The sequence below is a fragment of the Mustela lutreola genome, chromosome 10, assembly GCF_030435805.1.
Source record: "Mustela lutreola isolate mMusLut2 chromosome 10, mMusLut2.pri, whole genome shotgun sequence".
NCBI lineage: Eukaryota > Metazoa > Chordata > Mammalia > Carnivora > Mustelidae > Mustela > Mustela lutreola.
The window spans coordinates 93906891-93967838 of NC_081299.1; the positions used below are offsets into that span (position 1 = coordinate 93906891).

Here is a 60948-nt window from a genome sequence, read left to right on the forward strand (position 1 = left end):
CCAAGGCTGCCAAGGTCCAACGTAGCAGCAAACCCAGACTAGGAGTTCCTGGATGGATTTTGGGCTCCTTGTTGCAGTTGTGCTGAGGAATCAGACATAAAAACCTGCTGTCTGCCTGAGTCACAAGGGAGGCTTTAAACATGCATAAACACTTAATTCACACACACACACACACACACACACACGCATACACACACATGCACACACACCCTGCTTTCTCATAGGGATTATCCCCAGCTGAATGAAACCGAAGTTCAGAGAGGTCAAGAGTGGTTTAGAGGGGTTCCTGAACCTGTCCCCAGCACAGCTGGGTTCCCTAATCGTACCCTTTGCTGCCCGACTCCAAGGGTCCCAAGGCCCGAGGTCTCCGACATGTCCAGTGCCCAGTCCTCAGCCCCCATGACACCTCCTTCCTGACTGAGTCCACAAGTCTGCTGAGGGGCAGTGCTGGGTCAATCTGGCTTTCTTACCAGACACTGCACCCTCTCTGGAGCCTCCCAGGCAATCCTGGGATGGGGCAAGCCTGCAGGAAGAACCTAAACCTTGGGAATGAGAAGGGGGTACTGCACTGACCCAGCTTTGGGATGTTTTTTGACGTCCCTGTCCTTTGGGGGCAGAGAGTAGACCAGGATTTGGGGGCATGTGAGTAAGAAAGAGCATCTCCCTCCTTAGGGAGGTCCTGGGCTGAACCGGGCAATCTCTATCCCCTCTGATATCCTCAGACCCATCCTCTCCCTGGTCCCACCCCAAAGCCTCTTCTCCAAAGCCAGGGACCTCTCCTCTGGGCTCCCCCTCAGCAAGGGGGGGGGGGCCCTGGATATTTCTATTGGCCTCTTTGCTGAGCCTCCTCCTCTTTTACCTCTTCTTCCCCTTTCTCTGAGTGTCTCCCCTCTGCCCAGCCCCCTGGACCCTACCCAGTTTCTCTTGGTAGAAAAAAAAAAACCTCTCTGGTGCTTGGGGCCGGTGGGGTAATCACCTGGTTGACAAGGCCCTGCATAGAAAGTATTTATCCCAAAGGGGAGAATTGCTAGAAAGAGGTCATCTGACCTCCCAGATGGATACTGCGAAGAGTCTGCCCCTGACCTTGCCAGAACTTCAGGGAGGTTTGATCTGGGTTCAGGGCTTTGGGACTTCAGGAGACCAATTTGGAGGTGCTCTGAGCCCTAGATTCCCAGTGCTGATACCTTATAGCCCTACAGTGGGGGAAGTCAGAGGGGGGATGTTGAGGGTGGTCAGAGTCAGGTGTCCGGGATATGATGGGACACACACTTGGCCCGCTTTGCATGCTGTTGGCTCTCCCCAAATCCCGCCCTTCCAAACTGCCCCCGAAATTGCCACTGATCCTTCTGTTGCTCAGATTCTGTGTGTGGAGAGCTGCTGCAAAGAGCCAGGGGATCTGTACGTGCAGGAGGCCCTGGTGGAGGCCAGAGACAGAGCCTGGGAAGGGGGCGGGACAGGCACACAGATGGCCTCTGTTGGCCCAGGCAGCGGAGGACACTAGCTAGTGCAAACGCTGTTGTTTGCAAATAAACAACCTCAAGCTGGGGGGGAAACAGCTCATCTTTGTTCAGGCTGCTTGGGGCTGGTGTGGCTCCTGCAGCTGCCCACCTCCTGCCCAGCTGTGGTTCCTCTGTCCTTGCCTACTGCTGCCTCGGAGCTGGGCTCTGGGGTGGGGGACACAGCGCTGAGGTGACGCTCGTGCCTGAGGCACCTGGTCTGCAGACTCGAGGGTGTGGTTCTCTCAGGAGTGACCCTTTGCACCTCCTGATCTTGGGAAGTTGACTTAGGGTCATGTGCCCCCTGCCCATCCCTGTTGGCCTAGGCCTCTGCCTCCACCTCACTGGGCGCTCAGAGATCTTTTCTCTGTCTAGCTATTGGGTGGTAGCTCTGGGCCGTGCACCATCAGAATCCTGGATCAGGGAGCCTTGGTCTGTGGATGAAGAACCCGAATCCAGGGGCGCCTTGGTGGCTCAGATGGTTAAGTGCCTGGCCTTTGATTTTGGCTCAGGTCATGATCTCGGGGTCTGGGATGGAGCCCTGTGTCAGGTTCTGTGCTCAGTGTGGAGTCTGCTTGAGACTCTTTCCCTCTTCCTCCTCCCCTCCCCCATCCCTGTCTCTGAAATGAATAAATAAACCTTAAAAAAAAAAAAACCACCTAAATCCAGAGAGGTTAGGTGACTTGTCCAAAGTCACACAACTGGTGAGTAGCTGAACTGGTTGTCTTTCCATGCTCTTGGAAGAATCCTCCCTCTATTTTTTTATATGGGTCCCTCCCAGACCCCAGCCCACCCAGGAGAGCCCAGCCTGGGCCAGGACCAGCGCTCTCTGTACACATGTGGTGCTTATCAAGCGAGCAAGCAGGCCTCGCAAGGTTTCGCAATGTGTTCTGGTCACCCCAGTGGACTTGGAGCTGCAGGAGGACAGGGGCCTTCCTTGCTGTCCTCTTACTGTGACCCAGATCACTGCCACACCCTCGCCCAGAGCCAGGGCCCAGCAAGTTTTGCTCAGAGAGAGGGGGGGGGGGGTGCTGTAAGGCCTGGAGAAGAAACAGCCTGGAGCCTCTGGCTTTCCCCCAGAGAGGGAGCAGAGGCCTGGGCAGTGCAGAAAGGCAAGGCCACAGAAGTTTGGAGGAATGGGACTTATAAAACTGGGAGGGGCTACGTTCATTCAGAGGGGCCTTGGAGCAGCCAGGTCACAGAACCAGCTGACATGCTCAGAACTGGAGGCCAGGGACAAGTCCCTGGAGAGGCTGAGGGGAAAGGCCAGCCAGAGCCAGCATGGACAGGATCCCACACTGGAGGCACTGAGCTGGCAGAGGGTGCCATGAAGAGTTTGTGGGCCCTCAGGGATCAGGCAGCTGGGACTTTTCTGGGAGCCCTTCCTTCTAGGATTAATTAACCCCTGCTACTCTCCACTGAGCCAGCCAGGCGGCTCAAGCAACTGGCATGTCTCCAGGCTTCCCAGGAGCCCCATGTGGGGCTAGGAGCGGGGTTGGGGTGGGGGAGGCAGACAGCAGAAAGAGAAGCCAGTGTCTGCTTTCCAGGGGCCCGTGGAATAGGAGGGGAGCGTAAACAAGCACACACAAATCAGATCACTGTGAGAATGGTTACATAGCCAACCGTGGGGGACCGAATACAATAGGAGGCTGTGGGGGAGGGTCCTTGCTGCAGTGGAGACAGCAGGCATCTGGTCTTTTATTTCCATTCTTTCCTTCTACCACCCCTCCTTCCTGCTCCCCACCCCCCCCCCCCCACCCCCGTCCCCCTCCACACACACAAACACAGCCGGGAGAGAGGCTAGAGAATATCTCCCTTAAATCACGACTCCGTGAGGCATCGGTGACATCTCAGGTCCATCCCTGAATTGACAGCTCTCAGAGCACTCGCACTGCGGGCCACCCACCCCGCCCCCCGCCCCGCCCAGCCCAGGGCACCACTGACACCATCCATCTCTCCACCAATGGGCTGATTCTCAGTGTGGGGGCAGCCGGCACATGTCGGTTTGGGGCAATATGGTGCAGAGGCAGGAAAAACCTGGAAAACAACGTGGCAGTGTACATATGGTCTCACGGGCGAGAAAGAATAAGGACTAGAATTGTTCTCTAGTGAGATTTGCCCCAGCAGATAACACGGTTCCTACTTCGGAACCTTCACACTGTCCCCAGACCTGAAACTTCCTCCTCCTCTCACCAGACAGGTCCCGCCCTGATTTTGAAACTGACTTCTAGGGAAAGCCTCCCATCTGACTAAACCCAAGGGTCCAGCTCAGGCACCCCACTGTCAGCTCCCCCCCACCCACACCCTCCTTTCGGGTCCAGGATCTCTCTGGTCTCCTGTGTAGAAACATGTTTTCCACTCAGCAACCTCTCTGAGCTCTGTGCCTCACTCCTCAGCAAGAGAGCAAGTGATACTAGCGAGCCTTGCCCCCCAGAAGCTCCCAGTCTCGTTAGGGAGAGACCACATAAGCCCTCCAGAATGAATTCCCCCTGGCAAGGCAGCCTGGGTTCCATGTCAACTGAGCAGAAGAGTCATTACCTTTTGGGGGGTTATTTGTTTACTTCTGTATTTATTGCTTACAGCAGCAGCTCTATTTCCTCTAGAAACTAAAAGCAAACCAATGTCCCTTAACAGTCATTACCTTTAAACAGGGCAGATAAGAAAAAGGCTTCTTCTGAGAGTGGGAAGATAGCCCTGCTTCCTGAATTTCTAGGTCTTTCTAAAAAAGATTTTATTTATTTATTTGAAAGAGAGAGAATGAGAAACAGAGAGAGTGTGTGAGTAAGGAGGGGCAGAGGGAGAGAGAGAGAAGCTGATTCCCCGCTGAGGAGGGAGCCCAATGCGGGATCCGGTCCCAGGACCATGAGATGATGACCTGAGCTGAAGGCAGACACTTAACCAACTGAGCCAAGCAGGTGCCCCTGAAGAATCTGGGTCTTCAAAGAATTTGGACAGGGAGAGAAGAAGTGGGGAGCTCCCAGGAAGGAGGAATTGCTTGAGTCAGGGGCTGAAAGCGTATAGATCAAGTTTGGCAGATACACAGCATGCATGACACCTCTCTTCCATCCCTTGTCCACAGAAGACATTGTGAATTGATGGTCGTACTCTTTCCACAGCCCCTGAATGCATAGTCACTCTCAATGTCTCCATCATAGATTGCTTAAAGCTGTCAAGTGGAAATAAGTCTATTGGCTCTTTCTGGCCCAGAGTGTCTGGAAGCCTAAGGAAATGGGTCAGGCTGGAGCAGAAGCCATATGGAGTCAGCCACATGGCAGTCCAAGGCAACTCATTCCTTACTCCAGCACACCTTCTGTCCCATCCCTTCCAAACACCCATTCCTTGTGTGCTAGAGGCCTCTGGTGGGGCAGTGTTGGGGAGGAGACCTGCCTAGGTTCAGTGGGGCCTCTGGGGCAGAGAAATCAGTGGATTCTCTCTCACTGCTCTCCTCCCAACGGAAGGTACTTTCTCCCTCCAGAGCCTGCCCTGAAGGAGCAAAGCATCCATGAAGGATTTTCCCAGGCAGATCCCAGGCCTCAGGGAACCATTGGAAGTTTCTTGGCAGCATCACGATTAAAGTGTTGATTATAAGATAGTATGAAGCATTAATGTGCCCTGTGTTCTTCTAAGAGAGAGTCCTTCCCGTTGGGACCCTCCTGAATAAGACTGAGGTTCTGTAGAATGGGGGTCCCTCAGGCCTGGGAGCTCCAAGGCCAGAGTAGCCCCTGAAGCTAAGAGGAGAAGGCTGGGAAGTGGGGTCTGCATATCTGAGTTGGGGTGGAGTGGAGAAAGAGGCCTTACCCTCAGAAACAAAGCTCTGAGGTCAAGGCCCCTGGAGGCTCCCAGGAGGGAAACCACACACAGCTCTAAGATCTTTGGTTAGTTGCTAGACTTCCTAACTCCCAGCCCCAGGCTGGATTGATCGGTCACTTGTTTTGCTGCTTGTTTCCCTGAAGTAGATGTAAGTAGAGGAGGATGTTGTAGGCTTGTCTCAGGGGAAAGAACAACGTGGAAACCTGGGGAGACTCTGGCCCTCTCTGCAGGCAGATTCTAGGACACTGAGAAGGGGGAGGTGAAAGGCAAATCCCAGGCCAAAGAGTGGGCGCTGGCGGGGAGAAACACAGAGAAGCATGCAGGCTGCAGGAGCTTGCCCACGAAAGGGAGGTCATCCAGGAAACCCCCCTTCCTGAGCAGGGGCAGAACTGAGCAGTGGTGCTAGAACTTCCCGTAGACTATCAGCCTCTGAAAGATGGCGACCATCCTACCACCTTCCTCAACAGTCACAGGCTCTCGAGGCCAGACACAGAAGCCCTGAGCTTGCTTGATTGGGGTTGACTTTCTCTTTCTTCCTGAAGACTCCCCAAATCCTATACAGCTCTCTCACTTATAGAAAGGGACATGGAGGGAAAGCATTCAGAGTGAAGGTAGAAGGGGCTGGAATAAGAGAGAAGCGAATTTTTTCTCTTCAAAGGTCACCACTGACGAACCGTTTTCCAACCCCACCTTCCACTTCTGAGTTAACCTCTCGAGGGCAGCTGACTGTTGCTCAATCTTTGCTTCTTTAAATGTTATCTCTTGGGCTCCCAGCCTGTCCACCTTCGTGATTCTCCCTCTACAACTCCAGTTCCTCTTTTTCTACTTCTTGAATAGTTTACTCTTCTTGAATCCCTTAAGCCAGGCATCTCCCAAACTGCATCATCGATCATCACCTTGGACATCACCATAATTGATTCTCAATTCTCTTGCTTGTAAGAGACTGCTGGGCAGGTGCAATTGGAAGCCCTCCGTAATCCCCAAGCTCAACACATCCACTGGTGGGTGGCTTCCAGGGCACTGGGTCACCATGCTGGAGGTCACACTTCAGGAGCCAGGCCCAGAGACAAGGCTGCCCTCGTGGCTGGGTCTTGGCCTCAGTTTACCAGCATCAGGCCATTATGTTGCTAAACCTGATAACCCTACAGGCCACTGAATGCATGGATCTGAGGCTCAGTAGAGAGTTCTAGACGGAGTGTATGCTTGACAACTGTCTGCAAAGAGAAGCACTAGAAGCATTGGAAATGTAGAGGTGTTTAGGGTCAATACTTAGAGGAGACAAGGCCTAGGACTAGGTCTGATGAATGCCAACATTTAGGGTCTGGGGAGCAGAGAAAAAAGAAGAGGATAAAAAGAGAATGTTCCAGATCTAAGGGTGGTAGAAAGGACACAGAACAGAAAAATCCACTGCACCAGGGCTAAACCTTAATTTAATATTAGGGACTTGAACTTGTTTAAGTGTTGATGGGAAGGCATGAGTAGAGAGGGAGAAGCTGAAGACAAGGGAGAAGAGGAGACAGGCAGGGTCCCTAAGATGACAGAAAGGAAGGGTTGAGTCCCAGAAGATAAGCAGCAGGATTAGACAGAAGGATATCATCTTCCATTTCCCCAGGAGGCACATGGAGGGTACAGGCGGGTGGATAGAACGGATGGCAGGATGGCGAAAGACTTCCTGCCTCGAGGTTCCTATTTTGTCTTTGAAGAAAGAGGTGATATCATCCACTGAGAATTAAGATGGAGGTAAACATGTAGAAGGTTTGAGGACAGGGGATAAGGCTTTAAAAGGCGGTTGTACAAGGAATTGAATAGGTGTTGCCTGGGGAAGCTACAGCAGGCAGTGCTGAGGACCCAGTCAAGCTTGGTGACCACCAGTGATGTGTATCCAGTCAGCTTGCTGGTGTGGTCTTCCCTGGCAAGAAATCACCCACGTCATAGGTACGGTTGAGAGGAAAAGCAGAGCTCGTGGACCCACAGTTGGGTTTTTGCCAGGTGGTGCAACCAAGGGGAATTTACATACCGGGGAAGGATGAATGAAGTTCTGAGCTGCACAATCTAAGCCATGAGAGAGGAGGGTGAAGAAAGAGGAAAGATAGGGAGGAAGGGGTGGAGTGGGGGGAGCTGTGGACAGGTGCTTCAGATGGAGTCAGAAGACAGGTGCAGGCTAATGACTGAGTGACAATGCAGAGAGGATAGAAGGGTGTCAGAGTTAGTAATTTCAGAGGTGGGGGAGTTCTGGGTGGTGACTAGGTCTGGGGAGTGGTTATGGGAGTGGGCGGCCATGACACAGTGGGACAGAAGGTTGTCAGAGATAGAGAAGCCAAGCGACCAAGAGGCTAGGGTGTGGGCTGGGTCACATCACGGAGGCTGACGTCATCCACAGTGACAGCACAGATCTTGCGTCTTGGCAACGCGTCCCTGTTTGTCAGGCCACGTGGGTTGCTATGGTGGTGGGTGGGGAGAGGGGAGGTGGCGGTGGCTAAAACCAGGATGGGACTGGGAGATTTTGTGTGATCTTCGAGCAAAATAGATTCCTCCGTGTCCTCCTAGGCTGAAGACATCCAGCCTGTCGGCAATAGGCAGCAGGACTAAGAGAATCTTCTAGGAGTCCTTCTCTTCTCAACGTTACTTAAGGAGCCCAAGGAGCCAGTACTGGTAACAACCCAGAATAGCATGCCTCATCTTCTTCTCCCAGCACTAAGAGCCTGTGCCTTCTCTTGTGTGCTCTTGGCCACTCTGGGTAAAAAGTTCAGTCTGACTTCCCATTTCCCATATCAAATTGGTTATTCATTCTGCCTCTTCTGTTGCCAGTACCCCTGTTCTGATTCACATCATTGTCATCTGTCTCCCAACATTACAATGGCTTCCCAAGTGATTTCTCAGCACATCCCCCATCCTGACTTTCCCCAGCTTCTCCCCCTCTTCTAGAAGCCAAGGCCAAAGTAAAGACACTCCTAGCAATGCTTTTACCACACAGACCCTTCACAGCCATCAGTATAATCTTCCCAAAACACTGCTTGGTCTCCATGACTCCTGTTCTTAATACTTCCCAGAAGATCTCGGTGTCTACAGACCAAAGATCAAACTCCTTAGCATGGTCTCCATAATTCCTCTTGACCTGGCCCCATGTTCCTTGCCCCCCACATCTTCAGCTCCTCCCTCCAGCACCATGTACCAGTCCCTCCAGCCTAGTTCACGTTTGCTTTAATAAGCCATATATTCCTTCCTGTTTGTGGGGCTTTGTCCCTGCTGTCCCCTCAGCCTGGGATGTCCTTCTTCCCATTCATTCTCTACCTCCATCCTCTAGGGCTTAACTGATCACCCCTCATCTGATCCTCATATTCAGAATTAACTCTTTCCTCTCCAACAAAGGCAGGAAATTGCCAAGATCTCTGGTTAGCACGGATCTTCAGTCTCGTGATACAGTCAGCAGTTTAGAAGTCTTTTGTGTAACTTACCTTGTAAATATGTTTCATTTTGTGAGACTCTGAGGATAGGAAGAGAGAGCACTAGTCCCTGCCTTTAAGGAGCTCATGTCCTGGTGGGGGTCCTGGCTAGCTGACAGGCAATGACAGAGCCTTGAGGCGCATGCTGAGATGGGCGAGACACCACCTTACAGTGGAGTTACCTGCGCACACCTGTCTCCCCCGGCAGAACCCATGTTGCTTGAGTTTAAAGACACTTTATTCATCCGAGTCCCCATGCCCCCACCCAGAGCATGGAGTGTCGTGAAAGCCCACCCGAGTGATCTGTTTGCATGAACCTCAGGGTCCCTGAAGGCAGGTGCTGTGTCTTCTTCATTCTTTCATCCCTTTTCCCTCTAATGCCTTGCAAGAGGTATGGCAGGGTCAACATTTGCCATGATGAACTGAGAGAAAGACTTGCTCAGAAGTAGCAAGAGCTCTGGGGACCTGTGAGTAAACAGTTGGCCTGGGATGTGTCTCAGACCAGACGAGTGCTCAGGATTCATGTAACTGCTGTCTAGACCCAGGCACCAGTGGGTCACGGCTTGTCCTGGGGGACACCCCCTGAGGCTGGCTGACTGACAACACCTTCCAGCCCACCCTATAGCCACTCTCTTCCAAATGAGGCCCCAGGCACAGGGAAGGGAAGCTTCCAGCAAGCAGAGGCAGGGACAGGAACTATAGGGAGCCGGCTAGAGTGACTCACTGGGAAAGGGACTGGGGCACTGAGATGCACAGTGGAAGCCTCCTGCCCCAGCTGGGATTGGGCCCCATCTTGATTTTAGAGGTGTGCCTTTGCAGTGGTGGCCTGAGCCATTGAGTCACCTTAAGGAGAGGATGGACCCACAGATGGAGGGGACCTGTTCCCTAAGTGTGGGGAGAAGTGAGGGAAAGGATTGCTCCTAGACCAGGTACAGAGGTCTCCGGGAGGCTCTCTCCTCTCCCTTCAACCCACCCTCCCCAAATTTATCTGCAGGGAGCAGGGAGAACTTTTACGAGAAGAGTGTGAAGAAGTCCCAATAAAAGCTGGAAGGTGTCCCACGCCCAGGGCTAAGTAAATCCCCCCTGGGGTTCTATGGTTCCTACCAGGAAATAGGGAATTCCCAGCAGCTCTGAGGGGAGGAGTGAAGGGAAGAAAGTGCCACCAGGTCAGTATTTCATTAGCAGAGGACCCCTTCCTGAGACAAATCCCAGTTTATTCCCTGGATGTAGACTCACAGACTCCGGCTGAGCTGCCTGCGGGGATCCACAGTTGTTCCTTCAAGGCTCGGGACCCAGGGTGCCTGGTTCCCACGGTTCCCACCTGAGGCAGGCTACCCCACCCCCAACCCCTCCCAGGCATTCCCTGCCCTTCCTGGCTCCTCCTGGGTTCCTTCTCCTCCCCTCCTAGCACTCCTCCCTGGCCCTTCTTTATTCCCCTAAGTCTTCCTCTCATCGCCCCAAGAGCAATGAGAGGCAAGGGAGGCTAGGCTAGTTCTTTCTGTAGAAGGTCCATGAGGCAGGGACATCGTGAGAAGAGCTAAGGTCTGGTCTGTGCCCGCCTGCTGCACTCACCTTGCTGGGCTCTGGCTCTCTGTCTGGGCAAAGCCATCCAGCTTCTCTGAGCCTCAGCTTGTTGCTCAGTACAAGGCTATCCCCTTTGCAAAGCTGCTATGCAGAGCCACTGCGTATAAGGACTCTGAAAATTTGCCTTAGATATTTAGTTATTCATTTATTTAAACATCCATCCCACACAGTATGTATCTATGCCTACTATGTGCCAAACACTTTTCTATGTGCTAAGCATGTAGCAGTGAGGGGCACCTGGGTGGCTCAGTCAATTAAGTGTCTGCCTTTGGCTCAGGTCATGATCCCAGGGTCCTGGGATTGAGCCCCACATTGAGGGGAGGGTGTCCCTGCTCAGTGGGGAGCCTGCTTCTCCCTCTCCCTTGTGGCTCCCCCTGCATGTGTTCTCTTGGTCTTTCTCCCAAACAAACAAATAAATAAATAAAATCTTTAAAAAAAAAAAAAAAAGCATGTAGCAGTGAAGAAAATAGACAAAAATCTGTGTCCTCCTGGAGCTTACACTTCAGTAGGGAAGGTGAACAAGAAACTGACAAATAAATACATATTTAATATAGAGTAGATATAATGTTCTGCCATGCAGAAAATTAAAGCAGGGTAAGGCAACAGAAGATGGGATGGCTCCCTCTTAGGATGTTCAAGAAAAGCCTCTCGGAGGAAGTGACATTTGGACAGAGACCTGACAATAGGGCAGGAGAGGGCCAGGTGACAGTCTGGAGGAGAGCATTCCAGGCAGAGGGAATAGTCGTGCCAATGCCCTGGGGCAGGGAGGTTCTTGGCCCAAGGACCAGCATGGAGCCCATGTGGCTGGAGTGGAGTGAGCAGGGCCAGTGTGGGGGGATGAGGTCAGAGGATAAGGCAGGGCCAGGGCCCGGAGGGCCTTGTTTTCCACATTAGGGAGTTTGGGTATTATTCTAAGTAATGTTTTTGAGCAGGGGAGTGACATGATCTGATTTATGCTTTTGAGATTATTCTGCTTGGAGTTCACCGCCAAAGTGGGGCCAGGAGAGCCAGCAGGAGGCTGTGATCATCATTCCTCACCACCGATGTCCCTATACCTCTGTTCCCACCACCGGTTTCCATCAGGGGAGCTGGCACAGAGTCTAACACCTCTCGCATCTCTCCTCCTCTTCCCTTCCAGTCTCCCAGCTCATTCCTCACTGTATCTGGGGTCTGGTCCCGCACTCCACAGAGGCTGCCGTCACAAGCCTGCTCCCAGGGTCTCTTCCAGCCTAGAACTCTCTGGGTCCCCTCCTTCTGTTGGGACTCTGTGCTTCCTGGGCATCTTGGCACAGCATACACTACCTGAGGTTCCTCTCCCCTGCCTGAGGTGTCAGCCTCTGCCCCAGCCTTTTCTCCCACTCGGTGTCCCCTTGACACCCTTCTGCCCCTGCTGCTGGCACAGCGGTCCCCTCCCCATCGAGCCCTTCTACCACCTGTGTTCACCAGCTGCCTGTACTGCACAGCCCACAGGTGCCTTCAAGGTGAGGGTGAACCAGACAGATTGAATCCTTGCCCTGAAAGAAGCTAAGTCCTGGGTGTAGAGACAGAAAAACACTTCAGTGATTCACAATGGAAAGCACAGTGATTCACACTGTGGTGAAAACTGAAACAGAAGAAGCAATTAGAGAGTGATGGGGTAAGGGGCTGTTCCAGAGGGATCCAAGTCATTTGTGTGCACAAGCCATGTGAATGTATGTGTAAGGAAAGAGTGTTTTGGGCTGAGGAAAGAGCCAGTGCAAAGGCCCTGAGGTGAGAAATGAGCTTGTGAAGAAGGCCGATGTGGGAGGGGGATAGCGGATGGGACTGCTCCATGTGTGACTCCAGCTTCTCCTCCTAGCCTCAGGCACCAGTGTCCTGTGACTTTCTGGACTTCTTCAGCTAGAGGTTCCTTCTGCAGGCATCACTACAAAATCAGTGTTCAAAACAGAACCTGTTTTCCTCCTCCTGAAACCTGTCCCTCTTCTTGTCCTCTAAACTGACCCCCAGTTCAGTAAACTGGGAGTAGCTGGGACTCCTCTTTCTCCTTTACCCCACACACTCAGAAAATCATAAGCCCCACTAAAAGCCCTTTTAAAATATTTCCCTCTCTATTTTATTTTAAAATATTTTAAATATTTTAAAATATTTCCCTCTCTCTCTGGGTCAGGCTCTCACCCTTGCTAGGAAGATTTTGCAAGGGTCTCCTAACTGGCTGACTTCTGAGAACTCTCTGATCAGAAAGATGGAACATACTGTGAGGTCAGCTAATCCTACAAGGCAGCACATACAATGTCAAGGGAGGGCTAGGGCTGGGTACAGTAAGCAATAAGTAGGAGGGCAAGGGTGGGCTTCGTGGAAGAGGGACATCTCATCATCTCCCAGTTTAATGACCATATACACCCAGGGCCTCCAAGTCTATCCCTGCACAGGGACCTGTCTCGGGAGATCTAGCTTTGTCTGCCCCAGGGGCACCTGCTTGCCCTTGACGGCCCCTCGGAAAGCCCAGACTGAACACGGCCAGGTTTGCACCCATCACAGACTGCTCCTTGCGGCCGAATTCCCCCCTGCTTCATCAGCCATGCTGACTGTTTTCCCTGACACCCAGCTAGGAAATCGCCAAGTCCTCTTGGCTGGGAGGAGATCTGGATCCTTCCTCTGGGCCTCAGCTCCCGGACCAACACTCAGTTCCAGCCACCATGCCTCTGGCTCAGACCACATAAATTGTCTGCTAACCAGTGTCCGGAGCTGCTTGCCCTCCTCCAATCTGTGGCCTTCATTGTCATGACTCTGGACCTTCTAAGGCTCCGGTCTGCTTAGTATGAGCCTCTGTTGTAATAAACCTTGGGTCGGCTTCTCGTGACTCTGAGGAAAAGTCCAAACAGTGCAGAGACACTGGGAAGCTCTCAGCCTCTTCTCCCAACATGCCCCCTTGCACTGTCAACTTCAGACGTTATGACCAATGTTCAGTTCCTAGATTATACCATCCCTTTCCTCGGGCCTTCCTATTTTCCTCTTCTGCTGGTCCCAACATCCTCGCTGCCCCCTTCTCTCCCTGGTTCCCTTGCCTACCTAACTCCTCCTTACTCCTCAAGACATCAACACTGTCACCTCCTCCAGCAAGTCCTCCATGATCTGCTCAGGGTGGGGCCAGGTGCTCCTCCTAGGTGTTTCCCCAGCACCCCGAGCCCCCCTTGCTACATTGCAAGTGCCTATGTATGTGTCTGCACCCTCCACAAGTCTGAATGCTTACCTTGTCTAGCTTGTTGGTGGTAGAAACCTCAGCCCTCGGCCCAGGGCTTGACACATGAAGGCGTTCCGCAAGTATTTTTTGAACAGATGCATGATGTGAGAGTGGAAATAAGGTTTAAAGTATGGGCAGGTCTGCAAAGGACGAGACATTCGAGCAGCCAAAGACAAAGGTGTGGAGGTGGCCATGAGCGCTCTTACATTCAGGAGTGAAGGAGCCGCGCTGCCTGGAGCCGAGGACTTGAGGGGAGGTAAAAAAAGGAGGTTGGGGCCGACCTAAGGCATTTGGACTTTATTCTAGAGGAAGTAAAGAGCCTCCAGAGATTGTAAGCAAGCTTGACGTGGCCAAAGCCATGTTTGAGAACATCAGATGGACTAGAGGTCACCCCCATTTGGGGGGCCCTCGCAGGCTGTTGTGAGCCCCTCTCTCTGAGGGATGCCCTCAACTCGCCGCAGGCCCCTGGCAGTCTTGGGCTGTGGAAGGAAAGCTCACACACTGAGGCTTCCTCCTCCATTGGCAGAGGCTGATGGCCCTTCCCGGTGACTCACCCCAGAGGGGTCAGCTCTCAGCAGAAAGTCATTGTTGACAGGAAGAGGGGTCAGACTTTCTCCTCCCCAGCCAGCCTCCTGGGCACCAAGACAACAACACAGGACAACACAGAGGGGGAGGGAGGCCCCCAAATGGGCTGGGAGCACACCCACCCACCCCAACCCGTGCTGCCTGCCTTGCCGCTCGGGACCCACCGTGCCACATGACAGACAGCCTGACAACACCGGTTGTGGATGAGTCAGGCCGTTCTAGAAACCTTCTTCCAGTGATCTGGGGAGGTAGTGTAGGCCATGAAGGAAAGGGGAGGCACCCTTCTGTTCCTCCCAGGCCTGACAGTGTGAAGGGGGCACACCGGCCCAGGCTGGTTCTGAGGCACACCCTTGTGAGGGAGACGCTAGACCCACGGAGGACATCAGAGTCAGGACAATGTCTGGCAAGGCTTCTTAAGGAAGTGAGCACTGAACGAGGGGACAGAGGGCTCCAGGCCCCCAGAAGGGTGTAACCTGGAACTAGGACCAGGTCAGGAAATCCCTCCCTCTGACATAGAGGCAGGCAAGAGCGAACCTACTAGAGCTGTTGCCATGGAAGGCTGGCTCCGACCTCCAAACCCTCTCGGAGTTTAGAATGTGTTCACAGAAGATCGATGTCACATCGCCTTGTTCCTGGACTCAGCTGTGCCACAGAAATCTGTGTGGGCCATGATGTTTGGTGAGAGAAGGCTGTGGTGTCTACTGTTGATGATGCTATGGGGTGCGCTTAACATTTGGTTAAGAGCGTAGATCTCATGGTAAGTGTTCTTACCACAAACATAAAACAAAGCGAAAGAAAACACCAAGGGCCACAAAGAAGCTTTTGGAAGTGGTGGCTATGTCCACTATCTTAATTGTGATGGTTTCACGGGCATACACATATGTCCAAACTCACCAAATTGTTTGCATTAAAACTGCAGGTTTTTTTCTATATCAATTATACCTCAGTAAAGATTTTTTAAAAAGAGAGAGAAGCTGCACATTTGTGTGTGAAGGAAAGGAAGACGGGGGATGTGAAACAGTCCAGATGATATAGGTACATAGGTATTTTCTCAACCCACAAAAAGTTAGGGAACCATGCACCGGAGGGCAGGACTCCCAGGTTTTCTTCCAGTACCAGAGTCTCCCCATTCCCTATATCTAGAGGTCCAGCCTCCCATGCACAGAAGGATGTGGAATCCGACCATCCACACTGGATGGCAGAAAGGAAGTGTCTCTGGCTACAGGTAGAGGGGAACTGGCTGCCGCAAGCCTGGGACCTAGAGGCAGATGTGAAGAGCAGAGACAGGTGCCAGGCCTGGGTACCAAGAGCTCTGACTTAGGCGGTGGGAGGAGAGGAGGGGAGTAGCAGAGCTGGGCAGACAGGTGGGGTGTTGAGCAAAAGGATATATCCTTGGAGAGGGGCTGAGGACCAAGAGGGTGAGGAGACACGTGCCCCCTACAGTCATTGTGGCACCAGAGCTGGAGATCAGAAGGCACCCAGATTTTCCTTTCTGTCCTGTCCTTCCTCTTCCTCTCCCTCCTCCTGGTCCTCTTAGAACCACAGCCCCTGCTGTCGGTCCGGAACTGGGCTACAGGGTGGGAGTGAAAGCTGCTGTGTCTTCAGCCTGGGATTCTCTTCTTCTAGTGGCCACATGGTGGGCACCTTGTCACAGGGGTCTCGGCTTAAATGTCACACACTCTGGGAGGCCACTCTCAGTGCACCTGTCATAGAGGTCACCCTGACATCACTGTCCCAGCCCACACTCCATTCTCTTCATAGCCCTAACCACCACCTGCTCTTCTCCCTGATTGGTTTCCGCATTTCTTCCCTCTCCCACGGCGCCCCCCCCCCAATAATGCTACTCCACCTGCTCAGGGATCTGGTCTGTGTGGCTCAGAGCTGTATCCCCAGAACCTAGACCAGTGCCTGGTCCAGAGTAAGTACTCAAAACTTTAATTTACTCATGAACAAATAATAATTGCTAACACTGGGGTGCCTGGGTGACTCAGTCAGTCAAGCATCTGACTCATGATTTCCGCTCAGGTCATGATCTCGGGGTCCTGAGATCAAGCCCCGTGTGCGGTTCCAGCATGGGGCCTACTTAGAATTCTCTCTCTCTCTCTCCCTCTGCCCCTTCCCCTTGTGTGCGTGCGTGCGCGCACACATACACAGTCTCTCTCTCTCTCAAATAAATCTTAAAAATAATTGCTAACACTTATTGAATGCTTACTATATGACAAACACTTTCTTTATGCCTTAACTCGGGCTCAGCAAACTACAGGCTTCGGGGCAAAGTTGGCTCTCTGCCCACATTTATCAATAAATTTTCATTGCCCTGCTTGACCGATCATGCATGTACGGTCTAGGGCTGATTTTGAGATAAACTGGCAGAGTTGAATAGTTGTGACCCAAACTGTAGGGTTAGAAAACCAGAAATATTTACTAGCTGGCACTTTACAGAAAGGACTGCTGGCCCCCGTGTTAATTCATTCAAGCCTCACAGGTACCACCGAAGCCAGTGCCATTCTTATTGCCATTTTACAAATAGGGCAACTGAGGCACAGAGCACTTGTCCCAGCTTAAAACAGTGAGTACAGAGGTTGGATTTGAAACCAGACAGTCTTGCTCTGAGGCCCATATTCTTAGGTAACTGCCAAGTGCCATTACCTTTCTAGGAAGAGATAAGAAGAGAAGGAAGATCAGGAGTGTCTGGGGCATCTTGGGGGTCAGCCTATAAGAAAGGAAAGGAAAATGGAAAGTAAGGAAAGCTAGGGCAGCTGGGAGGCCAGCAGACCCTTTAGGACCCTGGGCCGTTTCTTTTGAGGTCTGGCCTGCCTGAGACCCAGAGCTCTCAAATTCTGTTCCTTGGAGCAGGAGTCCCACCCCTAAACATAAAGACCCACCTGAAGGGTGAGTGTAGAATGTCCTCTATTTAGGACTTGAGGTTCTGACATTCTTCTTAAACTTAAAACCTGTGGCTCCTGCTACTGCTTGTCTCTAGGAGAACTGAAGATCCCATGGTTTCTGGTTTGGCACAGGTAAGGATGATCTTAGGTGGCACATACTACCTTCTTCTTCTTCTTCTTCTGTTTTAAGTTCCACAAAAAAGGTTTTGGTTTCTAGGGGCTCCACCATGTGAACATGTTTGAGAGCTTCCCATTCTGATGTTGAAATTTGGATACCATTCAACCCAGAGGTTAAAGAAAACAAGCAGCAAAATCTTCTAGAATCAGAGGATGCTTTGCAGCTTTGGGAATCACAGTCTTACGCAGGAAGAGGCCTCCTAGCAGAGCTGGAAGCTTTTCCTTGCTGATAAATGCAGAAGAAGAAAGAAAGAGAGAAGGAAATGGAGAAAGAAAGAAGAGAAGGAAGGAAGGGAAGCAGAAAGGAAGGAAGGAAGGATGGTAGGTAGGAAGGAAAGAAAAGAAAGGAGGAAAAAAGAGAAGAAAAGAAAAACAAAAGAGGAGCAAACCAGAGAGGAGTGAGCCAAGCCTAGCTGAGCTGGTGGGCTCTGTCCAGGCAGGACCGCCTAATCTGCACACAGCATCTCTTGGAAGGGGCACTTTGCCAGGAACACTGGAAACTTCTGACCTTTGGAGTCTGCTTTAAATTTCACCTAGCTCTTTCACATTTGTTGGTGCGCTTGCTTCTGACAAATCCCTGAGGGAGGTATTACTTTTGCCCCTATCAGAGAGGCTACAGGATTTGCCAAAAGTCACACAGCAAATGGCATCAGATGACTGTCTTTCCTTTGGTTGGGCTCCTTGCTCATCAGACAACCTCCTGATGACTCAGGTGAGCCTGATAAAGGGACAGGTGCTCTAGGTGGGGACTTAGGGGGTTCTATTGATTTGTGGAGGTCTCTGCTGCCTTCCGAGGATCCTAGACCTGGCCCAGAACGGGTGTTCTCTAAATATTTGTGGAGAGTATAAAAATGACATGTTCCTTCTCTGGAGGAGTTGCCAGCCTGGTGGAAGAGGTAGGGCTGCTACACATATAAGGCTAAAATAAGCTAGAACATGAAAAGGGCCCTCAGAGGGATACGCAATGCCACTGGAGGCTGGAAAGGAGGAAAGTAGGTGGGCTGGGGGAGCAGGAATTCTGGGAGAAGTGTTGAATGTTCTTGAAGGAGAGGTTCCTTTCCACAGGTGGGCATGGATGGGCGTAGGTGCACAGTGACAGTTCTGTGGTCCAGCCCCTGCCCACCTGACTATCAAACCCCGTGTTGCCCACAACCAGCCACGCCAAACTAGTGTCCCCTCCGCCCCTCTGTGCTCACCACTCCCTCTGGCTGGAACACCCCTCCCTTTCCCTCCCTTCTCTCCTCCCCGGTGGGGTGGGGGTGTGGGAGGTTTGGGGAATGGCGGGGGGGGGGGGGGGTGCCCCTTCCCTCCCTATTAGCCATCCTGACCCCCTCCTCCTAGCGCTCCCATGGCAACCTGGGCTTCCTGCCTTGGGCCCTAACTCAGGGAAGGGGCGGGGCACCCAGCCGGCTGCTTCCTTGCCTCACCCCCTCCAGCCCCGCAGGACTGTGAGCTCCTTGAGAATGGACTGTCTTTTATTTTAGAAATTCCGGCAACTAATCTTCAGCTGGGCCAGGGTAAACATTGAATAAAGATTCATCGATTAGGGGCGCCTGGCTGGCTCAGTCAAAGAAGTGTTGACTCTTGATCTCCGGGTCATGAGATTGAGCCCGACACTGGGTGTAGAGATTATCTAAATAAATAAGACTTAAAAAAAAAAAAGAGAGAGAGATTCATAGGGTGGGTGGGTATCCAATTTTTGTGGGGCCTATGGGTAGATAATGAAAACTAAGGCTGAAGCAGAAGACTGGGACCAACCCATCGGGCAAGGTGGGAGTCAGGGATGGGTGACCCACGGAGACACTGGAGCACTAGGTGACTGCAGTAGCTGAGGGTGTCCACTGACCGGATGGCTGGGACATGAAGGCTGGAGCAGAGAAAAGAGAGACCACCAGGGAGGAAGGCCTGAGGGCTGCTCCAGCATCTTGTCAGCAGGTGTCAGGGGCATTTGGTGAGCCTGCACAAGACCCCCAGGTTCTTTTCACACCTGGGCTCACTGACAGAGTGAGTTCAAACCCTGCAGCTTGGCCTCCGGCCAGAGCCGTGACCTCACCCTAGCCCAGAGGGCCTGTAACAAACATGTGACCCAGCAGCCAGCCTGGGCCCAAGCCGCAGGAAGGGAAGGGAGAAGCTCAGCTAAGGAGCAGGGGAGGGGGGGAGGGGAGGAGGGCAGGGGCGGTGCGGGGGGGGGGGGGGGGAGGGCTGGAAGGGGGGTGGTCTTTTCCAGATGAGGAGTGACCTAGTTTCTTGAAGTCTGTTCTTTCGTTTGTCCATTAATTGATCCATTCAACACACTTCTATTGAGTGCCTAGATTAAGTGCTGTGGAGAGAGAAGTTCAAGGGCAAGGATGGGGGGGGGGGGTCCAGGTGGGGAGGAAGGAGGAGGGCCCAAAGTTCACTGCCTCATTCAAAGAGGCAAACAATTATGGAGCTTTACCAAGGAACCCCTGTGGCTGTGGTTCCCACCTCCCAGAGGTCCTGGTCTCTTTCTGCCCAGCCTGCTGCCCCAGCCCAACCCTCCCAAGTCCTCTTGTTGAAATCACCTGTCTAAAGGTGTCCGAAATGTCCCCTCCCTTCCCATTTGCTGTCCCCAGGAATGCTTTCTCCCTCCTCTGGGCCCCTTGGTGCTTTGGTTTCTGTCTCTCCCTTTTGTGTGTCTGCTTCTCATCCTTCCTCCAACTAAACTACGTGAGTCTTAAGGATGGAGACAGCTTTCTATCTCCTACAGCACCCGAGTACACTAGGTGCTCAGCAGAAGTTTGTTGAATGGATGCATTAATAAACGAAGGAATGGTCTTCAAGAACACAGGTCATTTCTCATCTGGAAAAGACAACCCCACTCCCAAACTCCTGTCGCCCGTCCTGTTCCCCACACCCCCTACTCCTAGCTGAGCTCTTTCCTTCCCTTCCTGGGCCCCTCAGAACCAAGAACAGCATCCTAAGCTCAGAAAACATCCATCGAATGGAGATGGATCCCATCCTGGCACCCACACCAGCTTCCTTGGTGGCTCCTCTAGGTTAAGTCAAATGTCATATGTGCCCTACAGGCCTGTCTGCCTCTCTCCCTCTTCGTTCTTCCTCCTTTGCTCCAGTCATTCCAAAATAAGTACACTGTCCAAAGCCCACTGCTCTGTGGCTCACCTTTCTTGACCTTTGTACATGCTTTTCCCTTCCCTGTGGAATGTCCTTTCCCCATTTCTGTACCTGGTACACTTCTGCTCCTGATGCAGCTCAAAGATCTCCTCCTCCTCCTGGAAGCCTTCCTGGCTCTCTTGCCACCCATACCTTCTCTTGATACTGTCGGACACTGCTGCTCTGTGAAGGAAGAGTGTGTTTACAAGCTCTTTAAGGGTATGGACAAGTCTTGTTTGATGATTTTAGCCTTAGTGCCAAGGGTCCAGGCAGCTGGTAGGTGCTCCCTAGAAGTTCAGTAAATGCATGAGTTAATTAATATCTGAAGAAATGCTAGTGATTTTAGAGACACCTGTCTAATTTTTCTCTTTGGTCCTTGCTCCCAGTGGCAGAAAGGGTGAGGGAAACTCCCTAAAGACACCACATCTGGGATGACATGAGCCCACAATCCAGGATCCCCCTGAAAACTCAACTCTAAGAAGATCCCTTTTTCAAGTTGGCTTAAAAAAAAAAAAAATCAGGCGTAGAGTCCGCGGTCTTATTTTTAACATCCAAGGAAGAACTGGAATATGATTTTTATTGTTGTGTTCTAAAAATATTTTTTCTATGGTTTTTGCTTATTCACAATAAAATAGCTTTTGGCATGACAGCATTCTTGCGTAAGTGAAAATACACTTTCGTGAAATAGCATTTTGTGCAATTTCAGGGAAGCAACTATCTGACCTACGGAGGGGGTGCAGGGAGCTGGGGGTGCTCCAGGCAAGATGGTCCCATCCCCCGTAGAGCACCCCAGGGCCTGGCACCGGGAGGTTTGGAGTTTCTAGCATTTTGAGGGATGTCGGCACCAGAGTCTGGGATCAGTCATCCGCAATCAATCAGCAAATATTTATTGAGTGATTCCAGTGCTGGGAGCTGCAGCTGAGTGGAACGGAAGATGCTTGCGAGCCTGGGTTACCTTTCAAGGCAAGTTCCTCTGGCCATATCATCACTACTAATCCAATGAAAAACTGTAACTGACATTCAGTGCAACCCTTGTCCCTGCGACCAGGGTCTGCTTTTTATCTTCTACTGACTTTTCACCAACTCTCTAAGGCAGGTAGCATTATTTCTACTTAACAGATGAGAGAAACTGAGGCTCCAAAGAGGTTTTTCCAGCTGGAGAGTAGCAGATCTGCGATCTGAGTGTGGCTTCTCAGGTTTCAGACCCAAAGTCCTTAGTAATGATAGCCAACATCTGGCGGAGTCTTGCAAGAGTACAAAGTATTTTCCAGGAAATATCTAATTGGATCCTATCGCTATCATGTGAAGTCATAGTGATTATAATGCCCATTTAAGAGATGAGCAAACAGAGGTTCAGGGAATTCTAGCAACTTGCCCAAAAGTCCGTGTTGGTGAATTATATATGTAGAACTTGAGCTGGAGCCAAAGCCTGTGTTCCTTCTGCTACGCCGAAGGAGGACTGGATCGTGGAGTTTGGGCCCCACCCAGCTTCTAGCAAAGCTCTAGAATTCTAGGAAGAGGATTTCATTCTAGGAAGGAAATTCTCACCTAAGAGCCCCAAAGAACCTTCATGCCACACCGTAGCCTTGCCTTGGACTCTGCTCCAGATGCCTGTCTGGGGGAAGAGAGAAAGTAGGGGACTCTTAGGCCGGAAGGGTGGGCCACTCCGGGAGCCCAGCTGGGGAGCAGGAATGTGAGGGAGGGGGAGGGAGCTGCGCCAGGCTCCCGAGGAGCAGGAGGCTTTCCAATGAATGGACCATTGGTGGTTGCGGTTACGTGGGCCAATTGTGGTTAGGAGAGGGAAGAGGCTCCCAAGGAACACTGCATTCCTGCTCCTGTCAGCAACTCAGAGAGCTCTGGATAGGGCAGGAGCACAGGCCCATCCATCCCTCTGGGCTCCAGGGTTAAGCGGGTGCCCTGCATCCTCCTGGCCTCCAGAGCAGGGCTGCAGCCACCGCAGGGCCCAGGGGAACCTTCACCCAGCAGGGGAGGGGCTTTCCTGAAGGGCAACCAGCCTTGGCCTGGAACATCCCTACCGCACCCTGACTTGTTCCCCCAGCCCAAGCACTGCTGAGAAAACATTAGCCTGGCCACTCTGGAGTCCTCTTTTAATTGAGCATAGGGTAAGAGACGACTGGTCAGAAGATGCAGTGCCCTCCTGACTGAAGGCTTCTCCCCCTTGCAGAGCACCTACCATATTCCAGACAATATTCTAAGGATTAGACACATAATAACAACTTTATAGAAGCCCTTTGAAGAAGATGCCATTATTATCCTCATTTTATAGATAAGGAAACTGAGGCATACAAAGGTTATATAACCTATGTGGGGTCATAGCGCTAGCAGGAGGCAGAGTCGAGTTTCAACCCAAGAGGTACAGCTATAGAACTGATCTCTTGCTCGTCCCCCTCCACAGCTGCACTGGTGAGGGCTCCTCTGACTCATCTTCCTCCCTGGAGAACAGTGCACAGCACCTGCCAACAGGAAGACTTGCCACCGGGCCCCTTGAGAACCTACTGCTGGGCCAGGTCTGCTCCCCTGGCCTGCAGTTTAGGGCGGCCACAGAGATGAGTGCTGTAGGCAGGAGTGGGAGTCACTCATGCCTTTCCTTCCCTCACACAGGGGAACCCTGGAAAGGCTTTCCCTCCCACATTCACGCCCCTCCTCCCGGGGTGGCCGGTGAGGCAGTGGGGAGGGTGGCGGGGAGCAGGACATCCAACATTTTCATTTATCAGTGAAAAAGGCTCCTCTTGGATTTCCCAGTTGGCCTCAGGCAAACCAACACAGAGAGCCCAGGCAAGCAATCCCCTTAAATCACAGGGAGCAGAAGGAAGGGGTCGTTAGCCAGGGTATCTGGCACCTGGACTCTTCCAATCCTCAGGCTCTTCTCTCTTCAGGTTTCTGACTCCCTGTAGTGACTTCTAGAAGCCAAGACACTGGCCCTTGGGGCACTGGGACCTTTCTGGGTCATGACTGGCCCTGCCATGCGTCGGACTGTCCCTGGTGGCCTAGGAGCCCAGGGATGTCATTCAGCTGGCCTGGATGAGCTCAGGACCCAGCATGCAACACGAACTCAACAGTGACCATGCTTATTGCATTAACAGATGAATACAGAGAGCGTAGGTTTTACTTCCTGTTTCTAGGTAGTTCTTTTTGTCCCACAGGACCAAAGATAGGAAGTGGGCCTGTGTGCTGCTTGGACACCAGCAGACACCTCATCCTCCTTGTGATTCTCTTTTTCCAATGAAGACTGGAACAAAATTTTCTTCTAGACATTTCCTCAGCTGAGGGGTTGTGACTCTAGGGGGAGTGGGGAGGGGCACTTGGGAAGCCCAAACTGGCTGTGGGTGGTTTGCTTAATTTCTAGATTACATTGATCAGCTTTGAAGAGTTCATGAGAGCAGCCTGAGAGGGCCCATTGCTGCCCACATCCAGGAGACGGTGCCCAGCCTGCTGGTGGCAGGAAGCAGAGGGCAGAGCGGGGCCCCTGATCCAGACAGCCTCCCACCAGTGACTCTGGGTGGCATGCTATGACACCAGCACAGGTATTTCCTCAGCTTCACGGTCAAGGGGTATAGCAGGTTCTCCCCCCAGCCAGGTGAAGAGGGCTCTTAACATCTAGCTTGGTAGTTTTCCACATAGTGGGCTCTTGTTCATTTATCAAATACAAAGTCTTCACGACAGAGGCCTGGGAAGCCAGCTGGCTGAGAGTTACCATTCCCATTGAACTGATGAGAAATCCTGCCAAAGAACCTTCCACTATGGCTGCTTTACCACATTTCGTGCCCCCCACCCAGCCTCTTAAAAGCGGGGAAGACATGTTTAGAAGGGCCGCCTAATGTGGGGAAGGACTGGAGATGGGATACCTAACTTGGTCAGCCCGGGGTCTTAACACCTTCTGGTCCTGAGGAGCACCTTGTCAGGAGCACGGGGGCAGGAAAGCGGTATTCCCTCTCTAGCCCCCAGCATCCACGGCTGCTGCGATCCACACGCACACACCCCGCCACCAGCCACTTCCCAGAGAGCCGTGGGGCCACACTGATGGAGGAAAGAGAGAAGGAGAGAGCGGAGGAAGGAAGGAGGGAGGAAGGATGGAAGGGAAAAGAGAGAAAAGGAGAAGGAAGGAAGAAAGGAGGAGAGAGGAGGAGAGGAAGAGAGGGAGGGGGAGAAAGAAAGGGGCAGAAGAAAGAACCAGCAAGGAAGCCCATTGTGATGGAAGTCAGCTCTCTGGAAAGGATCTCAAGGGAATATTGCCTGTCAAGTAATTTCAAGGAAATGACATGTCAACGCCCAGCAAATGAGGCTTTCCTCCCACTTCCTGCCATCCACCTCCATTTCTCTTTTCAGCCTCTCTCCTCCCACCCTTGGTTCATCCCTCTGGTAAGCAGGGTCCCTCTCGTACTCCCTTCTGCCCTCCTCCAGGGTCAGCTGAGTGCTGCCCTCTTGATGCTGCTGCATTAGGAAAGCATTGAAACCAAAATCTTGGATTGTTCCAAATTCCTCCATGCCTCCCCAGTGACCCAGCTCCGGACAAGACTCCCCCGGAAGTCAGTGTGGAGAACGTCAGCAAATCTGACCGGGGAGAGTTCATGGGACCTGGGGCTGGTTCACTCTAGGCCTCACTCTTAAAGCCCTCACCCCAGAATACACCGACTTGTGCAATCCTCTGGAGGCGGTGCCTTTACCTGTCTGGGTTTTCATTTGCTCACTCAAGGCAACTGGGGATGCAAATGCTTCTAATTGTGTGGTTCCAACACTCCCTGCTTGTGGCTAGGCACAGGCAGGCCTCCCCTGGTGTGAACAGCTAAGGAGCTGTGTGCACGTGGAATTGTCCTTCTGGGTTAGGCCTGAGATCCAACAAGGCCTCGCCTGCCCGAGGCCTCCCAGGCAGATGGGCAGGGAGAGGGAGCAGGAGTATTGGTCCAGTGCAGGAAAGATTACAGGAGATGCAGCCCAGGGGAGCCCATCAGGCACACCGTAAATAAGCTCTTCCAGCCTCGATTTCCCCGTGTCCTGTGATAAAGCACATATGAAGTCAAGCAGAGTCACAGCCTCTCCTTTTAAGGAAACAGACATGAGACAGCTGTGAGTCTGGCTGTGGTGTCCTGGTGATCCTGGGCCCTCCTGGTCCCTCTGCGGCTGGAGGCAGACAGAGCTTCCCAGCATCCCACAGCCCGAGAAGCATTTGTTCCATGCCGTCGCCTGCCCTAGAGACTTCTATGTGTCGCCCATTTGACCTCACAACCATTCCTTGGGGGAAAGGGCTTGCCATTGTCATTGCACAAATGGGGAAAGAAGGGCCCAGAAGAATTCAGGGCTTTGTCTAAAGTTACACCGCAAATGAGCGGCAGAGCTGGGACTGAAATCTGGCTCTGGGACTCCCAAGTCCACTGCGCCACTGCTGTGTCATTGCTCACGGTCCCTGTGAGTGGACAGACAATAATAATAACAAGAATAACTACAACAGCAGGACTCACTCCCTTCAGGCCCCATGGGAAACACTTGCACGCGCCATCCCATTCAATCCTCACCACTTTGGCAAGAAAGGGAAATTAATGTCTAAGTGGCAAAGTCAGGGTTCAGGGAGAACAGGGATGCAGGCATGGGCCCACGGAGAGGACCGCTGCCTTCCTAGGAGCCTGAGCCAGCGCTGGGTGGTAAAGGAGGGAGCAAGTAAAATTTGACTTCCTTTCAACAAGCCAAGTGGTTTGTCTCCTCACATTACTTCCTCTAACCCGTTATCAGTTGTAAGCACTACTGTGTTGTGTGGGGTTTTTTGTACAAGGGACAAGTGACAAAGCATGCCTGGCGGAAGGAAATCCTTACCTCTTTCCTCTGGCTGGGCTCTGTCTCTTATCTTCCTTCCTCTAGGCTCTGAGGACCCACCACTGGCCAGCACTCCTTAGCTCTTAACCACTCTCAATCCCCTGAAAGCAGGGACTTGTGCGCACGTCCATTATCATAGCCCCTGGGGGCCAGCACAGTGCATATCTGTTGAATGAATGAATTGTTCTCTACTGGCCTCATTTGACTCAGTCACCGGGTACCTAGGGTGTGCTAGGCACTTGTTCTTAGGTAAGTGAGCAAAGGACCAGCCTGAAGGAAGTCTCAGTGAGAGTGGGGGCCCAATAAAACTACCAGTACTCCCTTAGATGCTTCTCAGAATGTGGCAGACAATGAATAAATGGCAACTTACCAGGGCCACCATGAAGGAAGGAGCCAAGGTGGGAATACAGAAATAGGAACCACTAGTCGGCCTGGGGAGTCAAAGAAGGCTTTGCTAGTGGCGGATGTGGTATTATTTCAGGCTTGAAGGATGAGGAGTTTGCCTTAACGAGGAGGGGGGAGGAACATTCCATGCAGAGGAACCAGTGTGAGCAAGGGCACGAGGATGTAAAATTACTGCTTACTCTTGGAGCAAGCGACAAGAGATACGCCTTTGGGACCAGGCCTCATATCATGTATTTCCCAGGGGGTGAGGGTGGGTGGCCTCCCAGAGGGACCGAGATATGGAATCATGATGAATGCAAAAAGGAAAAAAAGCCTGAGGTTGGCATTATAATTAATAGGTTCATCCTATTAGGCTTCATATAGATTCACTCTCATGGAGAGACACAGTGCGATTAACCATCTCGGAAAATCCATTTCCAAAAGCATCAAGAGATATCTAGGGCCCAGGTACCAATCACCCCGGGTTTGGGCCATCAGAAAGGAGCACGGTTATCAGCCATCGGGCAGGTCAAGTGCTCTGGGTGTCTCTTGGCACAGAGTACAGCCTTGTGGCTCTGTGCCACAGGACACGGTCCCTCTCCTCCCGGGCCTGGTAGCGAGCCTCCCTGCCTGTACCCTGCCCCCAAATGAAATAGCCCGGCTGGAGCGGGCTGCCAGAGAAGAAGGGGGCTGCTGCAAATCGCTGACTCGAGCGCCACCGGGTTGCTGCCCCGTGCACCACCCGGGGAGGCCCCGGGCTCCAGTGTTTGCCCCTGCTCTCAAACCATTTCCTGCTCAGATTTGGGAATTTTCAGGCCTGGAGGGAAAGTCCCTCGAGAGGAGTATTAGAAAGAGAGAGAGAGAGAGCGAGCGAGAGAGCGAGCACCGGATCTGCCTAAAGAGCGCGGAAGAAAAGAAAAGGAAAGGCTCGGTCCGAGCGGGAGCGCGGGAGGGCGGGAGTCAGTGGAGCCCGCGTGCTCTGCTGAGGGCTCCGGAGCTGAGCACAGAAAACAGGGCGACTGGGAGGACCACGGGTAAGACCGGCCCCGGGGGCGGGGGAGGGGAGACGGATGAGTGGGGGCTCTGGAGTGTGTCTGTGTCTGGGTTTTGTGGCAGCGCGCGCGCGCGCGTGCGCGCGTGTCTGCGTGTGTGTGTGTATGTGTGTGTGTGTGTGTGTGTGTGTGTGTGTGTGTGTGTGTGTGTGTGTGTTTGGCGCCTATCCAAGGTGATTTCCCATAAACCACATGTCCCACAAGTCCGCTTAAAAGGCTGTGCCGAGGAGCTGGCCAGTGGAGCCCGGCTGGTGGAAAGTGAAAGTTGCCTGGGTGCTATCGGCGCAGCCGCCCGCTCTCCGCACCCTCCGGACGGCAGCGCGGCCCTCGGCCGGGGAGCAGACTCTGCGGCGGCCAGCGAGCGAGCTAGCGAGGGCGGCCGACGCGCCCGGCCCGGGACCCAGCTGCCCGTATGACCGCGCGGGGCGCCGCCGGGCGCTGCCCTCCCACGGTAAGCGGCGGCCGCGGAGCTGCGGGGGGCCGGCAAGGCTGAGGCGGGAGCGGGCGGCGCGGCGCGGCTCCTTGGAACCCATAACCCTGGCGCGTCGGCCGGCGACGCTCCCCCGCGGAGACCTCGGGCTCCGGTGTCCTTCCCATCTTTGCGTCGCGGCTGCTTGAGGTCCCGGGCGCGCCCCGACTGAGCCCCCTGGCGCCCTGCAGCTGCTCCCGGGGCTGCGGTACTGCCCTGGAAAGGGGACGCTGCTCACCCCATTGCACCGAGGCGCACACTGAGCCACCCGCTGTCAGGAGAGAAGGGTTAGAAGCCAAGGCTCTTTGCCAGCTCTGTGGAAGCCCCTGCCTCTCTCTCCCCTGACCGGACACCGCCAAGAGTCAGGGGCAAAGGCTGGGCGCTGAGTGTGGCGCCTTCGCAGCCGGCATCTTCCCCTCAGGGCCACGCACATGCTTCCAGACCCTGCTTGGGGGGAGTGGGCGCTTTTGGGTGGGGGAAGTTCAGGGGTCAGCCGGCTTACAGAATGCCAAGGCCTGTGCCCAGGAACCTGCTGGCAGAAGGAAGGAGCTGGGCAAGCCTCTACTTGTTCCAGGGAGCGGGCAGGAGCTACTGGGGACTTGGGTGGCTGGATCAAGTCTGTTTGGCAGGGGATGGGACTCCTGAGCTTTCTGGAACTAGTTCTGAACCGTTTCACTGCAAAATCTGGTTCAGTCAGCTGGGGAGATCCTGGTCTTAGAGGGGGCAGAGGAAGGTGGAAAGAGGGTTTGGTGGCACAGAACCCTGGGTGTGCTAAGGGCTGCTCAGGGCTGCATGGGGGATGTCTGGACCCAACTGCAGGCACTAGCTGGGGCATCTTCTAGAAAGTGCAGGGTGGCACTGTCAATGATCGATAAGGTGGTCTCTGGGTGGGTTTGCTTCTGGGGAGCCCTAGAGGAAAATGGGAAGAGAAACCTGGCTGGGAGAGAAGCAGACATATTTGGAGGGGAATGGAAAGGAGTTGCAGGTGGGGTTGAGATGGAAGAGGAAGAGCACATCCATCCCCAGAGGGAGGAAGAGCCCAGCTGAGAGAGAGGAGGCAAGGCTGGGAGGGGACATCGTGGAGGGGGAGCTGATAGGCAACAAGACAAAGATAAGGGCTGGAGGGAGACCAAAAAGAAGGCTAAGGTGGAGAGAGCAGGGGGCTGGTTTTAGACGGGAGCAGCCAGAGGTCCGGTCCCGCTGAGGTCCCTCCAGGGCCCTTGTTGACAAGGAGGAAGGGACAGGTGATGCTGGTCAGTGGGGCTGAGAGATGTCTGGGCCTGCCGCAAAGGGAAAAGGTGCCTTCGTGGCTCTGCCAGAGGCGGAGGCCTGAAGGTGGGAGGAAGAATGGAGGGGGAGAAGAGCCTGCCCAGCCACATTTGAGCTGAACCAGAGTGTTAACCCTTGGGTGCCCATATGGCTCATCCTCTGAGACAAAACTGGGACCCCAGAGGCAGGGGTGGGGGTCCTTTTGGGCCACCTTCAAAGTCAGCTTCCCACGTGGTGGCCACAGTATTCCCACACCAGTGCCTGAAACAGCTCTGAAAGCCAGGAGGCATCAAGATCTTGAAGTGCCTGTGGCAAGGTTGTCTTCCTGAGTATCTCTTTTCCCACGGACTCTTTCCTCCATACCATGCAAAACCGGGGGCTCAGAACCTCAGTGGCAGCCAGTCTGGGATGGAGACACACCTTCTGCATGGCCCCATTTCCAGTGGGTCCTGAACTGAAGGTTTCTGCCCAACAGAGCCTGAAGTACCCCCATGGCTGTCCTCCCTCTTCTCTACTCTCCCTCCCCCAGATCAGGCCAGGACCCTCAGCCTTTACTGAATGGCATTGGGCCGTCCCGGGCCTCTGCCCTCCAGACCTCCCCTTTCCTCTCTCTGCTATCAACTTCTCCCCCATTCTCAAGGCCTCACTGAGGCCTCCCCTCTGTGCGCCCTCCCTGGTAGCCCAGCCAGGGCCTCTCCTCTCTGGTAGGAGCTAACAAGCTTTTGGACTTGTAGTTATATGTAAATCAGCATGTCGTTGTTGTAGGCTGTTTCATAGCCTCCTTGTTTTTCCAATGTGCTGTTTATTTGCAGTATTTGTCTCATCATCTGGGTTTCTGAGGCAGAGCCCAGAACCCAGGAAAGTGCCAGCTCTCTCCCCACCCTGAGAGCATTTCCCTGAATCTGGGGACATCAGCTGCCAGGAGGCAACCTTGAGCTGGGGGGAAGAAGGCTCAAGAATCCCGCTGCCTCTGGCTGGAGAAGGGGAGATCTGGGCCAGGGAGAGGGTTGAGGGGACCTCGGAGAGGAGGAGGGAGAGAGGAAGGAAGGGGGAATGATGGAGTATCAGGCGCTAGTCCCATCACTCTGAGGGTGAGAAGCTCCCAGGCCAGGTGGGCGCAAAAGGAGGGAGAGATCTCAGAACACTTCCTGGTCATATCAGAGCTGGCCGGCTGGATATAGAGCCTGATGGGGTTCCAAGGGGCAGGGATGGCCTAGAGCTGGCAGGGCTGCCTCTGGTTAAGCAGTTGGGCTCCTTTGGACACACACACACACACACACACAGAGCTCCAAAAGGTCTCCAGCATGGGATAAGTTCCCAGTGAAATTGAGTTTGGGGCCCCGGTTTTACCAGTAGCAAAGCCAGACCTGTGTGGAATCAGGTGGGAGGAAGGGCTGGGCCCAGGGGAAATGTCTCCAACTTGAAGTCTGGAGTGGGTGCATGAAAGTGAACCTGAGAAGAGTGGGCAACCCACAAGTTCTCTAGTTTGTGTTTGATGTTGCAGGGACACAGCAATGAGCAGGTGTCAGTCCTGCACTCGAGTATTTGCCCGTGTAATTGAAATTTGGGCAGGTAGGAACACTTCTCAGGTCCTCATGAAAAGTTCAGTGCATTGTCAGGCTTGGCCTGGGTGAATCTGGGCAGGCTTCTTGGAGGAGGTGACGTGTGGGTAGTTGTCAAGGGAGCGCAAGACTGCGCATGCCAGGTAGGAAATCCTGAGAAAGTGGATTTGGGGAACACTGCATCCTGCGGCTTTGTAGTCTGGAGCACTGTGGGTATGAGGTCCTTGTTTTTTCCCTCCTGACAGGGCATGGGGGTTCCTAGGGAGATGGAAAACTGGGAGTAATGATGCGCTGTCTATTATAGACATGGCTGACACCCCTGCTTCTGCTGGTCTGTCCCCTGGTGAGAGGGAGTATTACCGAGGAGGCATCGGAGCACTGTAGTCACATGATTGGGAATGGACACCTGCAATTCCTCCAGCAGCTGGTGAGTACGCGGCCGTGCCTATCTACCTTCTCCCCTCTAGGAAAACTGAGGCAGGAGCCAGGGAACAGGGTCCAAGGCAAGGGTTGCAGGCAGAGAAGCACAGCTGTGCAGGCCGTGATTCATGGCTCTACTGATGCTCTCCTCATTGACCTTCTCAGTGTCAGGACCTCTGACCCACACCCAACCCTGAAGCCCTCCATGATTCTGCCTGCAGGTAGTGGAGTGGGTGGGCTTCCAGCTTTTGCCCGAGTTGATGATTGCCTGGAAGGTCACCCCTGGATTCAGAAGGGGTTGGTGAGGCCTGATCTCCCTCAGTGAGAGGAAGCATCTCCAGGGAGCCAGCCCTGTCTGCCTGCTGTGTGCAGGTGTGGGCCCGGACTCCCGGGCTCCCAGACATGCCACTAGCCTGCCATCAGGGCCACAGCCAGATCTGGTGGGAGGGGAAGCTCCTGCCTCATTCCCAGCCCTCCACCTTCCCTTTCCTGGCTCTGGACTGAGGCCTAGGACTGGGAAGTACTGCACACCCAGGCCGTCATGAAGGAGCCTGTGCCTTATTCTAATTGGGCTGGCAGAGAGGTTCCCAATTCCAAATGTGGTTCAGCCAGGCAGAATCAGGTTACCATCATGGCCGCTGTCCTGCTCAGAAGAGAATCTACTATCACTTGGGCCAGCCAGGCAGGGTGGAGTACCACTTGCTGAGGCCGGCTCCGGCTCCGGGGCCCTGAGCTTGGGGCCTGTAGGCTGGGTCTGCTTCCTTTCTTACCTCTACACTTTCCCTCTTGCATGTAGCTACTGCAGCTGTCCCAGCTGGGCCAAGAGCCACAGCATTCTCTGAGGCTTAGAATGCTCTGGGGGCCAAGGAGGGCTTTCAGGACATCTAGCCCCAACCCCTATAGATCCCAAATCCCCAGAGCTTGTCTAGCCTATGCTTGAATTCCTGCCACTATAGGGAGCTCACTACCTGTCATGGAAGGTTAGGCCCTAGATCCTCTTAGAGAGTTTTCCTTATAACTAATGGCTGTTTGCTAGATTTGATGGAGTGGGAGGTGGAAGGAGGAGACTTCTTGTTCTTCTATAGCCCAGCCTGGGCCTGTGGGAGGCCCAAGTCTTTCCCCTTGGCTCTGTCTTTCCCAGCATAGTCGGTGGGGAGGTAGAGGAGGATCAAAACTCCAGTTCTCATTCTTAGGCCAGCTCAGCTGAGCTGCAGACACCCAGCCACCACCGGCCTACTCTCTCTTGCAGATTGATAGTCAGATGGAGACTTCCTGCCAGATTGCCTTTGAGTTTGTAGACCAGGAGCAGTTGGTGAGTTATGGTTATTTACAAGGCCCATGTGCCGGCCCTCTGTGTGCTTCCCAAGGTGGGTATATGTAGGAGCTTGAAGGGAGGAGAAATCCCGTAACTGGGTAGGGGGAGGTTGGGAGGATCGCTGGTGCTCCATCCTGGGGTGCTAGGGTCCAGGGCTGAACAAGGTCCAGGCCTCAAGCCCCCTACAGCCTCCCTTCTCCTGGCCCTGGCACCTGTCAAGGTCTTCAATGTGCCAGGCACTTTCTCATTTTATCCTGACAATTATGTGACATGCTGATCTTGGTTATTGTCCTCAGGGAGGTTAAGGGAGCACAGCTACTGAGTGGTGGAGGCCTGATCTGAACCCAGGCAGGCTGGCTCTAAGGGCCTGAGGCAAACCAATATGACTTCTGGGTCACATGCTTTCCTTAAGGATGTCATTTCCATCCAATAGACAGAGCAGCAGCCAGGGAGTCGGTCCAGCCCTTTCCCTCTTCCTCCTACCCCACACCCAGCCAGCCACCAAGAGCTGCTCATTCGGCCTCCCAGCAGCTCTGGGTTCTGCCCCAGCCTCACCCAATCAGTTGCTTGGACAGTTTCCAGAGTCTCCTAAGAGGCCTTGCTGCTTCTAATGCACTCATCACCCCACCAGTAGGGGGAGCTCTTGGAACTCCAACCTATTATCTTCATTTCTCACTCCCTAACCTGGCAGGGCCCCCTCACTCTAAGAGAAAGCCCAGGTTGGTCAGCTTGGGGTTTACACCGCACAGTCCCACCCACTGCCCTCGTCGCCTGCCTCCTCTGGCCTCCGGGCCTTTGCACAAGCTCTTCCTGTACCTGTGAGGCCTTTCCAACTGCTCCCACCCCATCCCTTGGGCCACATCCGCTCATCTTTGTGCCTCACACAAAATCACTGTGATGTGCCCAGAAGTTGTTCCCATCTCTGAGCTTCTGCTCACCTGACCCATACACACATCTGTCAGAACTGGAGACCACATCAGGGCCCAAAGAATCACCTTAGTATTTCACTCCCTCCTTCACACCTCAACAAGCATAGCAAGTTTCTTCTGCTAGGAATCAATGGGACTAGGTCCTAGGAATACAGAGCCAAAGCCGAATCTCTGTTGAAGCAACTACCATCTCTCAGGGAGACAAAACACTAAGGTTATTCTTTGGGCCCTCAGATGGTCTTTAGTTCTCCTGTGGCCTGGAGGATTAGAAGGAGCCACCTGGTAACGGACTTGTGAAAGCAAGCCAAAAGAGAGACAGAAACACGGAGCATTCCCCCAGAACGCACCCTACGCATGCGCACCCATTCTGATTAAAGTTTCATCTTCCAGAAATCCGAGGCTATCTCTGATCAGAAGCCCATGCATGTCTTTCCCTCTACCCCAGTTCCTAGCAGTTCCCAGATCCCAGACACAGAGCATGAAAGAGCAGCTGGGGTCAGCGCCCCCCTTCGGACTGGAGTGGCATGGCCCTCCCTCAAGGGCAGGCCCCCTCAGGGCCAGGGGTAGGGTAGGCTGCAGCCCTCGTTCAGCCAGGGATGAGGGCACCCGCCACAGAGCCTGGTGGGTTCCCAGACCACATCAGCCAGACCATAAACTCCAGGTTCTCGTTTTCCAGAAAGATCCTGTGTGCTACCTTACGAAGGCATTTTTCCTGATGCAAGACATCATGGAGGACACCATGCGCTTCAAAGACAATACTCCCAATGCCTACTTCATTGTGAAGCTCCAGGAACTAACTCTGAGGCTTAAGAGCTGCTTCACCAAAGACTATGAAGAGCAGGGCAAGGTAGGAGTGTTCTGGAGCCGGGAGCTTGGAGTGAGAGCAGAGGGCGGCTTTGGTGGTCCCACGCCTGCCCAGATACACAGAGGGTGTTCCCATGTCTCCCCTACTCTCCCCCAATCCTGGGTCATTGCTCACTCACGCTCTCATTCATGGATTCACCCCACACACCTCTGCTAAGGACTTGCCAGGTCGGAGACACAGTGCTAGGCCTTGATGATGTCATCAGTGTTATCGCGAGCAAGAACAGCATGGTTCACACCCTCGTGGGAGGCTGACAACCATTAAACAATGACAAATAAATAGCATTATGAAGCTTGAGGACCGTTCATTCATTCAACAAATAGTCACTGCGTGCCTGTTGCATGCCATTTACTGGTCTGGACACTAGGAAACAGCTGGGATCAAACCAGACAAAAACCTTCGCATGCAGGGAGCTTACGTCTGGGGGAAGGGATGAGACAGTTAACAAAACATATGAGTGAAATATGGGGGATGTAGGGTGGCAATGACCAGGCAAGGGAAGGCCTGAAGGAGGCGAGGGAGGGAGCCGTGAAGGGGGCCTCCTTGCGGCTCCGGCTCCGAGAGACAAAGGGCACTCTCATTTAAAAAGGGAGGTGGTGAGGAAGCAGGGAAGAAGAAGGCTTCTGAGTAAGAGAATATTCATTTGAGGTCCAAAGAGGAGTAAGAGTTAGGAGGCAGTGAGGCTGGTCAGAACATTCCAGAACAGAGAAGGCTACACACCAAACCCTGAGGTCGGCTACACACACATTCAGGAGGCCAACCGGTAGTCATCAGAGCCAAGGCATGGAAGAGACAGAGAGAGGGGAGGAGGTGGAAGCCAGTGGGGGCGCACCGGGGGGCCTTATAGACATGGGATGTTGTCTGAAGTGTGAGGGGCACCCTGGTGAACAGGAAGTGACCGAAAGGAACTGTGAGGCGGGTTTGGTAGCCCTGCAGAGAGGGGACTGCAGGGGGGCAGGAATGGAGGCCGGGAGGCCAACAGGGGGCGCAAGTTGGACTGGAGATCCTAGAGGCTTGGGCTAGGGAGCTGCGGAACTTGTGAAATGGGGAAAATCAGTAGGTGGAGCAGACTCGGGGGAAGAGCAGGAGCTCAGATTGGGGAACACAACCCCGAGATGCTTGTGAAACAGCTGAGCAGAAATGTGGAGCAGACAGCTGGGGCTTGAGTTGGGCTGCCAAGATGCTCATGAAAGAGGGGGCAGCAAGGATGTCATGCAGGAGGCCGGGAGATGGTAGGACAGGGCCCCGGAACCCCGGCCCTCAGAAGCCAGGTAGGCACAGCACCCGATGAGGAGACTGGGAAGGAGCAGCCTGAGGGGTGGGAGGAAAATGAGGGGACTGATTTCACTGGACCCATGGAGAAGGGGGTCTCAAGATGGAATGAGTTGTCGCCTTTATCAAATGGGGTTGAAAAGTCCAAGCAAGACCAGGGTAGGAGAGCGTCTGATGGGTCTAGGAGTGTGCAGCTGCCACCGGAGGTGGCTACCAATGGGTGAACACAGAGGAAATAGACGTTGCCCTGTAGAGGAGCTCAGCTCCACAAGGGCCCAGAAAAAGGGAGAGGTTGCCAGAGGGATGTGGGGTTGCAGGAGGATCTCTTTGTCCCAAGAGGTATTGAAGCCAGGGTGTTCCACCATTAAAGTTCATACATATCCCTTGGAGAGCTTGCTTAAATTCCAGATTCCCGGGATGCACCCCTAGAAAGTCTGATACATTGGGTCTGTGGGTGGGCCTGGGAACCTGCATTTTCACCAGCCACCCACCCTGCACATGGCCTAGAGCCCGTGTGGAAGCAAGTGGTGGCAGGGAAGCCTTGAGGAAGGAGGGAGCTTTTGAGGCTAGAGGAGCCGGTGTACTGAGGGGAAGGCTGGTGCGGGGATCAGAGCCCCTGAGGAGATAAGGCGTAGTGTCTGTGTCATAAGTGGGCAGCTGGACCTTCTGTCGGATGGCTGCTGTCTTCTCTATGAAGACTGAGGTGAGGTACGAAGGAGACGGAGGTTTACGTAGAAGGGCGAGAGAACGCCAGTGTCCCTCTTTCTTACCACAGCCCTGGTGGGGAGGCTGGAAAGGATGATGGTTCTGACTTTAGAGAGGAGGAAAAGAGCAAAAACGCGGTAGTCCGCCCCGCCAGTGAGTGGAGGAGCTGAGCGATGGTCTTCTCATGCCTGTGTTCATTCATTCATCCCTTGGGTCACCATCCCCCCAGGACCTACTGTACACAGGCCGTGGGCATTTAGAGATGGCGCTGAGGACCTCAGAGCCTAGTTAAGCTTACAGTTCTCCCCTGTGCACCTGGGGGTAAGGGAAAGCTCAGTATTTGGAACTCATCGGCAAGTAGGCCACCGATGAACCCATGGGCCTGTGTGGCATCATCTGGGGTGAGAGGAGAGATGAGTCCAGGACAGCCTTGAGGAATGCCAGAATTTATAAATCAGCTGGAGGATGGGAGCCTGGTAAGGAGACTGAGGAGCAGCTCAAGAGGTGGGAAGAAAGCCAGAAGTGTGTGAAGCGAGCTCCAGTGGGTGTGGGGAACCTGGCTCCTACAAGCAGAATAGAAAAGAACAGCTCAGCAGACAGGACTACAGGTAGCTTCAGCCCTCCTTCCAAGGCATACCAGTGCTGAAGAAGGACCCAAGTCCTCATGGCCTGCTCCACACCACAGCAGGATGACCCTTCTAAAACCTAAGTCTGATCGTGCCACCACCCACCTCCCTGCAACCCCTCGGATGTTTTGTCTTCGCTCTACGGATCGAGTTAACGGTTTCCAACATGGCCAATCAGGGCCTGCAGGAACTGGCCCTTGCTGACCTCTCTCAGTTGCATCTCTTGTTGTACCTTCTTCCTAGATGGCCTTCCTGTATCCACTCCAGCCATCTTTCAGTCTTTGGGCATTTCAGGCTTTTCCTGCCTCAGGACCTTTGCACAGTTTGTTCTTAGCACGTGGACGGCTTTCTCCAACCCTGCCTCCTTTCCTGGGTGACTCTTGCTCCTCTTTTCATTGGTTCCATGGGAAATTCTCCTGAGCCCTCATTTAGTTCCACTTGTTGTAATACTCTCACATCATTCCGCACTTCTCCATGTGACTCACTGCACTTGTAACAGTGCATATAAGGCAAATGCCTTGCTGGACTCAGTGTCCAACTCAGCCACCAACCATGTCTCTGGTGTTCGTTCCTTGATTCCCAGGTAATTGTCACATGCCTGGCACACAGATATGTGTTAAATAGATCTGCAAATAAATGACGTATCTCAAGTTCTCAGGACTGATTCCACCACAGGCTAGGGGCAAGGGGAAGGAGAAAATGAAAGAGAAAAAGGAGACAGATGTGAGAAAGGCCAGGGGAGTTTGGCAAACAAGCAAGAGACATAGAGCAATGCTCATCCTCACCAAGGGGTCCCTGCTCTCTTTCCAGGCCTGTGTCAGAACTTTCTATGAGACACCCCTGCAGTTGCTGGAAAAGATCAAGAATGTCTTTAATGAAACCAAGACTCTCCTGAAAAAGGACTGGAACATTTTCAGCAAGAACTGCAACGACAGCTTTGCTAAGTGCTCCATCCAAGGTCAGCACTGAAAAGGCCAGTGAGTGCAGGACAAGGGGAGGAGGGAGGGCAACAGAGCAGGGATTGGGAGGTGAGACATGGGGCCCGAGGGAGGCTGGAGGGAGGCCAGAGGGAGGCTGGAGGGACCCTGGGGAGGCAGCCTGGCTGCTACTCGTGCTCCTGTGTGTGTGCAGATGTGCTTTCCTTGTGTACATATGTGGCTTCCTGTGCCTCTGGGTGGGCCTGGGCACATGTCTTTTCCGACATGTGTGTGCATGCACACCAACTATGTCTGCATGTGGAAGCATTGAGAAGGATCATGCTGGTGGCTGTAAGATTAGGGCAGGGGAAAGGGGCCCCCCTTGGAGAACACTGCAGGCCTGGAGGCTTTCCCTGCCAGCTCTGCAGGCTGGCTGAATATACAGGGGGTTCCGTGGAGAGACCGAGGCTCCATCTGGGACCCAGGGCCTTGCGCCAGGAGCCCTGCTGTGAACCACCAGGATACCCTGGCTCCAGAAGTCCCCAGGACGCCTTAAGTGTCCCCTCAATGGAAAAGGCTGGATTTGAAGTCTGAGCATCGTTCAGAAGCTCCCAGTGCAGGCCCAGCTGCACACATGCGTACCCTGCGTGTCCTCGTCTCTGCGTCCCATGTCACTTGGGTCCTCCTACATTCAACCTTGCTCCTTGAGGCAGGGCCTGAGTCCCCGCGACCTGACCTGCCAGTGGCCAAGTCCAGTCTCGTTACTTCAATCCCAAGGCCTCAAGTACTGGCCGTGTTCCAGCCCCAGCTAGTTCTCGCCCATGGCTTTGGCTGTGTGGCCCCTGGCTGTGCACGAAACTGCCTCGCTGCTTTCCAAGTGACACTGTCTATGGGACTTGGGGGTGACTTGGGTTAGTCCTGGAGGCCGTTGCTCCACTTCCTGGCTAGCTGCTGCTTAACCCTGGCTTGGCACCTAGCCGGCTGGAACTTCAGGAAAGGGTGTTCCCTTGTCTTCCCTGCCCCTGGCCCCCGATCTGTGTCTCTACACCCACTCTTTGCTCTCTGCCTGTGAGACCCCGCAATCTGTACCTTCACTGCCTGAGGCCTGTGTCCTGAGCTCTGGCTCCAGTACTGTCCTCTCCTCCGCCCCAGCGCTGAATTAGGGGGTGAGGGACTGCCCCTGGACCCATATCCCCCTCTCGACCCCCTCCCCCACCTGGGAAAGCTGTGCTGGAGGCTGGTGACTCTATCTCCTCCCCGTCTTTCTCTCTCCCTCTCTCTGTGGTTCTTTCAGATGTGGTGACCAAGCCTGATTGCAACTGCCTGTACCCCAAAGCCACCCCTAGCAGTGACCTGGCCTCTGTCTCCCCTCAGCAGCCCCCTGCCCCCTCCATGGCCCCTATGGCTGGCTTGACCCGGGCTGACTCTGAGGGGACAGAGGGCAGCTCCCTCTTGCCCAGTGAGCAGCCCCTTCGCACAGTGGACCTGGACCCAGGAAGCGCCAAGCAGCGACCACCCAGGAGCACCTGCCAGAGCTTTGAATCTCCGGAGCCCCCAGGTGTGGGGGCCAGCTCCATTGGAGAGTCACCTCAGCCCCAGCCTTCTGTCAGGGCCCCCGACCTGGGGATGGAGGACACTCTTAACTCTGCGTTGGGCACCAACTGGACCGTGGAAGAGGCCTCTGGAGAGGCTAGTGAGGGTCCCGTACCCCAAGGGGCAGAGCTTTCTTCCTCCAGGCTGGAAGGAGGCAGCTTCCAGGCCGAGACGACCGCCAGGCCCAGTGACCTCTTGTCAACACCTTTTCCCCTGTCCTACTCAGCCAGGGGCCAGCAGCCAGAGGACATGACTGGCATTCCCCTGCCCACGGTGGGACCTGCAAGATCCGCTGGCCAGGCCCAGAGTCACACACCTGAGAAGACAGACCATCCATCTGACCCGCCCAGAGACCACCAGGAGCCAAGCTCTGCCAGGACCCCGTCACGGCCGCCACGAGGCCTCAGCAATCCCTCGGCCCTCTCTGCACGCCCAAAGCTTTCCAGAAGGCACTCTTGGGGCCTTGTGCTGCCCCTCGGGGAGTTGGAGGGCAGAAGGAGCACCAGGGATCGAAGGAGCCCCACAGAGCTGGAAGGAAGACAAGCAAGTGAGGGGGCAGCCAGGGCCCCCGCCCCTTATAACTCCATTCCTTTGACTGACACAGGCCATGAGAGGCAGAAGGAGAGACACTCTGACCCTCAGCTCCCCCGGTTTACCTTCCACCTGCTGGTGCCCAGCATCATCCTGGTCCTGCTGGCCGTCGGTGGCCTCCTATTCTACAGGCGGAGATGGCGGGTAAGGAGAGGCCCCAAGAGGGGAGGGCAGCTTATGGGGGGAGGGGCACACTCTGGGGGGAGGAGCAGGTCAGAGGATTATTGGGCCCTGCTGGATTCCTCAGGCACCAAGACGGGGGCCCAACCGAACACAGAAGATAAGAGGTTGAAATGGAAGGTTTCTTTAAAAATGCGAGAAACCCAAGCTTATAAAGTCAACGGGAAGGGACGGGGAGAGAATATTCTTGGGCCAAGAATGGGAAGAGAACCCACATGGCCAAGCAAAGTGCTATGAGGGTAGGGTGTTCGCTGGAAGTTCTGTGGCACCTGGGCCCAGGGAACCCCCGGGATTGGAAGCAGCCAGCCTGGGGAGAAGAGAGGGTGAGACCTAGAAGGGAGGCCTCAGAAATCTCTCCTGGCCTGTGGCTCATCCCCACATCTGGGTAGCTGGGGGCGACTTTGATAACTCACTCAGCTACTCCCCTGGGCACCCCTGCCTGGGGGTGAGGCCACAGTTCCCACATCAGTCCCCAGCTCCTCAGTGAACCTGCTCTTTGCTGTCTGTCCCCAGAGCCATCGAGAGCCTCAGACAGTGGATTCTCCCATGGAGCGACCAGAGGGCAGGTGAGAGTTTCCACGGGGTGGGAATGCTCTGGAAGGCACGGGGGTGGGGGGGGGGGTGTCTTGGCATCTGTCTCCCTTCTAGACCTGGGGGAGACTTTCTTTCTCTTGCTCTGAGGAAGTGGAGCAGGATGGGAGGCGGAGAGGAGGAAGGGCGTTTCTTCTTTACCAGATAGCTGGGATTTTTCCCGATTTCTTCTTAGGGCTAGGCAGTTCTGGGTCTTCTGAATCTGAGAGGGCTGGAGCACATGTATGGGAGGGTTGGGGGACGAATGTAAGGGGTTCCCTCACTCCTCAGCCTCTGCTGAAGTCTTATACCAGCCCTATGCTCTGCCTGCAGCCCCCTGACCCAGGATGAGGACAGACAGGTAGAACTGCCCGTGTAGAGGGGTCTCTAAGGTAAGACTCTGATTTGGATCTCTTTCCACCCCTTAAAATGAGCTAGCCCTTTTCCAGTCATTCGACCTTGGGGAAACCTCCAACTCCCCCAAGGCTGGGCCACACTTAACTTCCTCCCCTCCCACTCCCTTTTCCACCCATCACCAGATCCTGCCAACTGTCTCCTTTCGGGATCCTCAGGTCTTCCCCGCTCCCTCTCCCTGCCCCCCAGTCTGAGCCAGGCACTATTACCCGTGTATTGGGTTATTATTTCTGTATTCGCTTTTTAGTCTTGCTGCCACTCTTCATTCCAGAGCAACCAAAATCTTGTGTAAAGTCTTTACCCTCCTGGGGAATTTGCACCGCTACCCACTTCAAACCCACCATTCTCAACTGGGCTCCCAGGCTCCTCCAGCAGCTAGCCCTAACTTCCGCCTCTCACTGGCTTCCTATCGGCCTGCACCCCAGCCAAGATCGTTTCTATGTCCCTGCCTTAGATTCATGGATCCACAGAACCTAAGTCTTGGAAAGGCTCTTAGAGGTCATTTGGCCAGCATCCCCCACCATGGGGGTCTTCCCTTTTCACACCCGATGGGGTCAGCCAGCTGCTGGGCCCGTGCTCCCAGTCCCAGGCAAGCTCCCTCTCATCTCCCAGGAGCGCTGGGAGGGGGTCTTTCCTCTAGGGAGCTTCCCTGCTCCCTCCATGATGGTTCTCCCTCCTCATGAGAGCCCTCCAGTGTCTCAAGTCTGTTATCCATTTCCCCTTAAAGAATTCTCTAAGCTGAGTGTGGCCAAGTGCCTCAAACGTTCCTTATATGTTGCGGTTTTCAGACCCCTCACCATCCTGGCGACCTTCCTTTGGACACACTTGTTTGTCAATGTCCCTCTGAATATGGGGCCTGCAGCCCTGGACATGGTGCATCAGATGTTGTCTACCAGCTCCAAGTACAGTGGGACTGTTACCTTCCTTGATCTGGACAGTAATCTTCTATTTGCACAGATTCATATTGCGTTAGTGGGTTTTCTGCTTTGTTTTTTAATAGCTACCTCGTGCTTTTGTCCTATGTTGAGCTTGTGGTCTGTTAAAACCCCAAATTCCATTTCCCATAAACCTCTGTCAAGCCAGGCCTTCTTTCCCTTACATGGACAGATTTGTTTTTTTAACCCGGGTGTAGGAGTTTCTGTGTGTTCTTGTTGAAACCACCTCGTTGGTTTCTGCCCAGCACCTGAGCCCATGGAAATAGTTTTTAAATCCTCATTCTGTCTTCCTAGCCCTCCCAAGTGTGTCTCCTGCACATTGAGGAGCGCCTTCTGTTGTCCTCACCCACGTTGTTGATAAAGATGTGATCCTTATCTTTCCTCAGCCCTGGCTCCCCAATTCCAGGCAGCCCCCCCACCCCACCACCTCCCGTTTTTCCAGACTGACTTCCCCACCCCCTGCCTGCTCCTCAGTTCCTACCTCTCAGCCCTTCTGTATTTGGTTCATATTATATCAATTTGCACTTACTTGGAAGTTGTTTTTATACATATTCAAACCTTCTTCTGTGTGTGTATGTATAGTCTGCATCCCTAAGGAGGCTGTAAGCCCCTTGAGGGCAGGGACTGTGTCTTCCACTTTTTTTGCCATTTTCTTCTGTCCCATGTTCTTATACAGAGAGGGCTTCTCCATACTTGTCACAAACTCAATAAATGTGGCCTGGTTGGCTTAAGGGTTGACTGACCACCTGAGCCTGGCTGGTTGTTTCTAACCAACCGGTCTTCTGGGTGACCTGTTAGCCAGCTAACTAATAGACTCTGACAGACTGACTGACCAGCTGTTGAGGTGACTTTGACTGACCAACTGACTAGCTGGTAACTTCTTAACTGGCTGGTTGTTGATTGGTGAGCTGACTGGTTGATTGGCTAGCTAGCTGGCTAATAGCCTGATTTGCTGACTAACTGGCCGGCTGGCTGACCAGCTGCGGTAACCCATTTGGGCTTCTCGTTATACCACATGCCAAAAGCAAGTGAGTACCTTAGGACCTTCCCATGTGTACAGTGACAGGTCTGGGCCACTCCTCGACGTGAAAGGGACCTAACGAGCACTCAAAATCAGGAAAGTCTATTTAGAAAAGAGCGCGAAGCAACATATCTGGAACCCCGGGGTCCCCCCTTGTTGGTGGGGTAGGCTAAGATGGGTGAGCGGATCAGACGGGACACGGGCAGGGCTATGAGACTAGCCCAGACCTCCTCAAGACTGGGGAAGCAGAGGAGGGACCAAGGACCCTGGGGCCTTCATGGCCCAAGGCTACACCTCCTTCTGACTGGTTGCCAGCCTCCCCCCTTGGTCTTGACCTTCTGCCTCATCTCCTCTGTACTCCTTCTCTGTTTTCCCTGCCTGCCTGTTCTCAGGCCCTGACAAGCTTTCCCCCTTTCTCCCTTCAAAATCTCACTGGGAGAGGGAACCCAGGGCAGGGGCCATATCCAGACTCCGCTCGGATCAGTAGGTCCAGCCCAGGCCCCAGGAGCCACAGGAGACTCAGGGCATGTCCGTAGGGTACCTACCACTCTGACAAAGAGACAGGAAAAAACACAGGCAGAGAGATTGATAGGGGGATGCTCAGAAAGAAAACACAGACCCTAATCCTTCCACTCCAAGGAACGAGGACACAGGGGCAGTGGAGCTCACCCACTTGGTCCTGTTTCCCTCCTAGCTCCAGCAGGGCCTGTGGCCCAGCTGTACCCAGGGAGGCTCATGTCCATTTTATGATTCTCCCTTCTTCCCTCTCCAGAGCATGGGAATGGGCTGGGAGCCAGAAGCTGTGGTCCCATCTGCCCTCCTTGTCCAACATAGACTTTGCCAGTAGGCCTATGGATGGTCAGGATGGAAAGCTCCACACAGGATCCAAAGTCAAACTCTTGGATAGGGTCCAGGGGATTTCTGCTCTGGGAACAAAGCGTTCCAAGGATGCTGGGCAAGGGAGTACGATGGGGGTGGGGTTGGAGGGAGCAGGGCCCCGGCTCCCATGGATGGTGCAGGGAGGCAAGTCCCTCAGCCCACTGGGAAGGAGGCTGGGTTGCTTAGTGGTTAGCATGCCAACTGGCAAAATGGGAGTTTCCTTGTTCCGGAACTGCCTCTGGTTCTTCCTCTTCGTTACCCATGACTTGCTGTCCAGAGTAACACGTGTGATGACCCTCTGTGATGAATGGTGTAAGATATAACTCTTTGCTAGAGTTAGCTGGAATCACCCTTCAGTCCTTGGCCCAAGGCCAGTGAGATGGTCTTATCTGAAAAGGGGTCTAGTCTGCGGCCATACCACCCTGAACGCGCCCGATCTCGTCTGAAAAGGGGTCTAAGGGTCTTCTAATGCCCCTTCCCTCCCCGTTAGCCTCTGCTACTCGAGCAGTGATCAACACCCTCCCCCAGCCCTGCTTAAGCCTCTACCAGGCCCCATTACCTCCCTCTGCGGTCCCTAGTTCCCCAGGAGGAGGTAGGAGGTGAGGCCAGTCTGGCCAGAGGCTTGGGTCACTGCCAGGAAAAGCGGCCTGGTCCCTTGTGGTGTCTGGGGTGGCTGGGAAGGCGAGGGAGCAGACGGATGGAAGTCTTGCCTGCAGCATGGCCATGAGCCCACAGGAACGCTAAGCCTCCCCCACTCATGTCCTCAGTGACCCCTCCCTCCACTCCCACTCAGCTGACTGGTCTTTCTTTCTCTCCCCTACAGCTGGGCACATAGGATATTCTCTCCACGGGAGAGATGTGATGGGAGTGTCCACCACCCCTTCCCCCCAGCTGTTCTCCTGGGAATGTGACCTGCCCACCACAAGAGCTCCTGCCTGCCAGGACTAGACCAGAGCAGCGAGGCTGGGGTCCCTCTGCCCTCGACCCTCAGAGTCTGGACTGACTACGAGAGGGCTGGAGGATGTCCCCCATGCTGCTAATGTTTATCATGGGCCCTGGAGGCTCCCATTCACTAGAGGAAGGCTGGGAAGCCCCGCTGAGGACCCTCTGTGCCTCAGGGACCGTGATGGGCCAGGGACCCAGATGCCCAAAGGACTTGGGAGAGCAGGATGGGCACTGAGGAATGGAAGAGCCTTGGTGCTCAGAGGACTGCCTGGTGCCAAGGGATCCCAACACCGACAAGCAGGGACTTGTCTCCGGAGAGAGAAGCATGAGCTCGGCAGGGCGGGCCAGCGTCGGCTAGATTTCCCGTCAAGATGTGCAGCCCAAAAGCCGGGAAGAGAAGGCCTCTGGGCCTGCTGGTCCGTGCTGACAGCTTGGGGGGTGCCTACACCCTCCGCTTGCCCAGGTGTCTTCTGCTGGTTGCCAGGTGGAGAGGGGAGGTCAACCCTGCCCTCAGGACCTGTCTGGCTTGGCTCCAAGGCCAAGGGGAAGAGCCAGCTCCAGCATCTGCCCCACCTTCCCTCCAGCTCTGCCAGAGCTTCTCCGGGAGGCTGCGCAGAGGCTCCCCTCCTGAAGGAAGCCATTGCACTGTGAATACTGAACCTGCCTGCTGAACAGCCTGCCCTGTCCATCCCTGTGAGCGAACGTCCGTCCATCCTCCCGCCCCTCCGGCCTCCTGCCAGCAGCCTGCGCCTAGTGCCCGAGCTGGCCTTGTGTGTCGACTGAGGGAGCCCCTAAGCCCCTGACCTTCTGCTGACCGAGGCTTCGACTCCCCAGGGTGGGTGGGGCAGGAGAAACGCCTGGGCCTCCAGCCGGAGCTGGTCTTCAGGCTGCATCCTTATTGTTGTTCGCAGGTTTCTGCGTCTTGCACTTTGACATTCCCAAGAGGGAAGTGACTAGTGGAAGGGAGGACAGAGGCAGACCCCCCCCCCCACCCCCGGGGGAAGGCTGCAGGGGGCGCTCCCACGGAAACTGGGTCTTCGCAGTTATGGGTATGCCAAGGTGGTTGGGGGAGGAGGTCTGCACCCCGACCCTGCCACCTGGTCTCCTTTCCCATACCAGTCCCTGGCCCCACCACAGCAGCAAGCCTGTGTCGACCTCACAGCATGGCACCCAGGTCCCATCCTGTTCCCACCCTCTCCTTCCCCACCCAGGAAGGCAGTGATCTCCCCAGCTGTCGCCCCTCCACTATCTCTCTGACCAGGCCAGCCGGGGTGGGAAAGAGACCAGGCATCCACTTCCAAGTCTGCCTTGAGGGCTTCAGCTTCTTGGGCCAGCCCACGGCCACTGCTCTGAGAGCTGGCAGGAGGTGTCAGGGCCATTGATCACCCCGCCTTGGTCCCTTTGTGCTGCTGTGCCCCTCCTCTCCTGCTGTCCTGGGCCCACCAGTGAGAGATCCCGGCCTTCCTGGCCGCTGGACGAGGGCCCATGAACTTTTCTTCCTGCCCTCAAAAGTGGGGGTCTCCTGCCCGCAACCCCTCCCCTGCCCTGCTGCTCTCTGCTGAAGGAAGGGCAGCGGGGAACTTGCCTTGTGGGGCTCCTACTAGTCACAGACTCTATATTTGATGCCAGAAAATATGTATTTGAAAGTGAAAGGGAAAAAAAAACATACAAACACAGAAAAAAGGTATTCCTCTCCCATCCCAAACGTATAGTATTTTAAAAGTGAAGAAAGCAAATCCAGCCCATTGCAGAAGCTCTTTGTGGGCGTTTGGTGACACAGGTGTGGGAAGGCCCCCAGACCTCTGGGAGCCCCACCCCCGGCTACCTGCACAGGAATCCTTTCATTGAGAAAGCTGAGAGGGAACATTGGCTCACACACTGTGAGATTTTGTTTTTATACTTGGAAGTGGTGAATTATTTTATATAAAGTCATTTAAATATCTATTTAAAAAATAGGAAGCTGCTTATATATTTAATAATAAAAGAAGTGCACAAGCTGCCATGTGTGAGTCATGGAAAAGTGCTTTTGGGGCGTGGGGGGCAAAAACAGGGGTGGGCGGGCAGCAGCTGCTGGGTGAGCCCCAGCTCAGAAAACTTTTTCCAGGATACATGGGGAAAGAGGGTTCTCTCCAAGCTGCAGTCTTGTTACCAAAACCTCCTGCATCATTGCTGTCCCAAACACATTCACTGGCATATCTGTTTAATGGGAAAGTAGACAGAAACCAGCCAAACCTCAGGCCTGGCCCGTGGCCCCTGCTCCAGCCCAGCTTCGCCCAGCCTGGGAAAATGGCTGGTTGGGCTCTGTCCAAGGGCCCCCAGGCCTGCAAGGATGGGGCTCCTTGACACTGACCCTGGCTGTCCCCTGCTCTCCAGGGACAGGAGACTACGGCCTAGCAGGGCTCAGGTGGATGAGTGCTACCTCTACTAGGGAGTGGGTGAGGCTGGCAGAGGGAGAGTCAACAGGTCTCTTTTGAGATCCTTTGTGAAGGGTCTTAGGGCCTGATCCTCCCACTGGGCACTGTGGCCTGGAGGGGTAGACAGGTGTTGGGAAAGGCCAGGTTGACTGAAGGCCCAGCACAGCCCAGACACTTACCCTAAGTAGCCCTGTGAAACCAGGCCCTCCCTACCCGTGAGATGCAGCAGACAAGATTTTAGATCGGTAGTTCTCAACCCCTGCTCACCTGAGAGTCACTTGAGTTGTTGCCCCTAAAAGCCCCACCCTAGATCAAGAAAATCAGAATCTCACGGGGAGAGACGCAGACACCAAGCATCAGAAATTTGAAAGATATCTTAAGTGATTCAAATGTGATCCAGGGTGAGAAGCACGTAGAGGTGCACTGTCTGACATGGTGTTTATTTACTTTGAAATGAATTAAAACGAAATAAAAGTAAACATCCAGTTCTTCAGTCATGCTAGCAACATTTCAAAGGCTCACTAGCCACACGTGTGGCTACCATGTTGGAGGACACGGAAGATCTTTCAAACCATCACAGAAATCTTATTGGAGCATGCTGACTGAAAACTTTGGGTCTTTGCACTTAGGGGACCAAGGTTATAGGGCCAGGACTGGCCCTAAACAAACTTGGCCAGGGACTAAGTGTCATCCTTCTGTGTATCTTAACCCCCACCCCCCCGCCAACTACCATCCTATTCCTCATCCATTCCCCGAAGCTTATCCCATCTTTCATGAAAAGCCCCTCAGAAAAGATTTTTGAAGAAGCTTACTCATAGTTTTTCCTCCGAAGCCCAACTTAAAAATCACCTCCTCAGAGAAGCCTTTCTGCCCTGTCATAGGCCCCGCAGGCCCACCCAAGCTTAGTGCCTTCCTCCTCTGTGCTCCCACCAACTGAGAGCTTGCAAATTTGTCTGTCCATCCCACTGGGCCGTGAACTGTAGGAGGAAATGTTCCGCAACCTTCCCAGTGTATCCCAGTGCCCAAGATTACCCGGCATACAGTAAGTGTCCAATAAATGCGTGTCGAAAGGTTAATACTGAATGAGTGAACAAGGCATAACAATGCAAATTCTGACCAGAATTCTCAGATGTCCTTTTCTAGGGCCTTACTTGGTCCTAATCCATGGAATGTATATTGAATAACTATACTCATTCATGAGCCAAGGAGAGGAGGAACATTCAGAGGAAGGTTCTCCTGGCCTTCTGATGGAGATGAGGTTAGGTTAGAACCCTCACTAATCACTGGGCTATGGATGGAATGGACACTTTAAAGCAAAGATTGGCCAAAAAAACCCCAACCAACCAAGAAAAAGCATGGCTGCCCTTCACCTCCCTTTTCAGAAGCCTCAGGAAACATCCACAAAGAAAGTCCAGAGAGTCTCAGCAGGACTTTCCTGGGTTTCCCAGGTTGCAAGTGGCTGCTTGAGGAGTTTCTTATCTATGGAAAAATAGTTTGGATTCAGAGCAAGAGAACGTAGGTAGCTGGTTTGGCTCTCCTACTGCTGAGCTGGGCGGACTTTTGCAATTATGTGCCCTCTCTGAACCTGGGCTTCCTCCTCATCCTTGGAACTGGTTTCAGAATACAAATCAGGTGTACTTCGTCTGAGGGGACGCACCAGAAGGGACCACATGGACTCGAAAGGGCTGCTCCCAAATAAAGAGGGTTCTGGTGTTATCCTTGCCAAGTGGTCCCTGAGGGCCCGGTCTAAGCACAGCTCCCTTCTGGCCAGCCACCAGGGAGCCAGGAGCCTACCATGGCCTGACTCGTCTCACCAGGGAGCCAGGAGCCTACCATGGCCTGACTCGTCTCAGCAGAAGCTGGCAGAGCTGGCTGTTTCCCAACTGGGTGAGGTTTCAGACACATTGTAGCTCAGAGATTTCTGAGCAGAGGTAGGGGACAGGTAGGAGACCCAGAGGAAAGTGGCTCTGGGAGGCCGTAGGTGCCCATCAGCAGGGAGGGTCAGGAACTCTGTCTTCGAGTACGCCAGAGAAGGGTCTGGCCAAACCCCAAACCATTATCCGGCCAGAGACAGGAAAGTGAATCAGAGATGATGAGGAAGAAGCCTGAGGTTAACCTCTTATAGAAGGCTGGCCCTGTAAGGAAGGGACCAGTGGTGGCCTGGGGTCTGGCTGGGCGTCTGATGACACCTTGAACAAGGTGCTAATGTGATGGAGGAATGGGCAGTGCCCAGGTCAGCTGCTGGGCAGCCAAGGGAGAAGAGCCCACCTTCCCCTACTCCAGTGAAGTCCCCCTCTGCCAGAGCAGCACATTTGCCCCCTAGTTTCCCACTTCGGTTTCTGGGAAGGGCCTGTGACCGGGCTCTGCTGGCCTGGAGGCTGGGACTGCTGAGGGAATAAGGTGGACCACGTTGGCTGGAAAAGCCCCATGGCAAAGTGACTGACCCACAGAGAGGGTCACTGAGGCCTGCAGGGACTATGGCTGCCATAGAGCGCCATCCCTGGTCTGAGACCACAGGAAGGCCCGCAGGTTGACCCCCATGACCTTATCCGGAGTCCATATTGATGCAGCTCTGGGACTGGGGGGCACTGGGGCAGGAGAGGTTACAGATGGGGGAAGTGGAGGAGGCTGGGTCAAGCAGTTGTCCAAAAACACTCCTGGAGGAGAGCTGGGTGAGAGCCCCAAGCTGAGCTCCAGTCGCTGGGGCCCTCAGGTCCCAGCACTGTTCTGAGGTCAAAGACACCTGCCCCCAGCCACTCTGCTGCCTGGTTCCTTCCAGCATGTGCACCTAGTAAGGTCTGCGGAGGCCAAAGGCTTATCCTTATTCACTCATCCCTTTCCCCATGAATTGCTAGATACTGAGCATAGAATGGTGAGCCAAGGAGTCAGTGAGGGAGACCGGTATTAGTCAGTCACACAAATAAGTGAGCATAAGGCTGAAATAGAGATAGGAAGATACAGATGCCGGGAGAGCTTACACCAGAGGGTACAGTGCCGTGCAGGATTGCAGGAAAATCAAGGCAGAGGAAAGCACAGAAAGATTTCAAGCAGTGTGGCGTTGGTCTATCCCTCTTCCTGATCCAGCGCTGCCAACAAGATGAACAACTGTCCTTGACTAATTGCCTGGTGTGAGTGAGGCGCTCTGTCAAACATGCAACGTCATTCCATCCTCCAATAGCCCCATGAGTGGGTGGTAACACGCTCTTTCACGGATGTAGAAACTAAGGTCTAGTGACACTTAGAACTTGGCCAAGGTCACAGAAGGTGGTAAGTGGCAGAAGCTAGCTTTGAACCCCAACCTGGCTGTTTTCAAGGTCTTGTCAGCCTTGTTGGATCACAGTCTAGTGGGCATTTAACATAAGCTCATTACATCTGGCACAACAAACGGCCACTTCTCACCGAGGGTCCCCAGGGCCTTAGTGTCCTCCTTCTTCTTCCCCTCAGAAGGATTGTTTAGTCTGGCACCGGGCAGGGGTACCTATGACAGATTCCTACTCAGATTCATATTTGGCCCTACTGCTAACCCTACGTCTACCAGGAAGAGAGGAGGGTCCTTCCCAGGTATGTGCCCACCACCTGGGCCTCAGGAAAAGCACCCCCTTTAAAGATTTTATTTATTTATTTATTTGACAGAGAGAGACACAGTGAGAGAGGGAACACAAGCACAGGGGAGGTGGAAAGGGAGAAGCAGGCTCCCCATCAAGCAGGGAGCCCAATGCAGGGCTCGATCCCAGTATTCTGGGATCATGACCTGAGCCAGAGGCAGATGCTTAACAACTGAGCCACCCAAGCACCCTTATTTGCGGGGAGGAGAGGAAGGTCCTTCTTGACTGGCAACCCCTCTACTGATTTCCTTGGGCTGGATCCTTCGTGACCCTTGTGTTTTCTCCCTGTCCACCCTTTGTGCATTTCCCAGGCCCCTGGCTAATTATTGGCCCAGGTGACATCTGGGCACTGATCACTTTAGTTGGCAGCAGGCTTTGACATTATTCTTATTTTGCCTGATCATGACGTTCTTGGGAGAAGAGACTGGAAATATGCTTGCCATACAACCAGCCAGATCTCCAGAGGAGGTTGTCATAGGCTGGAATCGCACAAGAGAGGATGACAGGATCACTGTGACGTCCATAGGTCTGACACACTCTCATCATTCTGAGGAGACAGAGAAAAGGCTGAGGCCATAACCCTCCCTCTGCCTTTGAGGTTTGCAGGAACCTCAAAGAGGCGTCATTATTAGAGTGCCCTGTGGACACCCAGTCCACGTTGGTTTTCCTCATACGACCTCCATGCCTACACGTGAGAAGTTGTCTCTAGTCTCCCAAAGAACAGCTTTAGTCTTGAAGAGAATTTGGCCCAAGGCCTGTGTTATGTTTGGCGTATTTTACTATAGCAGCGACAACAACAAACCCTGGGGAGGGAGTAGAAATCTGATTTCCAGAATTGTTACATTATATACTTTTGAAAATCTGGTTCTAACAACAACAGCAGCAAATTACAAGATGCATAAAGATACAAGAAAGTTGATTCATACGTGAGGGGGGAAAAGCATTCAATAGAAATTGTCCCTGAGGACACACAGACATTGGACTTACTAGGCTAAGGTATTAAATCTAGTATTGTGTGTTCAAAGACTACAGGAAACCAGGTCTAAAGAACTAAAGGAAGGGGTGCCTGGCTGGCTCCGTGGGTGGAGTATGCAGCTCTTGGTCTCGGGGTTATGAGTTCGAGCCCCATGTTGGGCATAGAGATTACTTAAAAATAAATTACTAAAAAAAAAAAAAAGAACTAAAGTAAAATACATGAGTAATATCTCACCAAAGAGAGAATGTCAATGAGATATGGAAATTACAAAAAAGGATCAAAATAGAAGTTCTGGAGCTGAAAAGTACAATAACTAAAAGGAGAATTTCACCAGAGGTACTCAACAGTAGGCTTGGACATCCAGAGGAAGAATCAGTGAATTCGAAGATAAATCCACTGGGATAATCTTGCCTGAATAACAGAAAGAAGGAAAACCAATGAAGCCTCAGAGACAGATAGAAGAACAAGCCACACCAACAGATGCATAATAGGAGTCCAAGAAGGAAAGGGATGGGGCTCTTGGTGACTCAGTTAGTCAAGCATTTGACTGCACTCAGGTCATGATCTCGGAGTTCTTGGATCAAGTCCTGTGTTGGGTTCCTGATTTAGCCAGGAGTCATGGGCATCTGTGCTCAGCACAAAGTCTACTTGAAATTCTCCCCACTCCCTCTGCCTCTCCCCCACAACTGCTCTCTCAATAAACAAACAAACGAAAAAACAAATAAATAAATGAAATCATTTTTTTAAAATATTTTATTTATTTATTTGACAGAGAGAGAGAGAGATCACAAGTAGGCAGAGAGGCAGGCGGGGTGGGAAGAAGCAGGCTCCCTACTGAGCAGAGAGCCTGATTCGGGGCTTGATCCCAGGACCCTGGGATCATCACCTGAGCTGAAGGCAGAGGCTTAATCCACTGAGCCACCCAGGCACCCCATGAAATCATTTTAAAAACCCACTGTGCAGTCTCAGTTTGCAGGTTCATTCCATGGGAACAGAACCCAAATCATTTATGAATTGACCATTTTCAAGGTAAGATGACAGCTGCATGGGAGTTGGTTTTCATCTAATCTATGCTTTTGCAGATTTTTGAAAATTTTCAGAACAGCATTTTAATATAAATAGTGTACTCAATTCACTGTTCATGTCACAATGCTTGAGAAAAAGTAAACATTACAAATATTTTAAAAATTAAGTTTGTGTAATCTAAGCCAGATTGTTCTAAAATGCTGATGGTAATCCTTAGGATAACCACCAAGAAAACAATTCAAAACACACACACACACAACCAAACAAAACAAAATAATTCAACTCCCCCAATAAACAAAAAGAAAATTATTCAAAAGTGTATAATAAAAGAAATAACAAGGGAATTAAAATGGTGTACCTGAGTGTTTTTCTATGAAAGGCTCACTCTGAGCTGTCAATGAAAAACTGAGGAGCCTTAACTCCCTGAGGAGGGTAAATGGGCAGATTCTCCTGGACCTTATGCTCTACTCATCGCTTGAGATAAAATACTCAAACGTTACTTAGGTTTCCACTTTCTCAGATAAGATCATGTTTCCTCCTCACAACAACCTTATGAGGCAGACTTTATAACATCAGTTTTATAAGTGATGGCTCTAGGGCTCAGAGAGGTTAAGTAAAAGTCCAGGGACACACAGCCAGTGTGTAAAAGGTAGGACTAAATGAAGTCTGTCTCATTCAAGCACAGGGCAGTTTCCTCCAGAGCTCAGCTCAGCACTTGGCCTTCAGAGATGCTGGCTTCCTTTTCCTTGGTTCTCCTTTCTAACTTTTAATTCTAGAAAATATCAAACATACGCTAAAGTGAAGAGACAGTAAAACGAATCTTCACACACCCCTCATTCAGCTTCAACAACTATGGCAAATCTGGACCCACCTCTACCCCCACTCACCATCTCCTGCCCCCTTCCCATTATTTTAAAGCAAATCCCAAATACATCCTTTCAAATGTAAAACACTTAGCATGCGTCTTTAAAAGGTAAGGATTGGTTTTTAAAACATAACCACAAAAACTTCTTATCACCTCTGAAAAATTAATAATTCCTTAATATTATCAAATATCTAAGTTGGTGTTTCAATTTTCAGTCTCATAAAATTTTTTCGGAGTTTGTTTGCATGTGAACCCAAATGTCATTCATACACTGCGAGTGACTGACATGCCTCTGAAGCCTCTTTCTGTCCTAGATTTCCCTTCGCTCATCTCTTCCCCCACCCCCACTCTGGCAGTTTCAGTCCCTAAAAATCTGGTTCATTTGTCCTATAGTTTCCTAGAATCCAGATTTTTCTGAATGCGTTGTAAGTGTCACTAATGTGTTTCTCTGTCACTTGTTTCTTATCTATTAAGAAAGAGATACCCAGGGCTGATTGTCTCTCTTTTTTTTTTAATGACATTTTTAATTTTAATTTTATTCTTTTTTATTTTCTTTCTTTTTTTTTTTTTTAAGATTTTATTTTTTTAACAGAGAGAGACACAGTGAAAGAGGGAATACAAGGAGGGAGCTGAGATGGGAGAGGGAGAAGCAGGCTTCCTGCCAAGCAGAGAGCCCAACTTGGGGCTCCATCCTTGGACCCTGGGATCATGACCTGAGCCGAAGGCAGATGCTTAACCGACTGAGGCACCCAGGCATCACAACATTTTTATTTTTAAAACACAAAAACAGTTTCAATGCCTGATACCAGAATGGTTGTTACATAGTGATGGTTCATTGTTACCGTGGAATTTTATGCAGTCCTTTGCAATCAAAGTTTTCAAAATATCGAGAGATACGGGGAAAGCTTATCATATTATTTTAAGGGAAAGAAGCAGGAATAAAATATACATACAGTACGTGATGTATCTATACAGAGGGAAAAGGTTAGGAGGAACCACTAATTACAAGAACAGTTATGTTAATAGAGGCTATCACTAAAGTTAGGATTATGGGGGATTTCTTTTCTCTCTTTTTTCTGCATTTTCTAATTTTTAATAAAATGTTCATATTGCTTTTATAATTGGAAAAAATGATTCAAAATATTTTGTGAAACTTCTACTTCCATGTGCGAAGTCATGATCTTCCTGAAGCCACCCTTCCCACCACAAAATGTTACCTTCTGAGCCGAAACCTAAACAAACAAAGGCAGTTTGACCAATTGAGCAAATTACTGGTCAGTAGCTGGTTGGTGACAGGTTGTTTGATGTCTCTGAATGGTCATTTTGGTCACAGACAGCAGTCTGCTGATGTGCACAGGCCTAGAAAAGAGTAGAGAACATATCAGAAAGGCTAACTGAGCTGGACCAATACAGTAGCCCACCACCAAAGGTGAGCCTGAGCAGCCCTCGGCCAGGACGGCAGGACCAGGCTACAGGGTTGACCCAGATAGAGCAAGAAGTGAGAATTCCACCTACGATCTCGACCTTCTCCTTCCCGTTGAGATTAACCCACATCAAGTCCCTGAACAAAGTTGGCAATCTACTCTCTCTTCTAGGACCAGTTTCCTCCAAAGCCCATGGGCCATTTGATCTATATTAAAGGGAGAAATCTTTCACTTTCTCATTCATAAGTAATCATTTACACTATGTTCTCCCGTGTATACCATCAGATTGTAACACAGATGTCACACACACACACACACACACACTCACAAACAGAGGCTGTGAAATCCATACCACAACCTAAATTCCACTCAACCCCCCAGGGAGACCACAGATCACCAGGGCGAGCTTCCAGTCATGTTGTTCTTGCTCTCCTCTAAGTGGATGATATATTTGCAAACTTCCATTTTTTTGTTTATGAAGTTCCCATAAGCCAATGATGCATAAATGGGAAAAGACAAAAAGCATACATAAGAAAATAAAAATTTACTCTTAGCCGCACCATTCTGTGACAACTACTGTCAACATTCTTTTGTATTTCCTTCCAGTTCAAAATAAAGTACAATGTTTATATTTTTATATGGTTAATATCATGATGTATATTCAGTTTTTTAAATAAGAATTATGTGCTTTATATTTTTTAATTTTTTTATTTTTTAAGATTTTATTTATTTATTTGACAGGCAGAGATCACAAGTAGGCAGAGAGGCAGGCAGAGCGGGAGAAGGAAGCAGGCTCCCTGCTGAACAGAGAGTCCGATGCAGGGCTTTATCCCAGGACCCTGGGATCATGACCTGAGCCAAAGGCAGAGGCTTTAACCCACTGAGCCACCCAGGTGCCCCTATATCCAGTTTTAGAGCAATTTTATACTTAATATTATAATCGTGAAATGCCTCCCACATCATTACAACTTTTACAGATTTTCTTTTATTCTTCTAGCTTCTGTATTTTTCTGAGCCAATTCACCTAATCCAGAATTATTTACTGAGCATCTGCTATGTACAAGATAGGCAAGGAGGAGCGTTCAAAGGGATGAGCCCATAACCGCACGTGTGTCGATGATGACACAGGCGTACAAAACTTTCAGACAAGGCCAGGGAGAATGGAAGAGACAGGATGTGTGACTGTGGAGACCACATTTTCTGAGCTGGAAATTGGTCCACAAGATCTGACCAAGGAGACCTGGGTAAGTCATCGAATAGCCCAGTTTCCTCATCTGTAAAGTAAGGATGATAATAGTACCTATCTCTAAACTGTCCTGGGAAATAGCACTATGCCAGTGTTTGCTGTTTTTATTATTTGGGGGATACAAAAGTATTTCAGAAGCTGTTGCTTGGTTGTCAAAATATTTGCATTTCTAGCACATTCTAACGTAGGGATTGTGGAGGAAAATATTTGAACTATGAAGTGTCCTGGGAGATGCAGAGTAAAGGCCATCCTTGGAGAAAAGGGGACGGGGAAGGGAGGGAGAGACAGAGAGAGAGACATAAAGAAACAGAGGCAGAGAAAAAGAGACACAGAGAGACAAGAGTTGTTTCAGCTAAGGATCAGTGAAGCTACACAGAGGGAGCAAGATCTGAAATGAGCTCTAGAATCTTCCCGAAAAATTATAACCCTTTGAGTTAAAAGTCCAAACACTGAGGCAGAGGAATCACACCTGATCCATAGCCTCACCAGGTGTGAACTCCACCCCCAGAGCCTGCCCTTCGCCCAGCACATGGCCGGACAGAGGAGACACTCGGTTCGCCTCTGTGGAGCCGAAAGGAACCAAACAGGAAGTGACGACACTTGCAACTTCTAAACTGATGATTTCCCTCTTTAGTTTTCACCAGGAGCCAAACCCTGAGCTGGGACTTTTGTTCCACTGCAAACATTCATCACCAATTTTTCAGCACGATATCATCTGATAGGGAATATCAGCAGAGAGCCAAACAGCATACTTGACACAGCATTTGACTTTCTGGCTTACAGTTACAGATCATCTTTCCCAGAAACTATTCTCTTCATCCTTTCACATATTTGACAATGAGCAACTTCCTCATTTAAAAAAAAAAAAAAAAAAAAGGGAGAGAAATTTCACCTGAGCAGTATTTTTTAAAAGGAAGAAAAAAAGTGACTGAAACCCAGTGCTTAAGTCTGCGCCTGTGGTTTAGACGGCTCTGATCGTGAGGTGAGCCCTGATTGCTGTCCCCCAGCCAGGATTCAACTCTGAAGGCCTTATGGAGCTGCTGGGAGCCTCTCTAAGGTGAAGGTGGTGGAAGCAGGGGGATCTGCAGACCCAGAAGGGTAATGGAGAGCCTGGTATTCAGCCCTGGAATATGATTCATAGGTTACAAAACAGCTTTACCCATATTTTATTATTTGGTCCTCACAACATCTGGTGAAGTAGCTCTTTTTATGATTTACCCAGAAAGAACCGAACCCAGAGACTTGAGGGAACTAGTCCACAGTAAGGACACCCCAGGGCTTTCGTGCCAGGTTTTCCTCTGCTGGACCGGAAACTCCTTGAGGACAAGAACTCTGCTATATGCATCCTCAGATCCCCATCGAACTCAACACAAGACCTGGCTCGGAGCAGATAATAAATGTGTACTTGGGGAATACGCCTGTATAGGCCTAGGCTGATTCCTTCATTTCTCCACACCTCAGAGTGCTGGCTGAATGGTCCTTCTCCACTCGGAAGCATCTGTGGCCAACACCTTTCCTCTTGGAATTCCCTTTGGACACCTGTATGCACTGTGTCAACAGCATGATGCAGCACCCGTTCCGTTCTGTGCTCCTTACTGCCCTGAACCCTGGTGTGTCCATTTCCCATTGCTGTTGTACCAGATTACCACAAACTCGGTGGCTTAGAACAGCACAAACTAATCTTCGTACAGTTTTGGAAAACATTAGTCAGAAATCAGTTTCCAGTTTCAATGGCCTAAAATTCAGTTGTCTTGAATGGGGCTGCTTCCTTCTGGAGCCTCTGAAGGGAGAATCTTTTTCCTGGCTTTCTTCAGTTTCCAGAGGTCCCCCACATTCCTAGCCCTGTCACCCCGCATTCAAAGCACATCCCTCAGCCTCTGCTTCTCCCCTCACATGGCCCTCTTCTCTTTTGGGGTCACATTTCCACCTGCTTCTTTCTTGTAAGGACACCCATGATTCCATTTAGCTTCACCTGGATCAGGTAATATCCTCAGGGAAGACCATTCATGTGTTGTTAGGAAGTATTATTCAGGCTGCCACTTTTATCATTATTTAATACTGACCATTCACCTTTTAATTTTATATATGCCTGTCTCTCTAGGGTACCGGGAGCGACTTGAGAGCGAGGACTGTACCCTGCTTACCTCCATATTTACAGCTCCTAGTACAGTGCCTCATATCCCGTACAGACTTCATAAATGCTTCTGTGAATAAATAATCCCATATCTGGGGATTGCTTCTGCCCTCAGATCATCACAGGACAACATTCCGAAGAAATCTAAATCTGACTTCAAAAAGCCTTAAAAGATGAGTCAGTCTTTAGCAAAATTCTCTTGGGGACAGAGAGGAGGAGGTCACACAGCGCAGTACATAGCAAAGCTTCCTTTAAAAAAATGCCCTGGAGACATTTCTCCCTCCCCTCCAGACCCCTTCACTCAGTCTCTCCCTTCTTCTGCCCATCCACTGCCCCAAGCAGCAGCCAAATTTGTCATTGTTCCCAGGGAAAATGCAGGAGCATCAGGATTTAATTTTGACACTACCCATGCTCAACCAATGGGCAGGCTCTCACTAGAAGAAGAAGGAAAAAAAAACAAACAAAACACTATCCACTTCCTAAATTCCTGGGTGTGTTCCTGGATCTGTCTTCCCCACAGCAGAGTCTGTGAGGCATTGTGTCTCCTTCCCAGTGATCCCATTTGGACCATATTCGGGACCAGCCCTCTGTCCCAGGAAGAAATTCAAGCAGAAGAGCCTGCAGCCAGGGCCCAGAGGCTGACTCCTAGGGGTGAGGAAGTGAGCTGCCCAGCGGCCTGTCTGGCCCCAAGGTTTGGAACGTGCAACCTGGCCAAGGCAGTCCAGCATCTCCAGTGTGAACGCCTTGAAAGTCTTCCTTCTTCCTCCTTCCAAATTAAAGTCAAAAACCAAAAAATGAGTCTGAGTAAAATCTCACTTGGTTTAGCAATTCTGGGCTATAAATTCCCGATGCTATCAAACGATCTAGCCCGGCCTGATTCTCCAACCAACCCCTGCTTCCAGGCACTTCACTCACGTGGGCAGGTCACTCCAAGGGCATAATAATGACAAGAGCCTCGGTGTTTCATTTACTTCCTGGTGGGTCAGCTTCCGAAAATGGAATAAATAGTCCGGGAGATATGACCAGACAGTATGAAAATTTTTATAGCTTTTGGTACATATCATTTGATTGTTTAAGGAATTACCCAAACATAACATCACCAGCAACATGTAGGTACATAGGGCCTTGTAGTCCTGTTAACACGAGATTTATCATTTTTATTTGTTTTTACAAGCTTAATAGTTCCAGAATATTATCTTAAAGTTGTTTAGATATGTTTTTCTTTATTGCTTTCAAGGCCGTATATTTTCTATGTGATGTTTTTCTTCCTTTTTATTTGTTAATAAACTACTCGTCTCTGGAAACTTACAAACTGGAATCCAGACACAACTATATATGCATCCATTCTTTCCTATTTTGGGATAAGCTTCCAATAATTATATTTTCACATCTACTTTTTCTATAGCCCGTGTCTACCATAAGTTTTTAAATAATCTTTGTTTTTTAAGAATTATGTCTATATATTCCTATTTCTCTATCTCGTCCTCAATATTTGTCATCTCTTCAGTAGTCTGACCTTTATCACTCCTTCAAACACAAGATTTTTCCTTATTCTTAAAAATACTAGTGCACATTTTACTCTGAAATTTGCTATTCAATGTGATATAAAGTATTTCTCTAAAGTAACACATGGCATAAAGTAATGAACTTCCTTTCTATTATCCCATTGCCTGAACAATTAGTGAGCAATGAATTCTTTCTACATTGTTGTATTGTTTCTCATTTGTTTTAAATTAAGTATATAAAGTAGGACATCTGATCCACAGGAATTTGTTTTGTTTCATTCACTCGACAAAAAAAAAAAATTTTTTTGAGCACCTACAATGTGCCAGGCACTGTTCTAGGTGCTAAGAACAAAACAAGCATTTCTACCCTCATGGAGCCAACATTCCGGTGAAGGATTAGGAAGGAGGGAAATAAATTCTTTAAAAATGCATGATAGACTCCTATGTGGCTCAGTCAGTTAAGCAGCTGCTTTCGGCTCAGGTCATTAGCCCGGGGTCCTGGGATCGAGCCCCATGTCGGGCTCTCTGCTCAGCGGGGAGCCTGCTTCCCCCTCTCTTTCTTCCTGCCTCTCTGCCTACTTGTGATCTTTGTCAAATAAATAAATAAAATCTTTAAATAAACACACGATAGATGGATAAATAAATAACAAGTAAGGTAGGAAAAATGTTAAGGAGACTG

At 52.0% G+C, this 60948-nt stretch overlaps 1 protein-coding gene and 1 long non-coding RNA gene across 5 annotated transcripts; both read left to right on the top strand.

Annotated features, from left to right (window-relative positions):
• Positions 1–14776: 14776 nt before the first annotated feature.
• Positions 14777–20984, top strand: LOC131810578 (uncharacterized). 2 transcript variants are annotated; one of them, XR_009345600.1, is made up of 2 exons: positions 14777–14895; positions 20722–20984. It is a non-coding gene; the product is annotated as an uncharacterized LOC131810578 (long non-coding RNA). The 2 variants fall into 2 exon arrangements; XR_009345601.1 differs by lacking the exon at positions 14777–14895 and adding an exon at positions 17769–17915.
• Positions 20985–27429: 6445 nt separating this feature from the next.
• CSF1 (colony stimulating factor 1) lies at positions 27430–47074 on the top strand. Of its 3 annotated transcripts, none has more exons than XM_059136432.1 (10): positions 27430–27579; positions 27802–28048; positions 31202–31324; positions 32567–32629; positions 34238–34408; positions 37840–37987; positions 40144–40274; positions 40824–40876; positions 41214–41272; positions 44953–47074. In XM_059136432.1, exons 2-9 carry the CDS (start codon positions 28010–28012, stop codon positions 41257–41259), a joined length of 774 nt encoding a protein of 257 aa, XP_058992415.1. In that variant the 5' UTR covers positions 27430–27579; positions 27802–28009; the 3' UTR covers positions 41260–41272; positions 44953–47074. The 3 variants fall into 3 exon arrangements, with proteins under 3 accessions (XP_058992415.1, XP_058992413.1, XP_058992414.1); XM_059136430.1 differs by having other exon boundaries at positions 27431–27579; positions 39241–40274; XM_059136431.1 differs by lacking the exon at positions 27430–27579 and having other exon boundaries at positions 27679–28048; positions 39241–40274.
• The last annotated feature ends 13874 nt before the right edge of the window (positions 47075–60948 follow it).

Excerpts from the sequence above, each read along its gene's own strand:
- CSF1 (XM_059136430.1), top strand. The coding sequence starts at position 28,010 with ATGACCGCGCGGGGCGCCGCCGGGCGCTGCCCTCCCACG. Across the intron at positions 32,630-34,237 it reads TTGTAGACCAGGAGCAGTTG|AAAGATCCTGTGTGCTACCT; the intron begins GTGAGTTATGGT and ends CTCGTTTTCCAG. Across the intron at positions 37,988-39,240 it reads TGCTAAGTGCTCCATCCAAG|ATGTGGTGACCAAGCCTGAT; the intron begins GTCAGCACTGAA and ends TGGTTCTTTCAG.